Here is a 72,089-nt window from a genome sequence, read left to right as displayed (position 1 = left end):
TTGATCAACATATCTGCTCTCCTTCCCAGCTTTATGTCATCCAAAATCTGATGTGTTCCATCTATGCCTTTACTTACTTCAGGGATAAAAGTATTGAATAGAACAGGACTAAGGATAGACACATCATCCTATTAATCAACAATTTTTGAGTATGTTCATTTAACTACTTTGGAATCCATCTAACTATAATTTCATCTAATCATATCTGCCCATCTTGTATGAATACCCTGGTTCTTAAGCATCTCCAAACTCACAACTCTGATATGGAGATGCTCAAAACCCAGCTACTCTGAAAGAGGAGTGGAGAGATGGGTGGGGGTGGGAAAAAAGAATGGGATTCTGATCTGGGGGAATGTGTACAGAGATTGATTTTAATTTTTGATTATTCATTTCTGTCCTGATTGAATATATATTATTTCAATACTACTCTTTACCAGTTTTGTTAGCCTATTTCTGAGCTACTGACTATCTAGACATGAGTTACCTTAAAAGGTCATAGTTTTATAACTAGGTAGGGGCAAAATCAACCCAATTACTAGATAACTTTCAAAAATTCATAGTTGGCTCATTATTGGTTAGTTTTGTGATGAAAAGTCCTTTCACACTGCCCTTAGCTTAAGTCTTCACACAGAAATCAGAGGAAAATCTCTATTTTCAGTAACTTAGCAAATTGATACCTGGTCCCCATTTACAAGTCACTTGCCATAATATATATATCAGAAAAAAAGTTATACTAGGGGGAAGGGAAAAGTAAACAGAGTCTACTCAGTGTGATGCCAGAAACTGCTTTGGTTTTATATTCATAGAGCCAAAATATCCAAAGGCATTTAAATAAAGTTTGATGAATTGAAGTGAATTGATCAATGCCCCATTAATTGAGCCATCTACTCCTTAGCTACAAACCCATCTCTCTCCCTCTCTGGTAACTTCTCTTAAGTTTTCGGTAAGGACATAGAGGTCACATATTTCTAGGTTCTCTATTTCGTCTGCTCATTTGGTATTGTCCCACATTCCACATAAGTTTAGCTAGACTAAATTTCCAGAACACTAATCTGCAATGAAAATATCCAGGATAGAACTGACATTAATGATTTATTCCAGGTTCTCTCTGTGATCTGCCCCTGGCAAAAGAGTCAGAGCTGGAGGCTGTGCACAAACCATATCTGACTTGGCTTATCTTGTTCTAATGCAGAGCTATGCCACCCAAGGCAGGAACCAGACAATTTAACAATGCTATTGTATTTCAAAATTTTCAAATATTTCATAGAGTCCTCACACAATTCTGGGAGATAGGTGGTATTATTATCTCATTTTACAGATAAGGAAACTGAGGCAGGTAGCAGTTTATGACCAGGGTCACGAAGTATCTGAAACAATGTACAAGTTTAGCATTCTATCCATTGCACCATGTTGTCTCCCCAACCAAACTTTAAATTCCTTATAAAGAGGAGGGGTAATGCAAGACCCAGTTCCTCAAGAATGAAAAACTTGAAGAGAATGGAGGAGTCAACACAACTGAAAGATTAGAGCATTTACCAGAAGTGAATCCTGCCAGGAGCAACAGGAGGAGGCTCCATATCAAGATGACAAGCAAATGTAAACCAAAGGTAAAACCAGGCTGAGAAGTAAGGTTTTGAGGGAGTTCTAAAGTACAATGGGAAGAGACAGACTAAGGAAACTGAATCCCAGAGTACACATTTCAAACCAGGAACAGCTTACACAGGATCAGGGAGAAGGTTAACAGGATTATTAGAAAAATGACAATTTGATATGGTCAGTGTCCTCAATCTTTGGTGGCTATTGTGTGGATTTCCCTGCCCCACCTTAACAGTGCAATCTTGTCTCCTAATTCATCTTTGGGCTTGAAGACAAGTTTCCTTCTTTAAACTTTAGAGTATAGGCAGGGCTAAAAAGGAGCTTGAGTGAGCAGCAGAAGCCTCCAAACACAGGAAATTATTCAGTTAACTTAATAGAAATCATTTAGTCTTGCTCTAGTACCACTCAGAGTGGCTCTTTGTCTCAGAATTATTATTGAGTAAATGACATTTGTAGAAATAAATGGTGGAAATAGAGGGAAAAAAAGAATAAAAATTCATGGATCTTTAAGTTTTGCAAAAAAAGCTTTCTTCACAACCAACTGGGATATAACTAGTGTAATTTTTTTTTAATTATCAAATTTCTTAGGTAGTACCAGATTTGAAGCTGGAAAATGTGGTTCAAATCTCAACCCTGATACTTAATATTTTTGTAACCAAGTTTCTGAGTCTCAGTTTTCATTATCTACAAAACAGGGAAAACACTTGTTCTATTACTTTCCTGGGTTGCTATGATAAAAGCTCTCAGGAAAAGCAGCCCATGTAACACTTTTCTCTGGGTTTCATATGCACTTATCTTCAGGGAAGTGCTTTTCTAGATAATTATTATAATGCCATCTGGCTCAAGCTGCCATTCCAATTTGAGATGGGGAACTTGTTCAGTCATTTTCAGTCATATCCAACTCTTTATGATCTAATTTGGAAATTTCTTGGCAAAGATACTTGTCATTTCCTTCTGAAGCTCATTTTATAAATGAGGAAACTGAGGCAGCATTAAGTGACTTGCCCAGGAAAACCAGCCAGTAAGTATCTGAAACCAGATTTGAACTCAGGATTAAGAATCTTCATGACTCCAGACCAAGTCCTTTATTCACTTCATCACCCAACTGCAACTGAGAACATTTAAAGTCCAATACAGATTAAACCCAAAAATATGTATTATCATAAACAAAGTAGAAGGGAAAAAAAGATTATGCATGAAATCTCAAATCTCTATTATGAACAACTTGGTTTTCTCTTGAGAATATAATACTCCTTTCTACCACACACACACACACACACACACACACACACACACACACACAATCTTCTGTGCAATTTCTAATGATCTCAATGACCCTCTTTTTTTCCTTTTTTAAAACACTATCAATAATCCCCTTGTTTTTCCAGATCCCCCTACCTTGAAACAAAACATTTTAAAAAGCCTTATAACAAATATGCAAACAAAATAAATCATTACATGGTTCACATCCAAAAATATTTATTTCATTCATCACCTGGAATCCATTACCTCTTTTTCCAGGATCTGTGTAACATACTTCATCATCTATTCTCCAGAATTATGACTGATCGTTGAACTGATAAGAATTACTGTCCTTCAAAGTTGTTTTTACTTGTTGTGTTGACAAAATTGTATATATTGTTCTCTGTAATCTGCTCACTTCGCTCTTCAAATCATATGTGCTCCTAGATTTCTCTGAAATCATCCTTTTAATTTTATCTTATGGTGCAATATTCTATATGCTACATACATATTTGTGTCTAATGGCAGCCATATCTAGGGGAAAAGGGGGAGAAGAGAAAGTTACATGATAACTTTAATACATATTTAAAAGAAATAACAAGTTGTATGTAACACATTTGCAGTTTCATGTGTAATCACTTTTCCCCCCTGCTTTGTAATAGAAATGCCTGCTTTATTTCTTAAATTAAGAACAAAATAATTTTTAAAAGTTATGGGGCAGAGGGAGGCTAGGTGGCATAGTGGATAAAACCGGTCTTGGAGTCAGGAGTACCTGGGTTCAAATCCAGTCTCAGACACTTAATAATTACCTAGCTGTGTGGCCTTGGGCAAGCCACTTAACCCCATTCGCCTTGCAAAAAAAAAAACTAAAAAAAAGTTATGGGGCTCTAGGTAGCACTGTGGATAGAGCACTGACCCTGGAGTCAGGAGGACTCAAGTTCAAAGTGACCTCAGACACTTAATAATTACCTAGCTGTGTGACCTTGGGCAAGTAAACTTAACCCTGTTGCCTTGCAAAAATAAAAATAAAATTAGCACAGTTATTAAATGTCAATGCTAGAATTTCGATATCTGCATCTAAGTTATATTATATCCCCCCGCCAGAAGAATGTAAGCTCCTTGAGAGGAAGAATTGTGTTGGGTTTTGTTTTTATATCTTTGTGCATAGTACAGTTAGGTCTTGATTAGTGCAATGGCGAATCCCCTGATGCAGCCACGTTATTCAAGTTTTAACTACATATTTCTGTTGGGTTGGATCCAATTACCAAATCTAGAATTATAAGTTCAAATCATGTGAATCTGATTGCATTTAACTTCTTCATGAGATTCATTATTCACACCCATCAGGACCTGCATAACTTTAAACTGAGTTTTGAAAGAGGGATAGATTTAGACAAATGGAAATATCTAAGGAAGGAATAATATTAAACCATGGCAGGAAATTTCAAGGTCCCTCTAGTGATCAATCACTTGAACTCAAACTCAGCATCTTCTTTTAGCTTCTGCTTCCCCTGCTACTCCCCCGTCATATAAAATATCAGTAAATCTTATGAACTCTTCCTTCCTGACCTCTCTTGATTCTATCCCTCATTTTATATTTCCATCATTACCACAGTTGTTCAAACAACATTGTCCTCCTGGTTGGCATCACTTAATCCAAGCACAAAGTAGGAACTCAATAAATGTTCATTGATTATTGACTATCAAGTGCCTGCCTCCATTGAATATCAAAGGATCACTGACCTAGGGTTGTGAGGGACCTTAGAGATCAATCAAGCTCAACCATCCCAATTTACAGTCAAGAAAAATGAAACCCAAGGAAGTTAAATGATTTTGCTCAAGGTCAAACAGGTAGTAAGAGTCAGAAACGCTGTGTGAGCCCACCACCTCCCCTTGCAGAGTCTCTTTCACCTCACCATTGCCTCAAACAATCTAGTTTGCATGCAGTGTAAAGCAGTGATGGAAGATAGTGTTGGAGAGGGAGGATGCACATTGAAAGGACTGAGGAATCGGATCTGTATTTGGCAGGTATTGGGGAGCCATGGAAAGTTCCTGAGCTGAGGAGGGTCAGGACTAGTTTACCCCTATGCTTCACAATGACTAGAAGTTCTGAAGAGGAAGTTGAAGTCCAGAAAGATATTCAGCTTCATGGTTATGTATTTAGCACTCCCAAACACACTTCAGGGCTGTGTAAAAGTGTGTTGAACCATCAGTACAGGGGGTCAAAACTGTTTGACTCTGTGGTGGGGCTTTTGCTGATTTGGCTACTCCTGTCTTTGATGATCTTTCCTTTTCCACAGTCATCTGTGACAGGGCCAGGAAGATACAACTACTTCATCTCTTCCTTTTCCTTTGACAAAATACAAGGCATGGAAATCTAACCCTGCTTTAACCTGTGATCTAACTCAACAGAAATATGTAGAAGGCAACCAGTTTTTACTGCCCTAACCAACAAGTGGAGGTTCAAATCATTCTTCCACAGACTTTGCTTCCATGAATTTCCCATCTGGACTACAGAATGCAAGCCCTGCAGGCAGATGTTCTTTATGAGAATTCGAATTCTTCCTTCTTCTTTCCCAGATGACAACCAGAAAATTGAGGACAGGTTGCAAAGTAATTCCATTTCCTCAAGTAAATATTGAACAACAAAACTATATGACCTTCAAGATTCTTTCCAGTTCTAGCTCTGTGATTCTTTGTATCAGTAGTCTTAAAAAAATTTTTTTATCTCACTTCATCTGTAAAATATTTTTGGGAATGCACTTACAATATGTATGTATATTTATTTAATTGAGACTCGAAATTGAGCCTTGCAATTGAGACTTGAAAATATAAATTATAGAAAATAGAATAAAAATGAAACAAACATGATATTAATTTTTAAACAGTGGTAAAAGATAAAGCTTTTTTTCCAAAGAGAAATGTGATTGAATATGCTTTCATTATTTTAATAAATCCTAGAATATAGAGCAAGTTTGTAAATAACAATTGTCAGTAATTCATTATTCATTTACTTTGATGGATAAAATGCTAGTCACACAGATGGATTTTTTAGCACATTTGTTTTTATTAGATACACCAGTTAAACAAGAAGCACATAAAGTGAGCCTAGGAGCTTTTGACAGGGCTCATGTTTCTTGGTGCACACACAGATTTTCACATACAGGGTCAGGATGAAAATTATAGCTAGTGTTGATTTATTAAAACACTTTAAAATTTGTTCATTATAGTACTTCAATTTGTTAATCAAAGCACTTTACAAAAACCTGATTTGATTTCCACAACCATCCTGGCAGGCAGGTCATCTATTATTTCCCTTTTCCAGATAAGGAAACTGAGGGCCAGGCAAAGATTTAGAGGTCAGGCAAGTCCAAGATCATATTGTTAAGTGTCTTGATGTTGGATTTTTTTTTTGCAAGACAATAGGGTTAAGTGATTTGCCCAAGGTCATGCAGCTAGGTAGTTATTAAGTGTCTGAGGCCAGACTTGACTCAGGTCCTCCTGACTCCAGGGCTGGTGCTCTATCCTCTGGTTTTAACTCTGGTCTTCTTAACTTCAGGTTCAGTGTCTGTACACTAAGTCACCAGTTGCCTTAAAAAAAAAGAGAGAGACAAAGTGAATTATCCCTGTTTTTAACTCAACTGGAAGTTTTCAGCATAATAAGTTCATTCTTCTTTCTTTAGCTGGTTTTGTTTAATGGATGATATAATATCTTATTTTGTGGTTAATATTTTAGATGAGTTTATGTATGTGTGTGTGAGAATTAGAAATGAGACCAGTCTTTCTAGATTGAAGAGTGTGGGAAGAGGAGTAATGTCTACCAAGGCTGGTAAGGGCTGCAAAAGTCAAATGGAAGTTTTTACATTTGATCCCAGAGATAATGGGGAGCCATTGGAGTTTATTGAGTTTGGGATGAGAAATCAAAAAAGTTTTGAAACTTTTGCCATAAGGAATCACAGAGCTAGAGTTGGAAAGGACCTCAGAGGTCATATTGTTTTCCCTATAATTTTTTTAGTTGAGGACATGGAGACATATAGTTGTTAACTGACCCCATGTCCAACAGGTAGAAATTTTTGATACCAGATCCTCTAATTCCTAGACAAGTGGTCTTTCTATTGTACTGTCTTCACAAGTTTCTCTGATACAAATCTGCTTCTTAGAGTCACACAAATATCAAAAAAGAGAACTTGAATCATGTTGCAAATCTAAAAGTTCTGTATGAATATCATAAGGGATAATGGTCTGGTAATTTTGCAAATGGCATCTGTGCTGATGCTACTGCAGGTTCCCAAGAGGAATTAACATTCTAATTTCCCTGAGGTACCTACACCCAGTCAGGATATACTGGAACCAGCATTAAATTTTCAGGATTACTATTTATACCTCAGAAATTGGAAAATTTTATTGTTTTGCTGATTATCTAGATTTAAGAAAGTATTAATAATGAAGATTAAACTTAAAAGTATGCCAAAAGTACATTTCCTCAAAAAACACACACATGCACATACTCTCAAAGACACACACCAGAGAGTCAGTTATTAAATTTTTACCGGCACATCCCTGGATAAGACCTTAATCAGAACTGGAAAGAGTGAAGTTCAGGTGTTTTGGACTCAGAGAATGAAGTCATTAAGAGATTGGAAACCTGGTCATCTGTAAGAGAAAAGAAAGGAGGAGAAGAAGAAGAGGAGGAGGAGGAGGGTGAAGAAAGAGGAGGGAAGAGGAGGAGGAGAAAGAGAAAAAAGAGAGAGGAAGAGGAGAAAGGGAGAAAGAAGAAGAAAAAAGAAGATGAAGAAGATGAAAAGAGGAAGAGGAAAAGAAAAAGAAAGAAGACAAAATGGAGTCACTTTATAATGGTTGCAAAATGCTTTAACATCCATCAAAGCATTTGTTCCTCACATTTTCCCAACCTCTAGTTGGATGATCATATAGCCCAACAGCAGGCCATGACTCTCAATTACAGACCAGTGTGGCAAAATAGGAGCTCAGGAACAGGAAGCAAGGCAGGGACCTGGTTACCGGTATTGGAATAGAAAGAAGGGTCTTAGTCATAAGACACAAGCCTGAAGCAGGATTGAAATAGTCAGCTGTTAGGGAGGAGGCAAAAGAGGCAGGGAGCCAGAATGTGAAGGCAAGAAACTAGGCCAACCATCATACTGGGCTCTGTCAGAAAATCAGAAAGAATGAATAGAGACCTGAGATAAATAACTTCTAAAAATAGGATTGTAAGACTGCCAGGGACCTGAAAGGCTACCTAGTCCAATTGCCTCATTTTGCAGATGAGAAACCTGGAGCCCAGAGATGAGAAATGCCCAGGGTCTTTCAAATGATAAGGAACAGAGCCAGGATTCCAAGTCCAATATGCCTTTCCACCCCATGCTGCCAATCAATTAGTTCATCAATAAAGTTAATTAAGTCCCTCCTAACATATCTAATATATCTTCCCTTCTCTCTACTCATAGTAACATCAGCTAAATTTCTTATTAGTTCCTTCCTTAGATTTCTAAGAGCTTCTTGTCCTAATCTTAAAGACATTAGATTTTCTCTGATTGGATCCTGGATTAAACCCACATTGCAAGTCAAAACTTCTTGTTCAGTTCTTTTTTCAGTAAAGACCAATTCTTCGAGACCCCATTTGAAATTTTCTTGGCAAAGACACTGGGATAGTTTACATTCCTCTCTCCAGCTCATTTTACAGATGAGGAAACTGAGGCAAGCAGAGTTAAGTGACTTGCTCAGGGTCAAATAGCTAATAAGTGCATGAGCCAGATTTGAACTCAGAAGATGAGTCTTCTTGATTCCAGAACCAGAATTCTATCCACTGCACCACTTAAGTGCCCCAAGTCAAAACCTTTCACAATTCTCAACTCCCTCCCCCAAAATAGGTGAGTTTCATAACCAGAACTCCTGAATCCCTCTCATGTCTAGGATTCTCCTTAAGCTTTGGTCTAAAATCTAGTAATGGTGACTCCCACTCTAAAAAAAAAGATGCTATATGATCCATGATTTCCAATTTACTTACTTGAATTTTTTTTTGCATACCAGGACCTCACTCTCTTTTCCAATGACTTAACAGCAGGCAAAGGAAACTCAATGATTGAATAATTCTTTTCTGTGGCTCCCCCAACAATTCTGTAGGGGTGGGAGAACTGAAAAAAGGGGAGGAGGGTATATCTAATAACATAAATTATATTTTTAGTTCTTTATATTTGGGGTTTTTTTTTACTTCATTTGCAAATATATCCTTCTCCCTGCTCTTACCAGAGAGCCAGCCCTTATAACAAAGAAAAAAAAGAAAAAGAAAAAAAGTAGATCAGCAAAACAAACCAATACTTCACCCAACAATGAATACTTAAAAGAAGGCATTTCTGCATTATTTATGTTAGTATTTTTAATTGACGATGACATTGTTCATGTAACAACATTCAAATGATTTACCAGATTTTTTTAAAATTTAAAAGAAAAATTTTAAATCATCCTGATTTGGGTGGCCTTTAGATGGAACAGCCTAAATTTTCCTTTTTTTCCATTTAATTTTACTTCCTGCATAAATCAACTCTCAGGAATGCACAGAAGTGTTGGGAGGGGCCCCTGTCTAAACCACAGGGAAACATTGATTCAGAATCATAGATCTTCAATGGCAGAAGCTAGTGTCCTTCAATTCATTTTTCTACACACACACACACACACACACACACACACACACACACACACACACACACACGCCCAGTACAGCATGCATAGTTAATGCTAATAGAATAAATGACAAGGACTGAACAAAGTCTTGGACCAAAATTTAGCCCTGAAAAAATAGATGGCAGTTGCTATGTTTACTTCTTCTGGCCACACATCAGATGCCTTTTGCTTCCTCTGGCAACTGAGTCAATGACTAAGAGTTGGGTTGAGACACTGATATGCAAAAATTCCAGATAAATTAGCTGGCACATGGATACCAATCTAGTTCTATCTTGCTAGAATGGGAAACTTTCTTGTTTATGAGTTGTTTTCTGAACTGATACCTTTATACTAGTTCCCACAACTGGAATGGAAAGAACCATTCAGGGATGGATATTAATTGGTATCGACCTAGTATTAGCAGAAAATGCCAGCGCACCAAATATTTCTCAATCCTCCAGCCCCAAAGAGGTCTAGCAATACTGATAGCAAAGGACTAGAATCATCTGACCTCTCTGAATTTGTAGGAATTATTGAGGAATTGAGGTTTGTCTCTATTTTGGAGGAGTAGAGGTACAAGGAAAAATGAGTCAGTGAAAGAGATAGAGGAGTGGTCAGAGTAATGGGAGGAGAACCTTGACAGCAAAATGCCATGGAAGTCATGAAAAACAACAGTTTCTGAAAGGTAAGGAGCAACAATGTCAATTGTTACATGGAAGTCAAGGAAAATGAGGTTGAGAAAAGGCATTTGTAAGTAGAGGGTTTCTATTGATTAGAGATCTTCAAGAAAAGACCAGGTACTTCTTTATTAAATATATTGCAGAGAAGATCCTGGTCCAAGTAGTTAAGTTTTTTTTAACCTGTGTGTGTGTGTGTGTGTGTGCCATAGATATCCCCTTTAGCAGTCAGGTGGATTTTCAACATTCATTTTTTAAAATTTTGAGTTCCAAATTCCCCCCTCTCTCTTCCCTGAGACAATAAGCAATATGATATAGGTTATACATGTGCAATCATGTAAAACACATTTCCATATTAGTCATTTTGCGGAAGAAAATTCTAAACAAAGAATAAAATAAAATAAAAAACTGAAGAAAGTGAAAAAATCATAAGCTTTGTTTGCATTCAGACTAACAGTCCCTTCTCTGCAGGCAAGTAGCATTTTTCATCATGAGTTCTTTAGGATTTCTTGGATCATTGTATTTCTGAGAATAGAGAAGTCATTCAGAGTTGATCATTGCACAATACTGCTGTCACTATATACATGGTTCTCCTGGTTCTGCTCACTTCTCTTTGCCTCAGTTCATGTAAGTCTTTTCAGGTTTCAGAAAAAATATTTTTTAATGTACATAATAAAATAAATAGGGTATTAAAGAAATCAATTATAATGGAAATACAGTTCATGAACCCCAGGTTAAGAATCCCTCAGGTAGAAGTTAAACCAGTTCTGAGATTCTGTAAGTTTTGTAAGTTTGGCCCATAGGTGATAATTGATGTCTTTCAAAAAATGACTTCAGTGGAATAAAAGAGATAAAAGCCATACCACAGGAAATTAAGAATGAGTGTCAGAAAGTGGAGGTTCCATTTATGGTAACAACAACAGCAAAAACCAAAAACTTCCCCAAGAGCAGGGACTATGATATTTTTGCTTTGTTGGTTTGTTTTATCTCTAAAACTTAACATAATAGCTGGCACATTTCAGTTCTGTGTGATTCTTCATAATCCCTTTTGAGGTTTACTTCAGTGGTTTGTTAGAGTGCTTTGCCATTTTTCTTCTCCAACTCATTTAACGGATGTCATGGTCTTCTTCAAGAATGAGAACAAAAGATCAACATCCTCATTACAGATTAGGAAACTTGAGGTAAACAGGGTTAAATGACTTGCCCGGGATCACACTAGCAGTGTGTGTCTGAGGTTATATTTAAACAAACTTGTCTTCCTGACTCTAAACCATATTTTCCATGTGCATAATGATTAATGTTTATTATTTTGTATTGGATTTCTGTAGATTATTCTTTGAAAACATTTGATAATGAATAGAAATATACATCAACAGATAGAAAATCAAGGAAAGGAGTTTTTTAAAAGAAAATATTGTGCATAAAAAAATTAGTGAACCAAAAGTAAATGGAGCTGAAAACCACAAAGTCTTCTAGTCAGTTGTATCCTTGGCCCTCTGGACAGGACAGCTTCTGTCCTCACTCAGAGGTCTAGATTCTGCTCTGAGAGAGCTCCAGGGAACAAAGTTTCACTTCTATGGACCTAAAAATATTCTTTGTTTTATATTAAAAGAGAGAAATCTGTTAAAAGTAGTCTTACTGCTAGGGTTAGTAGCTATAGCAGGCAATACCAGTTGTATAATGATGAGAAAGGAATCCTTTATCCCCAAAAGTATTTGCCTTAAGGACCTATCATTTATGCCTCTAAGACTATCATTAGGAGACTCCATTACCTAAGACGACCATCCTTGGGGTTAAAAAATGTTCTAATGTACATCAAATTTTTATTTGTTAACACAGCTGTTAATGTAAGGTTTGATTTAGATGGAGTATGAGAAGTGGATGAGAGGTACATAGATGGAATGCTGCCTAGGGTGGTACTGGCTTAGATGAGCCATTCATCAGTCAGCCCATCAATAAACATTTATTAGGCCATGTGCCAAACACCATATTAAGCATTGGGAATAAAAGAATAGTTTCAAACTTCAAGGAACTCATAATCCAATAAAGGAGACAAGAAGCAAACAAATTTGTATAAACAAGCCATATACAGGATAAATAGGAAATAATTAAGAGAAAGCCTGGAATTGAGAAAGGTAGGGCAAAAGACAGGAGGAAGCCCTGGGGAAATCCAAAGGCAGCGTACCCAAAGGACAACTACTACTCTTTCCAGATTGAAGAGGACCATAGAGGAATGAGTTGCTCAATAAGTGGTTGGGGGAAAGCAGAGCCCGTAAGAAGGAGAAAGAAAAGGGTTCTAAAAGGAGAGCTAAAAGGAAGGGAAGAGACAACCATGATTTTAAGAATAACAATAATACCAAGATAGTTGGACTTTAGTGGATGGAGTCATGTTCTTCCCCATGGTTCCATGTGCGTGGATTTTTTTTGTATTGTTTCGTTTTGCAGTTAGCTGGAACAAACATAGCCATTTCATTTTAGTCTATGCTCACAATAATATCCTGCAGGAACCATAGCATAGATATCTAAGACTATCTCTGTCTGTGCATTGAACACAATCATTAGCATCTGCATTTAATTTCCAGTCCCTGGAAACCAAATCCCTTTCCTGGTAAGGCCATATGGAAACTGCTCAAAACAGCAGAATTCCTACCAACCTGAAGTGTCTCTTGGAAGCTGCTGGGAAGTGGGTGAGAAGGTTTTTCAGAAAGGGAGTGTCTGGACACTTCCAAGGACTGATGTTAGAATTAAAAGATGTTGCCTGAGGAGTGCTTTAAGATAAAATCTTGGGAGCAAGAGAATGTCAGCAAATAAATTAGACTAATTTGTCAATCCTCCAAGTCTAGGCCAAAGGGAGGCCAAATAAAGTGACACCCACCCTCCCTAGGAATTTCATCATGTTGCATCAAGGGCAGGTACCACAACTTGGCCCAGACTATGAGTCTAGAGGGTAAGGGTACAAACAACTATGTTGGTCACTGTCAGTGAGAGCAGAATGTTATCAATTTAGAGCCACAACAAAGAATTCTGAGGAAATTTATTTATATAAGGATAAATAAGAGCAACAGAATTCTGAAGGCATGACATGGGTCTGGGCAAGGGAAAGAGAGTTAACATAATCACACTGAGCAGGAGAATGACAACAGACTAGAGCATTGCTGAGGGAAGAAAGTGTGGCTCCCCCCAAAAGTTATTCCCCTGGGTAAAGTCTTATTTGTTCCACCTTATTTGTTCCTCTCCTCTCCTCCCCTCCCCTCTCCTCCCCTCCCCTCCCCTCCCCTCTCCTCTCCTCTCCTCTCCTCTCCTCCTCTCCTACATTGGAGAAAACGTAGAGTACAGTAATGTAAGCAACAAGAGAAGGTACCAGAGAGAAATAATCACAAGTCAAACTTGAGGGGAGCATTTTTGTGAGTGGGGAGGATTGTAGACTTGGGGTGTGAGCATCTCAGAAGAGAAATGAGAAAATACTGTGATCATTATTTTCTTAAAAACCCCACATCTTTGTATAGCATTTTCTAGTGGACTATATGTGCATGCCCAGTTTTTTCTTCTTCTAGGTATCCAAGTGGAAGCCTTGGGCTGCTTCTGTTTGCATGGTAATCCACTGCTATAAGGATTTGCCATTTTAATTCAATACAATATTAGGCAGCTAGGTGGTAGAGTGGATAGATAGCACACTGGCCCTGGAGACAAGAGGACCTGAGTTCAAATGTGACCTCAAACACTTAAGAATTACCTAGCTGTGCAAACTTGGGCAAGTCACTTAACCCTGTTGCCTTGCCAAAAAAAAATTTTTTTTTGATACAATAAACCTTGAATGATCTTTTGGTCATTCCCTGGCCCAGTTTCAGTTGCTGTTTCACCTTCATTTCAGTGACCTCTTAGTGGATGGAGCCATGTTCTTCCCCATGGTTCCATGTGTAGAGTTGCAAAGACATTAGTCTCCCTCTCTCTTCCAGAGTCATCTAAGTCCAATGGCAAGACAAAAGTCAGGATGACTTATGAGGGCCCAGGATGCAATGGATGACCTTGGAGTCCTTGATGTCTAATCAAGTTCTAAGCACTCCACAGCACTTGCTTCAACTGCCTTCATATCCATTAGAACAAATTGTTTTCATCCACCCGGGCCTTGGAGTGGACATTCCCCCACACATACACAAGTTTGAGAACTCTCAGTTACCATCAACATGGTTTAGCCCATCTGCCCAGTGGCAGTAGTGTGACTTCTGTTCATGCCACAGCTTCTTGGAACTACAGGTGAGGTTGGGGGGATAGGTGGATACTAAAAGGAGGAAGAGCAGCCTTGAAAAGGGCAAGCCTTTACATCAGAGGTACTAGTCCTCCCTGGACACCCCAAACACCCAGTTAAAATAACATTCTTTATCTAATGAAACAATAAGAGGCAGCTTCCAAGTCCTCTTGGTTGCTATTCTCAAGGTAGCAAGATATGATTCCAGAGAGGAGTACAGGAAGACATTTCTTACCTACTGCAATATCAGAATGACCCTCTACTGCTCTCCTCATAGACTGTGAACTCAACTGGCAAACTTTGTATGGGGTATCTCTGGGTTTTTTTGTGTGTGCTTGTTCTTTTGCTAATTTAAGCCAATCACCCTGAGAGTAATAATATATCCTGAGGATGTGGTTATTTCAATAGATTTGAAGGTTCAATCATAGATTGAACCTTCATTAGAATTGGATGGCACCAATCATCAATGGAATCTCTAGAGTTGGAATGGCTGCCAAAAGGGAAAGGTTTTTCATTCCAGAAAGTAACCAAGAGAAAGAAGACTGACCAACCCTTGCCATTTTACCTGCAGACAGGAGTCCCAATGGTTATATATGAGAGAGGAAATGTAAAGTGACCTTTCAAACTGATTAATGTCCTTGATGAGGTTTAACTACCAACTCTTTGTTTATAATCTTCACAATAACCTTTTGAGAGGTACACAGGGAAGATTATATCATCTGTCAGAAAAGAAAACCAAGGCACAAATGGTTTAGATGAAAGTAACTCAATCAGACAGAATAGGGAGTGTAGGAACATAAATTTAAAACTGTAATCCAGCCTCCTCATTTTCCAGTTTAGAAAACTAAGACATAATGAGATTAAATGACTTGCACAACAGTTAGTTTCTGAGATGGGTTTTTGAACCCAAGTCTTCTGACTCTATCCAATGTTCTTTCTACTATAGCGAGTAAAAGAAAAAAGAATAAGCATTTTTTAAGAGCCTCACCACAAATATCTCATGGGATCTTTCTAACTCTTGCTTTCATAAACAAACTTGTAATTCTTGTAGTATTGTCCCAGGTAAGTAGACTGAACCTTCACATAGTTCCTTCCCTCTCAAAGGTGTTTACAATCTGAAAGAAATGAGCCTGATGTAGACATATGAGTGGTTAAGACTGACAGCAAAGCATAAATAGGAAAGAATTGAATGGATGATCACTTGTTTTTACAATGTGCAGGCCAAGGGGGATAAGGGTAAATGAATCTCACCTGAGGCAACCAGGTGGCCTGGTAATGAGTAGAATGTTGACCTGGAGTCAGGTCTTCAAATAAAGAATGGAAACAAGCAATTAGTATAGGCCTATGGATGCCAAGCACTATATTTATTAAGTTCTTTACAAATAGTATCTTGCTTTATCCTTGGGATAAACCCTGGGAGGCAGGTGATATTATCCCCATTTTACAGATGAGGAAATGGAGGTTAAGTGACTTGCCCAGGATCACATTGCTAGGAAGTATCTATGGTTAGATTTGAACTCAGGCAAAGTTGTTGTAAAGTTAAAATGAGATATTTATAAAGTCCTTTATAAACTTTAAAATATCATATAAGTACTAGAAATTAATATAATTTATGTTATTAGTATTATTATGCTAGGAAAAGGAGCTCTGGGTGTCCTGGCCAGCATGGGTGGGAGAAGTGAAAACCAACATTTGAAATAATTTGGAAAGTAAATTGACATTTTAGAGAAGCAAGGAATGACTTAAATGAACTGATGCAAAGTGAACTGAATTAGGCAAGAAACAATAGCAACAACAAATGATATGAACAGAACTGAACATAATGTAATTATAATGATCAAGTTGGGCTTCAGAAAGGAAAGGAGAAAACATACTTCTTTCCCTTCCTTGAAGAGATGGGAGCTTATAAGTATGAAACATTGCCCCATCTTTCAGGCTCCATTTGTCCCTTGGTTGGTTTTACTGAACTGTTGTTTTTGTTGTTTTGTGTTTTTTTTTAAATCTTTGTTCCCAAATAAAGGAAGGAGGATAATGTGATTTAATGATAAAATGAATGTGATTTAAAAGTAACATGTATAGATAAAGAGAGGCCAAGACAGACAAAGGAGATAGAGTGATAAGAGAATCTGAAGTGGAGAGAGAGAAAAGGAGAGAAAGGAGAAAGAGGCAAAAACAGAGGCAGAGAGGACAAAGAGAGAGAAGAAAAAAGAGAAAGCAATAGAGAGAAGAAGAAGAAGAGAATGGAGAGAGAGAGAGAGAGAGAGAGAGAGAGAGAGAGAGAGAGAGAGAGAAAGAGAGAGTCAGAGAGAGTCAGAAAGAGAGAAGGACCAGGTGAGACACAAAGCTGATATAATTGGATGCCCAGGGCAAATTCCAATCACTCTGATGTTAGTCAGTACAGACCATACTATGCTAGGGTGGACTTAGCTTAAGAAAAACCAACTTTACTTAGAGGAAGAATCAACCACAGACCATAAAAACAATAAGGGAGGTGGGAGTGGGAGGGAGCAGCCTAATGGCAAGATATTTAATGTGGCCAGAAGCTTACAAACTACAGTAATTACATCCAACTGTTTGCCTACTTTAAGGCCTCTGTGGAGGGATCATCCAGTAATGTTACTGGAACAGAGAAACCACTTCCAGGCAGCAGATCAGGTCTCTTTGTTCTAAAAAGAAATCGTCCCTTAAAGGGGGCAGTTAAGTCACCAAAACTAATGAACCACAGACCTGGTATGGACCAAAGGGCAAAGTCATTGTATTCTTTTTAGGACAGTAGCTCATTTAGGATGAACTCAGCAGTTCAGTGACCAAAGATAATTCTGAAAGATTTTTGATAGAAAATGCCATCTACATCCAGAGGAAAAACTATGGATTCTGAATGTAGACCAAAGCAAACTGTTTTCACTTTTTTAAATCTTCTTTTATGGTGGGTTATTCGTTTTTTTTTTTATTTAGTTCTGATTCTTCTTTCACAACATGACCAATATGGAAATATGTTAAACATAGCTATACTTACATAACCTATATCAAATTACTGTCATGGGGAGGGGGAAGAAAGGGAGAGAAGTAAAAAAACTGTGGAACTCAAAAGGATGAATGCAAAGAAGAAGGAGGAGGAGGAGGAGGAGGAGGAAGAATGTTTGCCTAAGAATGCAAAAGGATGAATGTTGAAAATTATTTTTGCATGTAGCCAAAAAAAGTAAAATAACATTCAAAATCATCAATAACTACAAAAAGACAGCAGTTCTTACCTTTTTATATCACAGACCACTTTGGCAGTCTGATAAGGCCTATGAACCTAATGTTCTCAGAATACTCTAAATGCATAATATAAAATTGCACAGCGTTTCAAAGGAAACCAATTTAATTGACATATGATCATCAATTTTTTTTATTTTTTTAACATTCATGGACCCCCCAGGTCAAGCACTCCAGTTCTAAGAAGACATGGAGAACAACAGTAGGCCAAAAAGTTTGAGACTTCTTACCTCCATTTTCCCTGTGGTTCTTAGCACACAAAATAGAACAAAAAAATAAACTGAATCAAAGGCAGCAAATCTAACACCCAGGGCAAGCTTAGAGTTGAAGAAGGCATCAGAACTTGGAGAGAGAGTTCCATAGGACACAAGTCCCTGTGAGAGGAATCCAGCACCTTGTCCAGTGAAGGATGACAGAGCTACATGCCAGAGGACAGAAAAAGAAGTAGAGTAAGAACTATCTTGAAGAAGGAACTCACCTACAGGGCAGGAAAATCTTAGAATCCCAGCCATATCAACAAGCAGAAATAACCTTCACCTTTCTTGTGACTCAGGGAACAATGTATTTGTGGAAATATAGAATATTAAGAAGTTCTATAGTACTTTTGCAGTTATGTGACTCAGTGGATAGAGTGCCTAGACCTGGAGTCAGGAAGACCTGAATTAAATTCAACCTCAGACACTGTGTGACCCTGGCCAAGTCATTTTATACTATTTTCCTCAGTTTCCTCATCTGTAAAATGAACTAGAGAGGAAAATGTCAGACCAATCCAATATCTTTGTCAAGAAAACCACAAATAGGAACAGCTAGGTGGTAAAGTGGATAGAACATTGACCCTGGAGTCAGGAGAATGGAGTTCAATTCTAGTCTCAGACACTTAATACTTACCTAGTTATGTGACCTTGGGCAAGTCATTTAACCCCATTGCCTTTGAGGAAAAAATCCAAATGGTGTCATTTGGGACAGAGCTGAAAAGACTGGAGAACAGCTAACTATAGTACTTTATTGGTTTTCTCATGTTATCCTTACAACCACCCTGGAAGATTAAAGCTATTACTATCTTCATTTTACAGACAAAAAACCTGGAACTTGGAGAGGTCAGGGAACTTGTCCAGTGTCACATAGTTAACCAGCATCTGAGGCAATATTTGAAATCAGGTCTTCTTGACTCTAGGGCCAGACCTCTATCCACTATACCAACCTAATTCAGGGATGGGAACCTTTTTTTCTGCCACAAACCAAAATTTAAAAATTAGCCTGTTATATCTGGTCAAACTTTTAATTAATTCACCTCTAAAAAGCTCCTAGATTTATTGATTTTCGACTACCACCTGCCATTGCCCTGGAATCTCATGATTTCTTGGGCTTTATACTGCCTATAGAGAAGAGATTCTTCACTCCTGACCTAAATAGATCACCCAATGAGTATATGAATGGATAGAAAAAGATCTTTATCACATAATGCCATCTGGTTCTGGCCAATGTCCAGACAATGTTCAAGAATTATATGAAAAAGGTGTTAGTAGCCTCCTGAATCAGAAGGAGAAATCTTGAAGTATGTCATATATTGGGTATAATCTGCTAATATATTGCTATTATTATCATATAAAGCACAAGGTTATCTTGGTTGGAAAATTAAGTAAAGGAAATGAAGAGTTGTGATTCATTTCTGGTAGAAACCTCAGATATTCTTGGCAGGATGTGAGCAATCTCTCTTAACAAGATCAGTGTTTTGGAGTGGGGAAGCAAAGGTGATTAGACCATTAGATCAAAGTCTAGGTGAAAAGCCAATCTGAAAAGAATAGACCAGAGGCAAATGCAAAGCAGGATCTATGTCCAGAGACTGAGGCTGAGCAAAAAGACTTACAGAAGCAGAAGCAGATGCTATGAAAAGCCCAGTTAAGGAGTAAGAATCCAGGGCTCAAATCAGTAATGAGGGAAGAGGTGTGGACAGACCCAGCACATTGTCTCGAGTTTAGTATGGGTGTTTGAAGTCACTTGGCAACACCAACTGGATAGGTCGTCTCTCCTAACCTAGTTTTATTTTGTTTTAATTTTTCTGAAGAATGAAGTAGACAGGGCTCTGTAGATATTGTAAGCTGGTAACCAAAACACAGACCAAGATACTTTGGGAGGGATATCTGTCAGAGTTCTTGTGAATGTTGTTCATCCTTCATTCTCAAATAGGACCGATGACTCCAGGAGGGTGATGTTTGGACTTGCAAGTGAATTAGAAATAAGTGAGGCAGAAATGTGCAAAGTCATCATCCACATTCTCTTCTCCAGTCATCAGAGTCCAGTGGCAAGACACAGATCAAGATGACTGATGATAACCCAATCCTCAGAGTTCTATTACCATATAGAAGGGAATCTTTGTGAAGTTTCTAAAGAGGGTTTCTGGGTATTTTCTTTTTCTTTCTTTCTTTCTTTCTTTCTTTTTTTTTTTTTTTTTTTTGGTTTTTGCAAGGCAAACGGGGTTAAGTGGCTTGCCCAAGGCCACACAGCTAGGTAATTATTAAGTGTCTGAGATCAGATTTGAACCCAGGTACTCCTGACTCCAGGGCCAGTGCTTTATCAACTGCACCACCTAGCTGCCCAGTTTCTGGGTATTTTCAAGGATTTCTTAGTTTAATGACACTGGTCCTTTGGAAGGTATAATTTCACTTATATATTTTATACTAAAGGAAATCTAGGTCTCTCCTTATCTCTGATCATCAGTAACACTATGCTTACCCTCAACCTTGATGAAGTTTACATTTTTAATCTGAAGGAAAGTAAAAGACACTCAAACAGATAGACAAAGGACAGAGACAGAAAGATTGTGTTTGTTCAATTGTTTTTCTCTCAATGAAAATGCTCAGAGTCAGACAGAACCCAGTAATACAGATTTTGGTTCAACTTGAGAAGAAAAAAATCCTGATAACAATAATTGGCCTTTATTATACTTTAAGGTTCACAAAGCTAAGATATAGGGTAAGTAGGAGGAGGAGCACAGAACCTGGAATCAGGAAAGATCTGAGTTCAAATATAGCCTCTGATACTTAGCAAATTGTATAATCATGGATAAGTCACTTAACCTTTCCTCATTTGTAAAATGAATAAAAGAGCACCCATCACAGAGGATTACTGTGAGGATTAAATAAGATATGGATGAAAATCACTTTATAAACCTTAAAGAGCAATGTAAATATTAACTCATCTCAATTCTCTTCATGGCAATCCTATGAAGTCAGTATCCCAGATATTATTCCTATTTTGCAGATGGGGAAACTGAGGATCACAGTCACAGAACTCTTAATGTCAGAAGTGCACTTCTCGCTCAAATTCAGTATGACTCCAAGCCCAACAACCTTAACCCTAACCCCATTTTACAGATAAGGAAATTGAGATAGGCAGAGGTCAAGTGACTCATCTAGCATCATATGCCTAATAAGTGTCTCCAACTCTGTCTAAACTCAGTTGTTCCTGACTCTAGGTCATACACTCTTATCAACTGTATCCCAATCAAATAAAATCTATTCTAATAATATATGCATATATATATACTAATAATATAAATATAATATAATGTATGTTATTCAACACATAGTATATAAATATATAATATTATAAATATATAAATTCTCTAAAGCAGGGTCTGTCATTCTGCCTCTTAGTTAAATTATCTTTCTCTAATTACTAGTTTTGCAAGTGGATAGTTTGCTACTATTTTTAATTGAAAATAACATTTCATCTATATTATGCTTTAAACAAAGAAGTATTATTTGGTAAATAGAGAGTTGACTTCAATCAGAAAGACAAGGTTGGTAGATGGTCTGATACATATTGCTGTGTGACCTTAAGCAAGTCTCAGCTTCTCAATGTCCAAGCAATTCTGAATGACTTTGAGTGGTAAAGCTGCTATCAGCATTGTTAAAAGGAATTCTATCACTGGGAAGTACCTACACCAATGACATCACAGTTCAACCTCTCTATATATGTTTTAAGTGCATTTTTATGAACAAACCTGGGAATGAAACTTCTACTCATGACTTTGTTTAGGAAGGAAAACATTCAGCATTCCAAATAACTGACTTAAACTAAGTCATATTGAGAAAGTTCACATAAAAATTTAGGACTACATATAGACATTGGAATTGGTGGCAAGAAAGTGGAAGCTAGAGTTTGCTACCAAAGTGCTCAAAGCACATTATGAATAATACAAAGAGGTGCAGGTAAGGAAGGAGTCCCCTTTCATAATTCACCATGGAGAAATAGGAAAGGTCTAAGGCTTTCTGAGAGTCAGACAATGAACTGATAGTGAGTCAAGAATTTGTCGCAGCTTCCTGGGTCTCTTTCCCCTAGTATATGACAGAGATGAAACTACATCATCCATACTATGGGACACTTATGCAGTTATGCATGATTTAACATTTCCGGCATCTACCTTTGGTTTACTGCACACTTTATATTCAAAATATTCAAAAATATGTATTCAAAATAAATGACACTGGTCCTTTAGGAGGTATAAATTCACTATGTCCACTTAGGAAAAAAAGGAAAATGAGGAGAAGAAGGAGGAGAAGGAGAAGGAGGAGGAGAAGGAGGAGGAGAAGGAGGAAAAGGAGGAGAAGGAGAAGGAGGAAGAAGAGAAGGGAATTGAAGGACATAAGGTCAGGGCAGATGGTAAGACATGGAGGACCTTAAGAATCAGTGACAAGGCAGATGGTAAGGAGTGTTGGTTCTCTATCTCATAGATAGGCATAGCAAAAGTACTAGTGCCCTCCTTAACGTATATGACAATAGCTCCTGCCTTCCTACTCCAAAAATTCACCTGCACTTTCTCTCTGATTATGATGGCATCTAGAAGCACAAGAATTCAAAAGGACTCAAAGGGATCATGCAAAACTATGCATCATGTAAATAGTGCTCTGAGTTGAAACAGAGTTCTTGGAGACAACAAATCTCTCTGAATTCAACAGGAGTTTAGAAGAGCTATTCAGGTGAGGTAAACTATATTCTCCCCAAATCTTCACACTTCTAATTATTTACAAATCAAGTAAAAAAGAAGCAAACATTAGTCTTTATGGCCCAAATAATTAAACAAATATTACACTTACTATTATTACAGTTTTAAGATTACATTCAAATTATTTGGGGAGGCAAAATTTAGACAAAAATTGAAGCTTAAAAAGGAAGTCACAGGCACAAAAAGTTAAGCCTCATGGGAAAAATATTCTTTTCCCTCCATGGAAACTATTTCAGTATACAGATTTTAATAAATGATGAATGTACTGCATATGACACAGATGCATCTAAAGTTCATCTAAATGTCAAGAAATCAAAGATAGCATCTTAATTGATAGCTCACAGCACCAAATTTAATAAAACAAAAAAATAACTCATTTTCCCCCAAACCACATCCATCTTCTTAACTTCTCCATGTCCATACAGAACACCATTATGCTTCTAGTTACTCAGCTTCACAAATTTAGAAATATCCTCTACTCTACAGTCTCTATTCCCCCACCCTATACTCCTCCCACCACAGAAATCTGTTTCCAAGTCTTATTGATTGTATATCAGCAATATCTCTCTTATCTGTTCCTTAAGTCTTCATCACCTTTTGTTTAGAGTATTTAAATACCCCCTGACCTGTTTGGTCCACCACAAGTTTCAATGCTTCAAATATCAATTCATTTTTCATGTAGCCACCAAAGTAATATTCCCAAAAGACAAATATGACCATGGAACTTCACCAAGCCATTGCTCAAAAAAAAAGTTACTCCCTATTGCTTCTAGGTTAGAAAGTATATCCTTCTGTAATTAGTTATTAAAATGTTACTCTAACCTGTCTTTCCAAACTTATTACATATTACTCTCCTTCACAGACTCTACATCCAAGCAAATCTGGTCCATTTTCTTCTGTCCCCCTTATGTAAATTATATCTCCATGAAAATGTACTTTTCCTCATTCCTGGGGAATACACTGCAATATATTCTCTTCTCATCTTTGCTTCTTAGAATCTCTAATTAGAGTCATCCAAGTGATGAAGAAGAGAGAGCACTGGACCTAGAGTGAGGAAGACATGATTTTTGAATCCTCCTTCAGACACTTTTTAGCTATTCAATCATGGACAAGTCACTTAATCTTTATCAGACTCTGGGCAGCTAGGTGGTGCAGTGAATAGAGTACCAGCCCTAGAATCAGGAGGACCTGAGTTCAAATTCAACCTCAGACACTTAATAATTACCTAGCTGTAGGGCAGCTAGGTGGTATAGTACATAGGAGTCAGAAGGATCTGAGTTCAGGTCCAGCCTCAGACACTTTGTAATTGCCCAGCTGTGTGACCTTGGGCCAGTCACTTAACCTCATTGCCTTGCAAAAACCAAAAATTAAATTAAATTAAAAAAAATAATTACCTAGCTGTGTTACTTTGGGCAAGTCACTTAACCCCATTGCCTTGCAAAAACCAAAAATTAAATTAAATTTAAAAAATAATTACCTAGCTGTGTGACTTTGGGCAAGTCACTTAATCCCATTGCCTTGCAAAAACCAAAAAAAAAAAACTTTATCAGACTCAATTTCCTTATCTGTAAAATGGGGATAATAAAAGCACCTACTTCCCAAGGAAGTTGTATGGATCAAATAAGATTACATATATGAAATGCGTTAGAAATCTTAAAAAGGACTGTATAAATTATTATTTTGAAGCATGGGCAGAGTTAGTATGGCCAATTCAAAACCAGCCATGATGGAAGTTATTCAAAAGTTACTGGTTTACCAGGCAACTTTCCAATAGAAGTTTAGCAAACTGAGATGGTTTGACATATTGCAAATCGAATAAATCTTTATTTTGTTCTCCTCATGTTCTCTTTGTAAGACAAAATAATGTATGATCACACTCCCCAAAAAAGAATATTCAGATTCCAAAAACTTGCATCTGTGCCTGAATACCATAAGGATTCAGTGCATGAACTTTTTTGAAGCAAAAATGAAAACCAAAAAAATGTTAAAAAGGGATATTTTCTTGATGCTTCTGCTCAAATTAGAAAAATAAAATTATACAAAATCATACAAATTATACAAAAGTCTCAAATGTATTTCTGAGGTCATTCTTTTTTGTATAGAAAATAAAAAATCTAATACTTAAAAATCTCTGTATAAAACTGGAAAATTGTGTGTTAACTCTTTGTGGATATTATAAAACTAAGCATCAAAGGGAATAATTTCAAAGCACAACTATGGCTCTGAAAGCTACTTGACTAAAATGACACCAATGGACTCCAAAATGAGTCTATTGGTTTGCCAAGCAACAAAGTTCAAGCCATGATAATTTCTAAAATTAAAGCATTTCCATTGGAATTCAATTCTACCCCTGATGTTCCTGATCAAGAACAACTAAGTGAACTACCTCAGTAGGTTAAAATTATTAATAGGAGAGTTTCTCTTCAAATTCATGTGTTTGATTGTAGATTGCCATCATAAACTGCTAGTAAATCATAGATTTAGAGCTTAAAGGGACTATGGAAGTCATCTAGTCCATTCCCCTCATTTTACTATTTTAAATTTTATTATTCTTATTTTTAAATTCACAAGCATTTTTAAAAATTAATCTGTTCTTCCCATTATTCAATTAAGCAAATGAAAAAGCAACCTGAAAAACAGAGTCCCTGATACATAGCTGCAAAGTCCAATAAAACTAATCCTCATTAGGCATGACTGAAAATTTATGCTTTTTAATGTATTTTGAGTTCATCACTTGACTGTCAGGAGGCAAGTGGAATGTTTCATCTTCATTCTTTGGAGACATGATTTATCCCTATGTTGATCAGAGTTCTAAAATCTTTCAAAGGTAATTTTACCTATATTGGTATTATCATTATATAAATTATCCATTTATAACTAAGAAGGGTAAACCAGTTTTCCAAGATCACAGAGGTAAGTGTCAGAATTAGAATTTGAATCCACTTCCTCTGATTTCAAGTACAGTTCTTTACTGTGCATCACAAGAAATGAAAAAGGTCAAAGACTATGTCAATAGAATGTTTAGAATAAGGAAGTATAAGGAAGTACAGTCAGCCTGTTTTAAGAAAATGCATTGCCAGATTTATGTTTTATGTAGCACACAGTCTTCCTCTTTTAGGAGCAAATGAAATTTCTTTGAATAATATAGATGTGGGATTTTTTTTGGAAAAGGAAAAAATGGCAGGTTCTCTCTCAGGCCTTTAACTTTAGAACTTTGGAAAGTGTTAATGAACACATGGCAGACATCTGTGAAAGATAACTCTGAAACATTCTTGTCTTCTAAAGCAGGTTGAATTCCCAATAACAGTCATCTTTGAGATCTCAATGACAATGTTATAAGTACATTGGAAAATTCAGAAATTATTCCATGATCCAAAGTCTTTTCTGCCTAAAAGAAATTCTATTTTTTTCTTTGCCTAGGTAATGGAATTCTGAGATATTGATAAATTCCACAAAACAATGTTAGCTGGGAATGTGATAGTCTTGCAAATATTAAAAATTAGACAAACTGAAGGGAATATTGACAATATTTCATAAAGAAGAAGAATCTCTCATACACACTGAAAAAAATTTCCAGGAGACTTGGAAATTCTTACTTTTGCTCAGAGTGGCAAGAAAAGATAGCTGAAGAGCTGCCATTGTGGAAGCATCTTCAATTGAGGCAAATTGCAATTTTTCTATGAATGAAGAAATGAATGAAGGAAAATGCATTTATTATATGCTTAATATATGCAGAGTACTGTGCTGAAGAAAATACAAATAGCAAAATGAGCTCCTTGCCTTGTCAAGGAGATCACACATTCTTTTGGGGAGACAACTATATAGCTAAAGACAGATAGTAATATATCTCCTTTCATATAGATAAATGACTAAGTCCTAAGGAGTTGTATGAGACCCAGAAAAGGTGAAAAACTTTGCCCAGGGCACAGTTGATAAATACAACTCAAGATTTGAATCCAAGTTTTCCTGACTCCAAGTCCAACATTCTATTCTTGGTATTCTAGCCTCTGTGAAATAAAGAAATAAATCACCAAACAAAGAATGTTGTTTGACCTGCAAACACTTGTTTTCATACAGAAAAATATATAATGATTTTTTCAGGGCTGACAGAGCAAAGAAGGAAAGTTTTATCCAAAACTTCATTAGACCTTGGATCCACTAATATGAAATCAACTGAGTTAAATGGAGTCACAAATAGGCTAACTGCAAAATAAGGAGTTTTATATTTCAAAATTCTGTTTAGAGGCATGTGAAGTAGCCCAGTGGATGTCAGATCCATAGGCAAAGTCATCCTTCCTTGTATAGGAGCGTAAAGGTATTTTCTCATGTGATGAAGATAATAATGCTTGAAGGGCAAAGGGCCTCATTGTTATTAATGATTATTCGTTTGGGCAAAAAAGGATGCTTAGTCACCACCCAGGCTACTTGGGATCCAAGCTCATAAATTATCATTTAATAAATGCATATTGAATTGAATTGGAAAAAAAATATATCTGTTCCCATAAGATGTTGTGGTACTGAGTAGTTGCCAAGAGAGAGCTCATAGGGTCAGTGTTATTTGGGTCTTTATGGGTGAAAAGTAAGAAAAACGTGGAGAGAAATGGGGGATGGGGATGAAGAAATTAAGTCCAATTTATTTAGCCGTCTTTGGAGGACTGTTTGCTATTCTTTTTTAAAATTTTTTTATTTATTTAAGGCAAAGGGGTTAAGTGACTTGCCCAAAATCACATAGCTAGACAATTATTAAGTGTTTAAGGTCAAATTTGAACTCAGGTACTCCTGGCTCCAGGACCAGTGCCCTATCCACTGCACCACCTAGCTGCTTGCTGTTTACTATTATTGAGAAAACAAGTCAACAGATCTAAGTTCTCAGGAAAGAGACCTCAAGAAACTATTTATTCCAGATCCTGAAGAATGTAAAAGGCCCAGACTATTCAAGGAAGTTCTAGTCTTATGAACTGAAAAAGTCTTCCTTTGTAATCTTCATTTACTTTTCTGTAAAACTGAATTAGACTAAATAAACCCTAAAGCCCCTTCCAAATTCTTTGTTTTTGTTTAGTCATTTCAATTATGTCTCTCTCTTCATGACCCCATTTGGGGTTTTCTTGGCAGAGATATTGAAGTGGTTTGTCATTTCCATGTACAGTTCATTTTACAGATGAGAAAATTGAGGCAAAAGGGGTTAAGTGACTTGACCAGAGTCACACAGGTAGTAACCAAGGCAAGATTTAAACTCAAAGATGAGCTTTCCTGACTTCAGGTGCAGCATCCTATCTACTGCATCGCCTTCTTCTAGGTGTAACATGATACTTGGAAGGGATTTCTGTCCCATCCACACAACCATATTTCTAACTCTCCCTTCTCCAATGACTAGACTTCTTGGATGATAAGTATGAAGATGTAAACTTAAATTCTGGAACCTTAATCCAATAATCTTAGACTCCCTTCCTGGGATATTGGTCTCTGATTAGTAAGGTTTAAACTTTTCAATTTTTTTCTCACCAGGGCTGATTCTCCACTACTTTATCATGCCACCACCTTCCTCAACCTTTTTCCATCTTCTCTTTATGTGTTGCCTTTCTTTATTAAAATATAACCTTGTATATAATGACCATCTTGTTTGCTTGTATTTGTAATTACAAATTGGCTAATTTGGAAATTAGCATAATAATTGGAGCATTGGCACACTTAAATGCTTCATCTATCTATCCATCTTCTTCCCTACACAAATAGAAATAGAATTGGGATGGCTACTAAGGACAAAAATCACTAGCCCAAGGTAGTCTGCCTGTTACCAGTCCCAAAAGAATAAGCTCTTTCTGGCCATGAAAAAAAGAAGTATCAGACTCCATTTTTTACATATCCCCAAAGCACAAGGAAAAGCTGTACAAATATTCTAGGGGTAGACAGAAAGTCTGAAAACGCTGAACACAAACTTAACTCTGGCATCAAGACTATAATCTATAACCCTGACCCCTAAATCCCCAGTGGAGGGTATGGCCTTGAAACAACAAGAGTTGGCTGCATTATGGTTTGGGAGAAGAGAAGAATGTCTCTAAAGCTTAGGTAAGCAGGAAATTTAAATAACTAGAACATCCTATTCCTAAACAATCAGCTAAAAACAACCTATATGGTTATAGAGGCAAAAGGCATTATATATTGTGGACTTATCTGATCTTTAAAATAACCCTGTGAGATAAATAGAGCAAAGAACAGTATTCCCATCCTGTAGATGATCAATCTGGGTCTCAGAAATGTTGAATGTCTTACTGAAAGTCATACAACTAGATAGGGAGAAGAGTTGACATAGGACTGTATTCTGATTCCAAAATCTGCATTCTTTCTGCTACACCACCCTTATAGTGTTTGGCACCGATCAGGACATTGTTGTCACTATTTTCATGTCATTTCAGGTGTGTAATAATTTTGTTGACCAAGAACAAGTGATGGGTTGTACATGGTTCTACCATTGCCCTCCTCATTAGACTGAAAACTCAGAGGGGTAGGGGCCAAATCTTTACATTTCTTCTCCACTCTGTAATGTTGGACATAAGATAAATATTGACAAGTTTATTAATTCATAAACTTAATTTGCCTTTGTCTGTAAGACTGAATTTATTTCCATCCTTCATTGACAAGGTAGCAAAATATTATTTTATAACCACCCCAATTATAAGGCTCACTTCATTCTGGGTGGCAGTTTCTTGATCTGTAACATAAATGGGTTGGATTTAGGCAATCTCTCATCTCCCTTTCTTCTGTGAGGCTCCATTCCAAATGGGAACATTTCCCAATAGCCTATGTTTGATCACCTGATTTAAAGCTGTGAGTTTTTCAAACTGGGACAATTATTTGGCAGTGAAGTCATTTCTGAGAAACAGACCTAACCTGGTAGAAGGGTGTGGCCCTGGGAGAAGTCTAGAAAGAAGCTGCCTCTCCCAGACAGGAATCGAGCTGGCGAGCTGATTACGGTCCCGTGTGCCCAGAGTCCAAAGAAACGAACCCCTTTGAGACAGATTTATTTTTTCTTACTGGTATGTTGTTTGAAAGAAAGGGTAGGAGTGGGGCTAAGGGGACTGGGTGGGGGAGCCTTCTTCTAAGTATCTATCCTATGCAACCTAAAAGTATACAGTGGCAATTTAGATAATATTATTTTGTTATTTGTTTTTTTGTCCTTTAGGGAAGGGGGGCATTGGACTGGAGACAATGGCCTGGTGGAAAGCTTGGGTAAGTCAATAAAACGTTGGTTGTGGAAAGGGTTTCAGTAGAATCTAATAATTGTGTGTGGGAATAAAAATCCACTTAAAAAAAATAGACTCCTCTGAGAAAAAAAAAAAGTTTGTTTTGGCTTTTCTCGAGAAAAGGGCACACTCCAAGTATCACAAAGGTAGTGAAGATCAAGGAGCTGCCCCAAATTGATAGTCAAGCCAGATTATATGGCCTAATGCAATCCCCTCCTCCTCCCCACTGTCCCTTTTGTCGACTCATTGGTTAGTCTTCAGAGTTACATTCTACTTGTGAAAATTTACCCTAGCAACAAAGAAAAGAATAAAAGGTTTTCATAAAATATTACCTCACCATCCAGATGGTGAGAATAACCTTCAGGATTATAACTATCCTATTGAAGTAATGTAACTTGTCTCGGAACGCAAGGTCTAGGAACAGTCTCTTTATCATAAAACGAGGAGTCTTACAAGTTTCCGCAGAATGCAAAGTTGTTCTCATGGGAAAAAGTCTACTATCCTTCTAGTAGTCAGTAAAAATAATCTTATCAAAAGTTAAGAGAGTGAGCCACCTGTTTGGAATACAAGGGGCTTTCTCCTAGAAATAGTTTAAGAATAATGGTTCTTTCATATTTCTTAACCCAGAGAGGATTTCACTAGGAATATTAACCCTGAAATGGTTTTATTGGGAATATACCACTCACAATGATTTCCTAAATTCTCAAGAAAACAGAAAATAGGTTTGCCATATCATGTTTTGACTTATATTACGCTTATGATCCATAAAAGATATCTAGATTTTTTCCAAACAAGTTGTTGGTTAGCTATTTTTCCATCCTGTATGATGTGGAGGTAGAATTTTGCTTTATATCAGCTACCATATTAACTTACAGAGGAAAAGAATTGAGTTGTTTTCTTACTTGTGGGGATGAATTGTACTGAACCATTCTTGCCCTCTTGCTCAGTCACCTTGTGATCAATTTTTTTTTTCTGTAGTTAGGGGTGAAACAGGAAATAAGGTGAAGTTGAATATCCCATATTGCGCCCAAGTCCTTGACTTGACTCTGTTTATCAAAACCAGGAATTCTTAGCCTTCAGTCCAGGAACATTTTTTAATATCTTGGAAACTTTATTTCATTACAATTGCTTTTCTGTATAATTCTATGTATTTTTATTTTATGCATTAAAAGCATTATTCTGAGAATGAATCCACAGGCTCCCCCAGATTGCCAAAGGGACCCAAGATGCAAAAATGTTTAGAATCTCTGTATTAAAAGAATCAATTTGACTTGCTGGAAAAGGGAAATACAATGAAAATTGTTCTGGTCCTCCATTTCTTCCAGTAGACAGCACTGTCTTGTCTAATATCTGTTAGGTTATTGAGCCAGATATGGGCTCCAGAGGTTATCTAGGTGAAAGGCTAGGCCTCTTTTTAAAGAAAGACTCTTGCCAAAACAGACAGGATCTATAGGAACATAAATATAAAACATTTTTTAATATAAATAAATTCAGATATAAATAAAGTAATATTTATTGTTAATGGGTAGGTAAAATCAATATAATTTTTAAATGACAATTTTAGATAACTAATCCATTTATTCAATGTCATCATAATTAAATTATTAAAAAATTATCCTACTGAGTTAGAAAAAAATAAAATTTATTTGGAAGAACAAAAATTCAAGAACTTCAAAGAAATTAGGAGAAAAAATTTGTAAATGAAGTAGATTCAGCAGATCTTAAACTATATTATAAGGTGAGAGCAAATGAAGTATAAAAAGAACAACTTCAATTATTTTAAATTAAAATATTCTTGTTTAAATAAAACCTATGTGTACAGGAGCAGAGGGAAAGTAGAAAATTGGGGAAAAACTTTTATAGACAATCACTGAGATTAGATGTGATTGGTTTGGAATATCGCTGTGGTTTAGGGAATGATGTACTGGTTGATTTAGAAAAACATGGAAAGACTTGAACTTATGAAAAAAGATACTGTCCATCTTCAGAGAAATAGATGACAAGTCAAAATAAGCATAGTATGTATATGAGGGTATATGTGGATGTTTATAGATATCTATGTATAGATAGATAGATAGATAGATAGATAGATAGATAGATAGATAGATAGATAGATAGATGTGTGTGTGTGTGTGTGTATGTATATCTCCACACTCAATTGCAGTTATCTTGGGGAGGGGAGAAAATAAAGTAAAAAGTGCAGAGCAGAGAACAAAAGAAAACCAATATGGAAGTAAAGAAAAGCTGAGCAGCTTTGAAACCAAGTGTAGTATTTATTAGAAAGGTTTTCTTGAAATGGAAATTTATTATTTTATATTGAATTCTCTCTTATGGTCTGCTGTACACAGGGTAACATTTTTCTCTTTTCTTATTTTTGTATTTGTTTGATTTTTTTTAAATTTACAATAAAAAGAAAAGAAAAAAAAGAAAGACTGATGCAGTCCAAGAGACTGTAATTCAAATAATGGGTCTTTTTGTATTACATTTTATAACTACAAAGCTCTGTTCTTAATGCTATCTCATTGGAAACTCCAATGAGACAACTAGCAATATAAGTTTTGTTAGACCCTGGGGCAAGTCATTAAACCTTTCTGAGACTCAGTTTCCCCATCTGTAAAATGAGAGCATTGGACCTCAAAGGTCCCTTCCAGATTTCAACCTATGATTTGGTAGATAAAGAAAATAAACTCAAAAAGGTAGTGGTAAAAAAAACCCAGGAACAGAGATGGAACCTGGACTTTTGCTGCTAGAGAGGCTAGAAATAATGGGATAAGAAGTCACCCTAGCAGGTAGACTTATACTGGCTGGATGACCCTGGGCAAGACTTAAAACCCTTAATCTCTCAATGTCAACCAGCTAACTTTCTAAGTAAAAAGAAAGGTATTGATCTGACTTAGCAGAGGAAGTTTCCTTACCAGTGAAATCACCTGTCCCAAGACAAATTTTCCTTGGATACAGAGGTCTGCTAACTATCCTGGGGCACAGAAAGAGCTGAACAAGTCAGAAGGAAGACTGGGATAGAGTTCGAAGGGATCTTAGAAAGTGGCTGACCAACCCCTCATCAATTCTGTCTATGAGAAAATTGTTGTTAAGCAAGTTGAAGTGATTTGTCTAAGGTCACCTAGGTATCACAATCAGAATTTGAAAACCAGATTCTCTGATTCCAAATTACTGAACCATACTGTCTCTGGGTGCAGCCCATGTTGGACGTTCAAGGTAGGACTGAGCTTCCTTCTTATTTAATAAGAATCTCTCTCTCTCTCTCTCTCTCTCTCTCTCTCTCTCTCTCTCTCTCTCTCTCTCTCTCTCTCCTTCCCTTACCTCTCCTCTCTTTCTTATTCTGCTTTGTTTGGTGGTTTCATTATGTTTTACTAGCTTATATTCACTTAATGAGGGAAGATAAAGAGGCAGATGATCTCCTTTACACTCTTTATTAAAGACATTGTTAATGTGTATAGACATGCTTGACTGAGTCATATTTATTCTATAAATATTTCTGCTTGAATCAGTCTCTAAACCTTGGGAAAGTGCTAGTGCCTATGTCTATTACTATCTTTAGGTAGCCATTTCCCATAAAAAAACTAAGGTTTTATGGCAAAATGATTTAGTACAATGGAAATGAAAATTTGGGAGCTCTCAGTTTGGGTCTGTTAAATCATACTTCTCTATGTAAATTCCAGATTCCTGCCTCACCTCAACCCAACCTCAAAATTTTTTTAATATTAACTTCAAAGATCTGTAAGAGAGCTCAACAAGTCATCAGTCCCAGCCCCTAGCCTCCAGTCTCCAGATCCAGAATGCCAGCCTGGATAACTCTCCATTGGGCAGAAAGCCAAGGAAGGCTTTGCCATGGCTCTTGCAGCCTTAAATATTCTTCCCCAAGAATAGAACTCTATTCTAAACGAGAGAGAGGAAAAACCCCACCCTATGAGCCCTTTCCCAGGCCAGGCAAAGAAAAGGATTGTCAGTGAGTCTACATTCCTTAGGGGAAGAAAACAAGGAGTGGCAGGAACACCTTTCTGACAGTTCTTGAGCAATCTTTGTGGCCAGGGGGAATAAAGAGGGAGGATAAGGACACCACATTGACTCTGTTTCCATCCCTTTCTCTCTATCGCAGACACCAAGCACACTGACATACTCCAAACACACCCCAGACTTACACCTACCAAGCATGCTACCCGGAATAGCACCCCACCACCTCATCCATCCATTGTACACACAAATACAAACAGCACCCAGTGTGCCATAAACTAATAAACTTTCACTCCTGCACACACTCTACCCCTACTCCACTGACCCATCACCCCCAAACAGACACCTATCCCTAAACTTACAGCAGAGAGCAATAAGAAAGATAAGTATAGGAGCTTTCCAGATGGATTATCTCTAGATCTCTAAGAGTTTGGGTCAGATAGAGGATAAGTTTCGGTTCTAACCTGTGCTAGTCATTTGACCTTGAGCAAATCAAGTCTAGGCACTTATAGTCTTTAGCACAGGGTTGGGCAATCTCTGACTATATAAGGCTGGTGAAATCTTTTGTTCTGGCATTGTCAAGGCAACCATAGCCAGGAGTCGAATTTCAATAAATCTTGGAGTTTTTTAGGGTTAGGATTTTTAACTTGATCATTTTGTATGGCCTGTGAATAATGTTATAAATATTCAAATGATCCTTGACAGCAAAAGGTTCCCTACCACCGGTCTAGCTGGTTACAAACAACTATAATTGAAATATCTCATTTCTAGACCTTTTTGTTTACTTTATATGGTCTATGAGAACTTCTAAGAAGTTAATAACATTTCTGACGGGACAGCACCAGAGAGGTTTCCATGATGGTGTATAGTAGTTAGGGAGCCAGTTTAGGAATCAGGGCAGACTTGGGTTCAAATTCTGCCTCTGATACTTACTAGCTGTGTGACCTGGACAAATCACTTAACTTCTCAGGGTTCCCAGGCACCACTAAGACTTTTGGACACAAAGCAGGCGTTAATCTGTACTGAAAGAGAGGTTTCCTTCTGCCAGTGAAATTACTGATCTTGTCCAAAAAAAATGCTTCATGGACAGGATGACAATTAAGACAGACCTTTAAAGAAGAATAAAGCTTCAACAGAAGGAGATATGTATTGCGAAGAGATGGGGAATCCAAATATAGAGAAGAGAATGACAAGAGACACAGAAGTGGGAACGTGAGAGACAGATTCATAGAATAGTGAGTTTGATCTGACTGAAAAGTACAGTGTGTAATTGAGGAGAAGTGGGAGATAAGGTAAGAAAGATGGGTTGCAGCCAAATTATGGATAATGTTGAATACCAGCCTAAAGAACTTGGCATTGGTTTTGTAGGCACTGGGTAAATACTGCAAGGTTTTTGAGCAGTGGAACATGATCAAGGTTATGTCTAAGGATAGTCCCTACCCTGGTCTTAGAAGAGGGTCCTTTGTTAGCCCCCCCCATTATTGCCAAGGGTGTTGGTACATTTGGAGAGCATCAGTGTTAAGGAAGATAAGATGAGCTGTACCATCCTGCTATATGACTGTGACAGAGCACAGAAAAAACCCTAAAAGCATGTAATAAGCACTGATGAATGAAATGATGTCAAGAAGGTAAAATACAAACATTGGAGGAAATAGCCCCAAATTAAAGTGTTACAATTTAAGCTATTCCTTGAAAGATTAGGTGAGCTGAATCAGGATTCAGGAAAACTTGAATCCAATCCAGACTCAGACACTTACTGTGTGACCCTAGGCAAGTCACTTAACCTATGCCTCAGTTTCTCATCTGTAAAATGGGGGAAGTGGTAATAATAAAAGCACTTACTTCCCCAGTGGCTGTGCGAAATGCTAACTATTATTACTTTAAGGGTCTGAAAAAGAATTTGGTGTTATCTGCAAATGAATTTCTTTGAGACCCTGAAATACCCCCCCAAACTTGAACCTTTGATGCTACTGGAGATTATCTGCAAAACTTTTTCCCCCACTTCAGAACAAGGAGGAATGTCACTACATTACCCTTTTTCCACAGGTGAGGCTACACCATTAGGTAGGCAGCTCTTTCCACTATCTTCTTGTTATTGTGCCATTTGACTCTTTGTGACGCCCCTTTGAGGTTTTCTTCGAAAATATACTAGAGTGCCTTTGCCATTCCCTTCTTTAGCTCAATCTATAGATGATGAAATTCCTGATGGTGGAGCTGGTCTGGCTGTAACTAGAGATGATGGAGTGATTATTTTTTCCCCCCCAGGTTGAGCAAGAAAATCTCACTGTGAAGACCAGCCCTCACTTTAACCCTGATCCTGATGCTGAGACACTGTACAAGGCTATGAAAGGACTCGGTAAGTTGTCAACCTAGTCAGACCTCCCTTTGCCTTGCAAAAAAACTCTGGCTCTCCCCAAATTATTAGTTATTAATAATAATTTATCTCAACACACACATAGACTGTATATATGCAACATACATATACACACTGGACATGTACTACAACATTTACATTTATACATTTATGTATGTGTCCAAGTGTGTGTGTGCATGTATGCACCTATATCTATGCATGTCAAACACATGTGTTATAGAGACACATCTGATATACAAACATCTGGGGAAATAGCCCCAAATTAAAGTGCTAGAATTTAAACTATTCCTTGAAAGATTAGGTGAGCTGAATAAGGATTCAGGAAAACTTGAAAAACACACACACATATTCATCATGAGTGTTACATCCATCAGTTTGAAGATAGAAACAGAAACAGTTATCTATGGTTGCTATGCAAAGAAATAGGCATGCCTGGTATACCCACTATGAGGTCCTTGGGTCAAGTTAGGATTAATGGTTAAATTCCAGGCAGCTCATCTTACTTTCTACCTTTTAATAACATATTAGACTCTGTTTTTGTACCAGATCATAAATTATATGAAAAGGTTTTTTTCCTCATATCCTTAGACATTTGTCTGACGTGTCATAGAATTGTAGATCCAGAGCTCCTAGGGACAGAGGAGAAAATCAAGGCTCACACTGGTCTTAAAGGGAGAGGCTCCAGTCAAATTCTATTATACTCTCTTTCTAGACAGTATAGAAGATGGTGATTTCGGGAGCAAGGACTGATGACGGTAGCTGACATTTTACATAGTCCTTTGAGGCCAACAAAATTTATTTCTCATAATCCTCAGTGGCAGAAAAGTCACAGCCTGGTGCAAGGGGAAAACTAATGACCTAAGAGCTATGGGTTCTAGTCCCATCTCTACCATAAACTAGCTATGTGACTCAAGTAATGCACTTCCTCTTGGTTTCCTCATCTATCAGACAAAGGGGCTGAATTCTTTCCTGGTTTTGAAGCCATTAGATGATATAATTATTATTATTCCCACTTTACAGGTAAAGAAACTATGTTTCAAAGATGTTTTGCCTTTGAACTCAGAGCCAATAAGTGAGGAGAGCTAAGTGAGTCTTTTCACTGTGAAATTTTCTTTCTATAGAGTACCATTTACTGATGGATTCAGGGACCTTTTCTTCTTATCTGATAGAATTAGAGTAATGTAGGTCTGAAGAAGGTCTTTAAAAGTCAATACTAAGGGAGGTTAGATGGCACAATGGATAGAGCACTGGCCCTGGAGTCAGGAGTGCCTGAGTTCAAATCCAGTCTCAGACTCGTAATAATTACCTAGCTGTGTGGCCTTGGACAAGTCACTTAACCCCATTGCCTTGCAAAAAACCTAAAAAAAATCAATACTAGAACTCCAATCAATAGCTTTGACTAAAGATGTGGGGATGAGTCAGTCAATGAGCATTTATTGTGTCTACTTTGCTGTGTTCAGTTCTGAGAATAATACAAAGGCAAAAATGGTAGCCTCAGACCTCAAGGAGCATATATTAAATCAGAGGAGAAAACATGTGTTTCTAGAAGTAAAGGAAAAATATATACTAGTAGAGGGAGTTGTCCAGAAAGGCTTCATGCAGGAGGTAGTATCTGAGCTAAATTCTCAAGGATTGTTCATTGGATCATCCAGTCCTCAGCGCTCTGCCTCTGAGAGTCAAAGGTTGTGCCTATAAATCTCCCAAACAACTGGTCATTTTGAGTAATTTGTTGAGAAGACTGCAAAGATGTGGGGATTTGTACCTGGGCTATGTCTTCCTGGTTATTCAGCTGCTTGGCACAGCATCAACAGAGAAGGTTCTGCTTCCAAATATCAGTTACTTCATGTTAATCGACTTTATCTGTCCTTAACAGGTACCAATGAGCAGGCCATCATTGACATCCTCACCAAGAGGACTAATGAAAAGCGGCAACAGATTGCCAAAGCATACAAGTCTCTCTATGGACAGGTAAAGAAAGGACACCATGTGGCTTGACTAGTCACTGAACTGTAAATCTCACTTCCCATGACAGCCCAGGAAAGCAGTGCCAAACTGTCTAGACAGACCTGAGGTCAAATATGGCCACAGACCTTTACTAGCTGTCAGACTCAGGGAAAGTCATTTAACTGCTGTCTGACTCAGTTTCCTAATCTGAAAATGTGAATAATAAGAACATCTCTTCCCACAGTTGTTGTGAGGCACAAATAAGTTAACATTTGCAAACCTTAAAGAACTGTAGAAATGCTATTTTTATTATTATATTTACTAAATTTTTATATTTTAATAGTTTAAGTTTACATTTTAGACATTTAGTTCTATAATAATATTTTATTTAAATAAATTATTTTACATAATTTAAATATATAAATTATTAATGTATTAATTATATAAATGTATTTATAAAATTATACATTTTAATATTATATTTACTAAATTTATATTATTATATTATATAATTTACTAAATTATATTTAGTGTACATACCATGTATATATATATTTTTTTTTACATATATATTTATATATGGAGAGAGAGAGAGAGAGAGAGAGTATATTATATTAGATTGCCTGCTTACCCACTTGGGTAGCACAGTTCTGTGTTAGAATAAGAGGAACAGGGCAACTAAGTGGCACAGTGGAGGGAGTACCAGCCCTAGAGTCAGGAGGACCTGAGTTCAAATGTGACCTCAGACACTTAATAATTACCTGTGTGGCCTTGGGCAAGCCACTTAACCCCATTGCCTTGCAAAAACAAAACCAAAAAAAAAAAAAAAAAAGAACAAGAGGAGTCATTAGATATAATTATATCTAAAGCCGCCTGCTCTAAATATATAAAATGAAATAATAACTATTTAATTAGATCTGACACTCTTTAATTAGTTCTACATTCAGGAAGATCTAAGTTCATATCTGATCTCAAGACACTTGCTAGCTGTATAGTACTGTCTGACTCAGTTTCCTCTTCTGAAAAAAATGGGGATAATAATAATAATAATATTAAGCTCCCAGGGTTGTTTTAAGGATAAAATGAGATTATCATTGTAAAACTCTTTTACAAATCTTAAAGCATGATTTAAATGCTAGCTACTAAAACTATTATCATCATATACAAAAATCTTTGAAAATCTTAAATTGCTATGTAAATGTAAGCCATTATTATGATTACTGGAAGAAATCTCAGGAAAGATGCTAGTACATTCAGACAAAGCACAGTATTCTTTCGCTCCAGAAAGGTACTAGGAGATTTGATAATCTTGGACTCTGCTAATATAGCTAATGACCCAACAGTAGCATGGTACCTTTAGTATATTTTGTTGTTGAATCTGTTCAGTCATGCCTGACTCTCTATGACCCCATTTGGGGTTTTCTTGGCAAAGATGATGGAATGGTTTGCCATTTCCTTCTCCAGCTCATTTTACAGATGAAGAAACTGAGGCTAACAATGTGAAGTGACTTATTCAGGGTCACTTAGCTAGTAAGTATCTAAAGGGTAGGTTTAAACTCAGGCCTTTCTGACTCTAGAGCAGTGATTTATTCACTGCACAACCTTAGCTGCCCTTTTGGTCCAGTCTTGGAATTAGGACAACCTGAATTTAAACCCTACATCTAAATGTGACTGGCTTTGTAAACCCAGGATAGTCATTTCTCATTCAATCTATAATTACAGACATTTTCTGGACCAAAAAATTTAGTATTTATGATGTCAGGCTATCTCAGACTTGAAGAAAATCTAATACTACATCTATAATTACAGACATGTTTTCTGAACCCCCCAAAATAGATAATATTTATGACATCAGTCTATTTCAGACTTGAAGAAAATAGATATTTTTATTCCCATTGTCTTAGCTGAAGCAGAAAAAAGAGGGCCAACTAGTATATCTCAGAGCTGAAAGTGTATATAACATTAGTGATCCCAATGGCTCAATGATCCCCCAAACTAGCAATAAGACTCTCCTTTCTCACTAAGTAAAATTCAAAGGATCCTGTGACAATTAATAATAATGACTAACATAGAGCATTAAAGTTTGCATCTAATCCTCACAACAATCCTGAGGGGTAGATGCTCTTATGATTCCCATTTTACTGATGAAGAAACTGAGCCTAAGAAACATTAAGTTACTTGCCCAGGGGCATTCAGAGAATGTGTTTGAGGCAGTCTTCCTAACTCTAGGTCTAGCAATCTATACATTACTCTACCTAGACACCTCAATCTAAATATCTGTTCTGTGAGAAACTATTATCTGTACAAAAAGACTTAGTGGTTGGATTCTGCTTCCCTCTGCATTTATTCCCTCCTTTCTTGCCTTCCTTTCTGATTTGCTACAGTCTCAAATTTCCTTTAGTGGTATGAAACAGGACAATGCACTGGAAGTGGAAGTCCCTAAGAGAAAAAGACTGACTCACATTTGTTGGATAGAGAAATAAGACAGAGCATAGGAGGTCAAAGAAACAGAAGAATTGGCAAAGAACCATAGGAAACTTGAGTATCAGCCCTCTAGCTAACAAGTTGGATGTTAAATGGTGCTCTATCCACTTTTTTTTTTAGGATTTTGCTAAGCAATGGGGTTAAGTGGCTTGCCCAAGGCCACACAGCTAGGTAATTATTAAGTGTCTGAGGCTGGATTTGGACTCAGGTACTCCTGACTCCAGGGCCGGGGCTGTATCCACTGCACCACCTAGCTGTCCCCCTCCATCCACTTCTGATGAATTCATTAGTGATCCATGGTCCCTTCTGAACTAGAGAGGCATATGTGCAATATCGTCCTGAGAAGAGAAAAGAAAAGGGATGAACTAGAAAACCTTGTAGTTTTTTTTTCCTTAAAACTGGTCATGACAAGGAAATTTATGACTCTGATGAAGCATTTTTTTCCTTTATTTTTACACTAGGATCTGACTGAGATGTTGAAATCTGAACTGAGTGGCAATTTTGAAAGACTCATCATAGCTCTCATGTACCCACCGAACAAATACGAAGCTAAGGAGTTACACGATGCCATGAAGGTAACTGAAGTGATGGTAAAGTCTTGTCAATGAGATCTGAAATGCTAGTCATTCGATAGGACATTGCCTCAGATTTCAGCTTTCAACAAAGAAGATGAATATTTGACCTTCTGCTTCCTCCAGGGCAGGTATTTAATAAATGTTAGCCATGAGATGAAAGGATCATTGTTGTCTCTTGTTTTCAAAAAAAGATACATGGTATGTGGTAGACACACATGCCAAAAACATACACTTTAATTTGCCAGACTCCAAATAGTAAATTTGATCACACACACACACACACACACACACACACACACACACACACAAACAAACACAGACGCTTTTGCCTCATTGATATCTACTCATGCACATCTACCATTTTGCCCCTAAGAACTTGTCTCTTACATTATCCTCATAGTCAAACTAAAGGTTGCCATATGTTTCATTTGCTAGAACTTACTCTTATGTGGAATTTATTTCTCTTCATAGGGTGTAGGAACCAAAGAGGGTGTCATCATTGAGATCTTGGCATCTCGGACCAAAGTCCAACTTAGAGAAATCATGAAAGCTTATGAGGAAGGTAAGAGTCATCATGGCTATGCCTTTCACATCTTGTATAACGGATTCATTCAGCAATTACTGAAGAAAATTTGTCAATTAACAGGCTTACAGGCAATGAAGACCAAGATATGGGGAGATGGAAAGACCATCCCTTGTCAAAGTGTAAAACTCTGGGGACATAAGGACCTATATGACCTCAAGCAGACACTGCCTAGTGTTCTTGAAGTTAATTCAAAACATCTATAAAGGAGGTAGCTGCAGTGCCCTCCCAATCCTGGAAAGTTTGAAAGAAAATCTTGGCATCAGAAGAACTTCCTAACCTGCTTTTTTACATAAGTAGAAAAAGCATAGAATATTGGCTCTTGGAAGAGACTTTAGGAGTCATCTAGCCAACTAGCCTTTTGATTTGCAACAAATCTGCTTGCTATATTTGCATTGACTATTTTTTCTTTGATTTTTTTCACAAGAAATAATATTTTTCCAAATAAATTACAAATTACTTTCAAGTGTTCTTTATATTCATTTCTGTATTTCATATCTAGCAGAGGCTATACATATATATATATATATATATATATATATATATATATATATCTTAAATGGTCTTCCTACAGTGCTTGCTTAATTATTCTCATTAAATTTGTCTAGAACCAAAAAAAATTGAGTTAAGATGCTATTTTTTATCAGGGCAGGGGGAATATAAGGACTGCCTTGTATTACTAAGAAGTTGATTTTTGTTGCTGCTGCTGCTGCTGCTGCTGCTGCTGCTGCTGCTGTTGGTGGTGGTGGTGCTGTTGGTGGTGGTGGTGGTGGTGGTGGTGGTGTTGTAGAGTCATTCAGTGGTATCCAACTCTTGGAGAACCATCCATGGGGTTTTCTTGGCAAAGATACTAATGCGGTTTGCCATTTTTTTTCTCCAGTGAATTCAGGCAAACAGAGGTTAAGTGATTTTTTTTCAGAGTCACACAACTAGTAACTAGCTAAAGTTGGATTTGAAGTCAGGTTTTCCTGGGTCCAGCAGTCTAACCATTGAGTAACCTGTCTCCTGTTTTTGTTTTTGTTTTTGTTTTTTAACTAAGATATAGATTGCTTGTGACATGTGCAAATGCTAAAGCCTCTACTCTGTGCCTCACTATCTTATAAAGAAAAGGAAACTAAGATGGAAACCATAGACAAATCTTAGAGAAAATCTGCCTGATAAGATTCAGAAAAATAACACAAGTAGCCTCTGTAGGTTAGTTGTGAATGAGCCTCAGAATGCTTTTCAGACCATGGCAAGAGTAAAAAGAGCTTTCCAAGGGCTACTCTCAAACTCTGCATTGGTAATGGAGAGCTCTGACTCTAAAAGTCTGGTAGTGAAATCAAGGGACCTAAAAATCATCTAGTCAGCATGTCATTTTACAGTTTAAGAAACTGAAAATTAAGTAGAATATGTGACTTACCCAAAAATCACATTCACAGAGAAGTCAATGAATTTGCATCTGGATATGAGAAATTATGTATGAATCTGTAGCAAGGGCTCTCTCTATTGCAGTAAGATGGGACCAGAAAGATTTTGCTTCCCACCAGTACTGTAGTGAGCATTCAACACATTTGACCCTGTAGCTGACTTGAATTTGGAGTCAGAAGGCCTGAGTTCAAATCCTGTCTTTTTTTTTTTTACTTTTTAGTTTTTCAACATTAAGCAAGTCACTTAATTTCTTCAGGCTTCAATTTCTTTGTCTTTAAAATGACTAAATGTTCAAATATTTTTTCAGACATTTGCTATTTGTGTGATTTTGGACAAGTCACTTAACAACTCAGTCTCAGTTTGTTCATCCATAAAATGAAAGGGTTAGTCTCAATGACATCTACAATCCCTTCTTACTCTAATCTATGGTATTTCATGTCCCAGTTTTTCTAAATCTGCTATTTCCTCAAGCGTACTTACCTCATAGGGCCATTTCATCACAAGAAAATGCTTTAAAGCTCCATAAAAGTTTGAGTCAGTATTATTAACACTCCTGAGTTTCTGCCTTTCAGAATATGGTTCCAGTCTAGAAGATGATATTAAATCAGATACCAGTGGATACCTGGAGAGAATCCTGGTCTGTCTTCTGCAAGTAAGAATGGGTTTGCTTTTCTGGTGGTCCCTAATGCAACCATCCAATGCTCTACAATCCTGATTCCCTGAGATAGCCCCATATTGGAGAATAGGGTCACATAGGTCTGCAGAGGGAAAACCTTTGATGATTCCCACGTCAAGGGGAATGGAACGACAAGGCAGACCTAATAGGTCAGCCAAGGGAGGAATGCTAGGTTTAGCTTCAAGTCTGACCTAGATGGGGAAGATTCCATTGTCTTATATAGCTACCTTTGTTTCCTCTCTCAGGGCAATAGAGATGATATAAGTGGTTTTGTGGATCCAGGACTGGCACTCCAGGATGCACAGGTAAACTTTTTAACTTATTAAATACATTTTTATTATTCTGAACTTGTCAAACACCAGAAAATAGGAGCATTTCCACATACAAAGAACAGGAAAAAGATTATATACAAAAATTCAAGCCTCTATTACACACAACTTGAATTTTTAAAAGTACATTTAGTATGTTAGTTCCAATGCTATACCACTTATCTGTACTCCCCCTTTCTGTTTTCTTCTGGGTATTTTATTTTATTGCTTCCATGATGCTTTTAAATTTGGAGGTATGTTAGAACCAGACTCCAGTGCAAAAGGAAACCAACTCCTTTTTCGTCTGACCAGTGTCTTTGTGGGAAGTAGTTAGAATGATGTTGACTACATAGAATTCCTGGGGGGGGGGGGGGATAAGAAATAAAGTCATTTGTTCCTCTATATACCACTGTCCCCTGGAGGATTTAAACCATCACTCTATTATCACAAAATAAACACTTATGGGTCACAGAAAGGAATTTTTCTGGCATCCAAAAGACATAACATTTATAAAAAGAGCTATTCCAAAGTGTCTCATTTTATCCCATGCCTATTGTGTCCTAAGTTATTACTTGCCTTGCCTACCTTCTAGGTTCAATCCAACACTTTAAAAGAAACATCTCAGTGTCCACAATTGAGGACTTTTCTTTAGCTGAATTAGGAACAAATTTTCTGTCATTCCAGTCTAATATCTAAACCAAGGATGCTGGATCTACTCTGGGATAGAAAGTGGAAGAAAATTCTCTCTTTCTTATCAGTTAAATAGGTGAATGTGTGAGTTATCTGATGATACACAGCAGATTTGTTCTAGTTTGGTTTGTTTGTTTGGACCAATCTGTGATTTCACTACTACTGGGAAACTCTCATTCAGGAAACTCCTGATCCAAACCTGATCACCATCTTAAATTTTAGTCTCTAGAGTTGAGAGATTAAAGGACTTGTCCAGGTTCACATAATTCATATGTGTCAGAGGTGGGACTTGAACCTAGGACTTGTGACTCGGACATGGCCCTCTACTACATCAGACAATTCTTTTAGTATAATTTTAAATTTCCATACGACTCAGTCTGAAAGAATATACATAGAGAACCTTAGAACCAGAAAACATTAAAGGAGGAAGGAATTTTCAAAGTCATCACATCCAACCTTCCCACTTAATAGATAAGGCCTATGACTTGCCCAATCAAAGCACTGGGACTAGAAGCCAAGTCTCAATTCAAAAAGTGCCTCCTTTTTATGCTGATGGCAGAACCTTTAAGAACACAGGGTCACAAGAAGGCAGCTAGGTGGAACAGTGCATAGAGAATTAGCCCTGGAGTCAGGAGGACTCAGTCTCAGACAATGACCTAGTTGTGTGATCTTGGGCAAGTCACCTAACCCTACTGCCTTGCAAAGACAAAAAGAAAAGAAAGAACAAGGGTCACCTTCACTACAATGAGGTCTTGAAATGAGGCTTTTGTGGGGGAGGGGGGACAAGCAGAAGAAAAGACTAAAAAATGAATCATTCTGTCTTCCCTTATCATTATCCTATCCAATAGTCTTCCCAATATAATTTAAAGGAGCATCTAGGAGGTGATAGAGAATTGGAATAAGGAAAACACATCTTCCTGAGTTCAAATCTAGCCTCAGACATCTACTATCTGTGTGACCCTGGCCAAGTCATTTAACCTTGTTTTCCCCATCTAACGAATGAGCTGGAGAAGAAAATAGGAAACTATTCCATTATTTTTGACAAGAAAACCCCAAATGGAGTCATGAAGAGTCGGACATGACTGAAATGAAAGAACAGCAAGAATGTAGCTTAAAACAGCCTCTTTTATTGTCTCTAGCATCATCATCATCATCAGTCTCAGTTTCCTCAGTTTTAGCTCACCTGGTGCCATTTTAACAAAATCATTCTTTATTACACATTATTTATCCCCTTCCTTGCTTCTCTCTTCTGGATTTGACTTTTAGTGTCATAATTTTGAGGTTTTTTTTAAATATTTTGAAGAGAGCGCCTAAGAAAGACTTTTCTCCTGCTGCCATCTTGGCTCCACCCCTGGATTTGACTTTTAAAAACATTTACCCTCTGATTCCTTATAAAAAGTTCTCCCATTAGAGCCACATGAAGAACATATTCCTTTTTTAACCATTTATTTTATTTTCAGTCCATGGAACAAAACAAGCATTTCTCAAATACTTACTTCTATGGCAAAACCATTTCTGTTTCGTTCTTCACTGATCCTGACCAAATACTCTCTGCCATAATACTTTCCTCTTTCAGTTTCTGGATTTTCTCATAAGTATATTTTGTTAGGACTGATTTAAATACATTGTAAATAATTGTTATTTGTGTTATTAGGACCTCTATGCAGCTGGAGAAAAGATAAGGGGTACTGATGAGATGAAGTTTATCACCATCCTTTGTACTCGGAGTGCCACTCACTTGTTGAAAGGTACAGAGTATTTTTTGTGGGGTTTTCTTGCTCCCATAGTCAATCAAGAAGCGTTTTTTTTCAGTGCCTTCTATGTGTCCAACACTGCTAACTAAGCCTTCACCATTATCTTTGAGCCCTGCTTTGGTTCTGGCATTCAAACTTTAAAGCTCTGTTACATCCAGCTTCCCACATGGATCACATCAGGACAGGATGAACTTAAATCCAATAAAAACTGATGATTCTAGTCCCTTATACCTGGCCAGTGTCTATGTGAGAATGTCTATGGGTTAGAACTATTTTACCTACTTGGAATTTCCAAGAACAACAGTGTTAGAATTACCAGCTTCTTCTCCCCATTCATCATCCAAAGTCAAGTCTGTTTGACTGATGTTAATCAGGATTGGTGCTGCTCAGGTATAAGGACTCTCTTATAGATCCACTGAAGCTACCAAGAGATCTTAGAGATCTGGAATACATCCATCTGGAAGGAGATGTAGGTCACAGACTAGAGAACACAGAGAGATTATTTGTCATCTTCGTGGGGGCTCAAAGAAGATCAGCCCAGGCTTGTAATAACTGGGCTGTAACAACTTACATTTACATACACCTTAAAATCTGCAGAGTGCTTTACAAAATATTATTTTATCCAACAACTTTGGAAGGAAGGTCCTAATAGGTACTTTATTATTCCCAGTAAGAGGAAAAACAAGAATAAGAGAATGATTCTTTAGTGACTTGCCCAGAATCACATAGCTAGTAAGTATTTGGGGCTAGATTTCAACTCAGGTCTTTCTAACTGAAACACTAGTGCTCTGTCCTCTGAGCAACCCTACCCTGTTTAATGTGTAACCAATGAACTAGTTGAATCCATCATTAGAATAGAAATAATGCCATACAGGAAGGTAACCGTGGTCCCTCAAATAGGGTCTCTGGCAGTGATACCAAAAGTAATTGCTGCTCCCTCCACTGAATCTCTTCTAATCCTTCATTGTGATATGAAGATCCTAGGTTCCCAAAGGTTTTTGACAAAGGGGCACATCCCAACCATCTGGAAGGACTCAATAGAGACACCTACAAATATCTAGCTAAGTTAGATATCTATCTGCCTCAAAGGAAGGAGGATGTTCATGGATGCTTGAACATTTGAACTAGTAATAGCTTTCACTTACATATTGCTTTAACATTTACAACGCACTTTCTTTACAACTATTCTGTTAGTAAATAAGGCAAGTGTGTTAATGATTTTTTTTACAGCTGAGTGAACTAAATCTCAGACTTAATTAAAGTTACATGGTCCAAGTTAGGACTCAAAGCTATATTCTTTCCCAGAATCATGCTATATAAGGCATCAAGAAGGTGGGGAAGGTTAGAGTACTGGGCCAGGAAAACCTGAGATCTAATCCAGTCTCAGACTTTGTGACCCTTGATAAGTCACATTATTTTTCTTTCTCAGTTCATTTCCTCATTTGGAAAATTAGGAGAGTGAACTCCTAACTTCTAATATCCTTCCCAGCTCCAAATCCATAATGTTAAAATTGTCCTTCATGATATCAACCTGATTAAGGACATCTAAAAATCAGTTTCCCTTCAATGACCATTAAAAAATTAATCACCTGTAAATGTAGCTAATTTTTTGTTTTGATTTGTTTATATTTTCAATCTGTACCATCTTTGGGAAGTCAAATTGCCAGTGAAATAGAAGGGTTTAAGAAATAGAAACAGAGATTTATAACTGGAAGGGACCTCAGAACGTTATTTTACGAATGAGACAACAAAGTGCAGAAGAATCAGGGGACTGGGCTAAGGTCATACACTACTGGAGGTGGGACTCAGTTTCAGATTCCTTGACTCTAGAGCCAATGCATTTTTCACTATACCGGGTGACCAAATAAAGATTTCACATTTGGAATGAGGAGATCTGATTTTGACTCCTGGCTCTTATTTTTATCTGATAATAGATAAATAGATCTGATCTCATTAGCAATTAGAATACTTGGGAATACATTCTTTGTAAAGTGATTGTGAAGAAAATGTCTGGTAAAACTTAAAGCAACTGGGGCAGCTAAGTGGTGCAGTGAATAGAGCACCGGCCCTGGAGCCACGACTACCTGAGTTCAAATCTGGCCTCAGACACTTAATAATTACCTAGCTGTGTGGCCTTGGGCAAGCCATTTAACCCTACTGCCTTGCAAAAACTAAAAACAAAAGCAAAAAAAAAAAAAAAAAAAACTATGATCCAGGTGCCTACAGTCTATTGGGGGGGAAACAACTTGTATACATAGAAATAAATGAAAACTATGTACCAAAATACAAGTAAATTCATGGTAAATTTGGCAAGAGTCGAGGGACACTAATAACTCTAAAGGAAGATGGTAAGGCATCAGAAAAGGCCTCACGCAGGAGATGGCACTAAAACTGAAGGAAGCTAGACAGAAGTGAAAATGGAATATATTTCAAGGATGGATATATAGACCACAAAGACCACAAGACGAGATAGCTCATCAATTATATGTAATAAGTAATTCAATTGGATTAGAATGTAGCATACCTGAATGTGCAGTATGTAGCTTGGAAGCATTATACTAATTGAAAGAAATTTTAGATGAATTTTGCATTTCTAAACACAATAAGTTTATAACTGAATGTTTTAATTTTACAAATTAAAAGAGGAATACTTTGTTAGACCATGGATTATGATTTTTGGTTCAGAAAATTTATCTATGGTAATATTCTTTCCCCCCAGAGATTCTTGTAATCCATTAATACCTACTCTTTCCACAGTGTTTGATGAATACCAGAAAATTGCAAATAAGAGCATCGAAGACAGCATTAAGAGTGAGACCCATGGTTCTCTGGAGGAGGCGATGCTCACTATAGGTAAGGCATTGGGAGAATCTCAATAATTGTCTACACACCCCCACAGTTTTCAGATTGCAGCTGCTTTAAAGCTGTGTCTACTTGCATCCGACAGAGGAGACAGGAGCAAAGATCACCAAATTTGAGTCAATTCAGTAAATATTTATTAGGCCTGGTATAATTAGCCCCCCAGTTTCAGATGGGTTCAAATCTCAGCTCCAATAAAAATTGGCTGAGTAATTCTAGACCAATTATTTAACTTCTCAAGTCTCTAGGCAATTTCCTATGGCTATAAGTGGCAGATAAAGTGCCATATTACAATGGTAGAGAAAACATTCATTCATTTGCAAGTTTATGAGTTCCACATTTTTCTACCATCCTCTCTTCCCTCCTCTGGCAGCAAACGATCTGATAAAAGTTGTACATGTTCAATTGGGTTTAACATATTTTCATATTAGTCATGCTGTGAAAGAGGAATTAAAAAGGGCTGGGGAAGGAGGCATGAGAAAGAAAGAAAGAAAAAATATTAAAGAAATTAGGGTTAATTTGCTCTAAAGTTGGAGGCAAATGATGAGGTTAAAGTGCTGAATCTGCCACAAACTATATGGACTAGATGAACTCCAGGCTCTCTTCCCATTCTAAATATCTGTGACTGTCTGATTTATATGATGTATCCTAAAAGGCATTAAAGTTAAAAATATAGCTTTGTAATGTATACACTATCCAATTTCAATCTATCATAAGAATTTATTAACATATATTATATCTGACACTGTCCTAAATGCTAGGGATACAAAGACAAATAAGATCTGTCCTTGCACTCAAGAAGTTTACATTCTAATGGAAGAGATAACATATATATATATATATATATGTATGTATATATATTAATATACAAGTTACATGCAGAGTAAATGCAAATAACCAAGTTTTTTCCTACCTTTTTATTTTTAGATACAAAGTATGGCTTATGGGGGAAGGAGGGATATATTTGGAAATGGAGGCAATATAAAAATAAAAGATGCCAATACAAATTAAGAATATTTCAAGTATATTAATGTTAAAAAATAAATGAAGCAGAGAGTTGAAAAAAAACACAGAAAACACAGATCTGTGTTTCCCATAAATTGCATAGTTTGAATTGAAGGCCTTGAAATTCCCTGTGCCACCCCAAACCTTGAATTAAAATCCAGTAAGTCTTGATGCCTATGGATCACATTGGATACTCCAAGCAGTATACTTAGTCTCCACATTATTACAGTTGGGACTATCTTAAAGAGTAAACTTTTTGAAATCTTATTTTAAAGATAGCTCAGCTTAGGCCAACCTTACCACAACCTACACACTGGTGGTTGGAAGTTATATCCATGAAATCAATCACTGATGTCTTTCCTGATGATAAAATAATGTGAGGACTCCATCAATCCTAGACAAGGGCATATATTCCTAGAAGTCAAACTGAGAGGGCCCCAGTTGCCATATATTCATAGGAGATTTAAATTTTGCACTTAGGCAATACAATCCATCACTTCTGAAGGATTAACAGAACTTTTCCCTTTGTCTAGTGAAGTGCACACGAAACATTCACAGTTACTTTGCAGAGAGACTGTACTATTCCATAAAGGTAAGAAACTTTGCTAATAATTTAGCTTATCAACCTCTTCAATGGCCCTTGTTTTATGTTTTATGGGGAAACCTAAAAAACATAGGGTTTGGGGTTTGGGTTTTTTTGGTATGTGTTTTTTTTTAGCTTTGAGTCTCTTCAGTGAACAAAATAATCTTCCTTTTATCTCAAATCTATCTATAGAAAGTTCTTGTATTTTCCAGTGATTCATTTTGAGTAAATATTGTTAAATTCTTGATGGTAACTAATGTTTATTGATCAAAAAACATTTATCAGCCCCTTTCAATGTGCTTGGCCTTGTGGTTAAAGTTATAAAGTTATAAAGCAGAACAATCTTAAAGGAGCTGACATGACAAGAAAAGGTAAATGGAGAGGGAGAGTATAGCATATTTTATATAGTGTAGACAAAATAAATACAAGATAATTTTATTAAAGTCTATTTATACTTCACTGTTTCTCCTTCAGTGAGCTTCAACTTAAATTCCAACCCAAGGCTATATATCCATTTGCTATATCCTAATATTGTCATCTTTTAAACTTGATTCTCAATGAGCTTCCCAATATCTTTGTCTTTTCAACCAACATACCTTCCACCTCTTCTGTTTAACAGAAACTCTGCTATTTACCACACCCCTATAAACTTCTCTACTAGATTCCCAATTTCTCCAATGCCATTAACTCATAGGGCCAAGAAAAATTGTTCCTCAATGCTTTTTCTAGATTATTAATTCATAGAGCATCACTATTCATCTGATCTCCCATGTTTTCAACCCTGAGATTATCTTTGATTCTCCTTTCTCTCTCTTACCTCTCCTAACCAATTAATTACTAAGTCTTGATGATTTTGCCCCTGTGATATCTCTCACATTTATCCCCTCTTCCTCATTCCTTTTGCGTCCATTCTCATGCAATCCTCTATTATCTCAATCTAGACTATTGTTGTAAGAACCAAATAGATTTCTTTTTCCCTTCCCTCTTCTGTATTTCTCCTAACCATTCTTCACATGGAATATTTCTTGCCCATTGATCTTGGAACCTTAACTGCTCAAAAAGTCTCATGGTTTGCAAAGTAAAGCTCAAATTCTTCTACATAGCATTCAGGATTCTCAATAATTTTCCTCTGTTTTTCCAGGCTTGTTCATTTTACTCTTCTTACAAACTGGTCTATTTCTGCCCTCTGGAGATGATACTGCTTTTGTGCTTTACTATTTCCTCTTCCAAATATTTTTAAAATTTCTACCCAACTTTTCTAGTTGATTTTAAATACTGCCTTCTACAGGAAATCTTTTCTGAATCCCCAAAATTATGACTTTCATTAGTGGTTTATATAGCACTTTGTTTTCTAACTCTCTAATATACTTATCATAACATTAGAGTGTCATACTCACGAATGATTTTCACTGATTTTGGCTGATTCCCCTGCTGTACTGTCAGCTCTATGAGGGCAAGAATCACAGATTATTTAAACTTTATACATCTCCCACTAATAAACAGAATATTCAAAACTTGGAGGGATTAATAACTATTTATTGAATGAATAAATTAACAGTATTTATTTTTTAAAAGTGGATCTGGAAACATGGGAATTAAATAAAAGGCAAAGGTATTAACTCTGGTTATCACTATTCCTTTAGGAAGTTAACCAAAAGGAGGTATCACAATAAGATCTCTCCCAAATGGTCTCAGCAAGGAAACCTGTGATCTCTTTGCCTAGAAAAAGGACATACCTACCAAGGACAATACTAGAGTGCATCCAATGCATTACTGACAAGTAAGATAGAGTTGGATCACTTCATAAAACAACAAGAAATTATTGAGGATAAAAGGGTATGCATAAGATTTGGCTAAACCAGATCCCTCCTCAAGAACAGTTGTGGATAAGACTGAAAGAAGGATTGAAAATAGTTGTACAATGGAACAGGGTTCCTATAGACATCTATTCCCTCATTAATGATAGGAATGCTACCATTTTTATCATCGCTATGTGAAGTACCAAAGTAGAAATGACAATTAAGAAGATGAAATCAGAAAAAAAGGAGCTTGTGTAAGAAAAATAAAAACAAACCTCAACAAACAGTATTTCATTAGGCTCAAATTAAGCTAATGTGAATGGACATTCTTGAGGTAGGTTTTCTTTATAAAATAACAAGTTAAGGTATCCTCAAATGTCATTTAGAGTTTTCAGAATTTGATTAATCTATGTTTCTTACATAACCAGCTAAAAACCACTAGAATCTTCAAAATATTATTTCTAAAAAAAGAAAAGTATTCAAATTTAATGGCTAGTTAATTGTTAGTAGGGATAAGAAATCAAGGAAAGTGATACTTTATGTTACATCAATTAATTGCAGCCCTATATTTCACAACATTTGGAAATGTTTCATTAAATGGAAACCTAATAAATTCATCTCTTTTTTGAAAAGACCAAAAATGTTATCTATTTTACAACTATTTAATCCAGGGATTAGGAACTCGGGATGGTACCCTGATCCGAAATATTGTTTCAAGGAGCGAAATCGACTTAAACTACATCAAATGTGAGTTCAAGAAGCTGTATGGGAAGTCTCTTTCTAGTATGATCATGGTGAGTAAATCTTTATCCTTTACCCATATCAGATCATGTCATATTTCTGATCAAAAACATTCTGGGATTCATATTGCCTCCCAAGTAAAAATAAAATTCTTCAGAAACTGAATGCAGATTAATATCTTCTAAGATATTTTGTCCTAGAATTGAACTTACATTACCCCTCAAAATATGGGAACAAGAACAGTCTTTTTCAGATGAAATAAAAAGTCTTCCTTGGGACAGTGATAAGTAATCAGAGTCCTAAGAGACTTAATTCTAAGAATTAGTCCCAAGAAACCCCCATTATAATGAAAACAATGTTCCTGAGAATCTGGCAAAGAAGCCCCTGAGCTATGTGCTTCTCCTTACCAGACCAACATTATTACCGTTTTTGATCATAGAACTTGCCACTCAAGTTATCAGTTCTCTCCTGGGAAAACCAAAAGACTCTAGAAGAATGTTGGCCAAAGAGGAATAGTTCATTAAATGGAAAGGATTTACCAGACTATTGGTAGCTATTCCCTTACAATCCCTGTCTAGTTATCACAAAATTTCAGTCCAAAAGAATCTCAGAGGTCATCAGTCCTAAAGTCAGACTAGAATTAACCTCTATCCACTTACAGAGGGTCATCCAGTTTTTACATGAAAGTTTCTAATGAGGGGAAAACTACTCACTACCTTCCAGGGTAGCTTATTCACTCATGTGCTCCAATTTCAAGAGGAGCTTCAAAAAAGGACCATCCTTCATTGGGTTCCTCATTGCTAACACTTCTCTTTACAACCCATACTTAAACTCACTCAAGGAGCAGGTCATACACAGAATCTTTGATTCTCAGAGTCAGAAAGGACCTCCACAGGTCATCTGGTTTAACCCTTATTTGACTAATACAATGCAAAGTTCTACAGCCTTCTGGGTAAATAGGTATTTGACATTCACTTGAAGGCTTAAAGTGAAGGGGTATCCTCTTGCTCCCAACATAGTTCATTTCATTTTTAGATAGTTCAACTTATTAGAAAGCTTTTTCCTGTGTTGTACAGATACAATTTGTATAGACTTCCTAGTCTTCATGAGAGTATGTCATGTTAATCTTATTTACAGATAAGGTGACTGTAAACTCATCCCCATCTCTATCTTCTTCCTCCTCCCCAGGAGATTTGAGCATCCCTTGCCCAAGGCTTTATGTCCTACTGGTCCAGGTCCTGACAAAGCCTCAAATTTATCATTCTTGTTTAGCTACATGGATTGCACTCATAAAATTATTCCCTTCTAAAGTCCATAAGAGTTTCATACATTAATATGAATTGCCTTTAGGCCCACAGCCCTCCCCATATCATTTGGAGAGAGAGAAGTCCCAGTTTAGAATATTCTGACTAAGCAGAAAAATAAAATAAAAACAAACTAGTACATTAAGGTTTCTTATTATTTTATTTTATTTTTCCAATTATATGCAAAGGTGGTTTTCAGCATTCATTCATTTGCAGGTTTATGAGTTCCACATTTTTCTACTCTCCTCCCTTCCCTCCTCACCTCTCCATGGCAGCACTCTGGTAAAAGTTGTACACATACAATTGTGTTTAACATATTTCCTTATTAGTTATATTGTGAAAGAGGAATTAGAACTAAAGGAGGAAAACCATGAGAAAGAAAGAAAAAACATAAAAGAAGTTTTAAAAAGTGAACATAGTATACACTTTGCTCTGCATACAGATTCCATAATTTTTTCTCTGGATAAGGATGGTATTTTCCATAACAGTTCTCACTGGATTGTCTTTGATCATTGAATTGCTAAGAGGAGTACAGTAAACAGAGTGCAGGACTTATATTTAGAAAGACCTAGCTTCAGATACTTTCTGACTGTGTGACTCTGGCAAAGCCACTTAACCTTGTTTGCCTTAGTTTCCTCATTTGTAAAATGAGAATGATAATAGTACTTGCCTGCCAAGATTATAGTTTAGGATCAATTGAGATGATAAATAGTGTAATGTCTACTATGTAAATATTAGCTATTATTATTGAACCACTTTTAGCCATTGATTTGAAACACAGAACACACACACATATACACACACACCTTTGTAACCTCCCCAGGCATACTTGTACCTATTAAATCTATAGTTACAATAAACTTTAGTTTTTAACAGTAACCTTAGTAACTATTTTTTGTATTAATGAATTTTTTTTAAATAGTATCCTTTCCCCCAGGATACAGTTGAATCCTCTCACTTGGAAATGAACCTAAAGGTTGATCACATGAACACTCCCCAAAGAAAGTCTCTAAAGACAGAGACTCTTTCTAATATACAATGTCAGCTTCTGCTATTTTGATTAGTGAGCCTCCTTTAGGAATCCAAGATGAATTTTAATTCTCTAATGAAACTTGTGATGACTATCTCCTTCTTTCATTTTTTCTTCTTTCCTGATTGGAAGAAAATGTACAAGATGCAGGGGGGAGAGAAGGAAAAGGATCACTTCATAGCTGAAATATTGCTTCTATTTATGACCTAAATGTTAGGCCTCCCCCCCCCCCAATTGATATGCCTGGGCAACCAAGTTAACTGGTAGGTGAAAACAATACCTAAGTGAAGTCCTTGACTCCTACTACTCCAAAGTACAACCTGAATTGCCTTGGGCAAATGCTGGAGATGACCTTTAACTAAAGATAGATGGCAGGGGCAGCTAGGTGGTGCAGTGGATGAAGCACCGGCCCTGGAGGCAGGAGTACCTGGGTTCAAATCTGGTCTCAGACACTTAATAATTTCCTAGCTGTGTGGCCTTGGGCAAGCCACTTAACCCCATTTGCCTTGCAAAAACCTAAAAAAAAAAATTAAAAGAAAAAGATAGATGGTAGCTCACATTGAGTTTCTGTGATAGGCAGTGAAAATACTAATATCCCCATTTTATAGATAAAGACACTGAGGCCCAGAGTGGAAAAATAATTTGACTAAGGTCATGCAATTACCAAGTGACAGCCTTGGTATTTGAAGAAAGATCTGACTGACTCAGTACTACTTCCACTAATATTATGCTGCTTTTAAATGAATTTACCAGCTATCAACTGGCCATCTATAAGGACAGAATAGCTCTGTCTGTTCAGGTTGCCCCTGATAATTGATCGTGGCAATGACTGAGCAGCTTTTGAAAGACCTTTCTAACCTGGGATTTACTGGTAATCAATGCTCTGAGTTTTGGTGGTGGTGGTCTTGCTCTCTGTCTCTCTCTCTCTCTCTCTCTCTCTCTCTCTCTGTCTCTGTCCCTGTCTCTCTCTTTCTGTGTGTGTGTGTGTGTCTCTCTCTCTCTGTCTCTTTCTGTCTCTATCTCTGTATGTGTAGATGTATATCTATCTCTCTCTGTGTGTCTCTGTCTCTCTGACTCTCTTGACTCTCTGTCTCTCTGCCTCTGTCTCTCTGTCTCAATCTTTTTTTCTCTCTCTGTCTCTGTCTCTGTCTTGCTCTCTGTCTCACTCTCATCGTGTATGTCTTTTTCTATGTGTTCTTCTCTGTTTTTCTCTTTCTCTACATCTTTGTCTTTCCCTGAATCTTTGTCTCTCACTGTCACTCTCTGTTCTTGTGTTTATACCTCTCTCTCATTTTTTTGAGTATTTCAGTCTCTCTATTTCCGTGTCCCTGTCTCTATTTTTCTGGATTTCTCTCTGCTTCTGTGTGTGTTTCTGTCTCTCTGTCTCCATGTCTCAGTCTCTATCTCTTTCTCTTGTCTGGGTATCTGTCTTTGACTCTGCATGGGCCCACTGTGTATCTGTCCATTTGTGAACTCTGCCTATCTCTGTCTCCCTCCCTCTCTCCACTCCATCTCCCTCCACTTCCTGTGGATTCTCATGATAATAAGTCCACCAGACCTTTATTTACCAATAGACAAGTGAGGGCTGATTCTATTAGCTTTTATTGTCTAGGTCAATTTGATGCTAGAATTGAATATTCCATCTAATCCCTATTAATTTATTGGCGTCAGACAGAAATTTTAGAATGGAAAGGAGGAAATTTTCTTTTGAGCTAAACATTCACTTAGTGAAATGCAGATTCTGAAGTTAATCTGATGCTTCTCATTATAAAATTCTTGTGCAAGATGGTACCAAGGAGCACCATGTAGCAAGTTTCTATCAACAAAAATAGCATTGTACTATAGGAAGTAGGAGATAAAACTCTTTTTAACATTTTTTTAATTAAGGTCATAGGGTTAAGTGACTTGCTCAAGGTCACACAGTTTGGCAATTATAAAGTATCTGAGGTCAAATTTGAACTCAGGTCCTCCTGACTCCAGGGGTGGTGCTGCCTCCAGAGATCAAACTCTTAGATCTCTTTATCCAAGGAGGATAAGACTCATAGAGATGCATAATGTTTTTCCCTCTATCTTGTTAAATAGGCCCTCTCTCTTCTGTTTGAACCCAGTATAAATTTTCTCTTCCTACTAATTACTTTCTCCTCTCTCCCCCCAATCCTCCAGCTATATCATAAGGTTTACTTATCCTTCTTCTCATATCAGGGGTGAGAGAAGTGATTTTTTTCCTCTCTTGTATTTAATAACCAATATTAAATTAGGATCAAGGCTTTTCCCCCTTTTCTACTTCCTCATTCAGAAATCAGTCCCTATAGGTTATTCAGGCAGACTGAAGTGTAGGGCTAGTAATAAGAAAAAGAACTCAGACTTGTTCAAAAGATAAAGTAAGGTTCCAGTTTATTCTGTTTTACTCAGACAGGTGCAGGAAAATGTAGATCCTCACTTTCATCAGTTAAGTGGTTTGGACACAGATAATTCCCTTTGACCAAAATTGTGTGATCCCGGTCACATCACCCAACCCTTCATTTGAATAAGTCCACCTCTCATTATAACATTCATTCTTCTCATTAATTATCAACCAAGCAGGGTTGATTTCTACCCTCTGGATCAACCACTCTTCCAAAGGCATATAAGTGTTGAGTGGGTTCCATGAAGGATCTTTAGAGAAATAACCAAATGATCATCCTTTGATTAATAATATAACAGCATTATTAGTAAAATGATTTATTTCCCAGAAACTATGTTTCTTGAACTTTTTATATGTCACAGTGAATTTCTTTGCTTTGACATAGTTTAGTTTAAGAATTTCATTGAGAAAATGAATGCTAACATACTAAGTTCGAAGACTTCTTATCCAACTTTTGTATCCCCTCTAGCACCTAATATTTTTGCTATTCAGTCATGTCACGTCTATGTGACCCAATTTGGAATTTCCTTGCCAAAGATAAGCAGTCTGCCATTTCTTTCTCTAGCTCATTTTATAGATGAAGAATTGAGCCAAACAGGATTAAGTGACTTGCCCAGGGTCACAAAAACCTTGCATCTGCCACTGGATTTGAACTCATGGATATGAGATTTTTTGATTCCAAGGCCAGTGCTCTATCCACTGAACCACTTTTCAGCCCCTAGTTGCTATCAACATGGTTTGCATGTGTAGATTGATTGATTGATTGATTGATCACTCTGTTAACTCTCTTTTCCTTGACACTCTTCTAGGGAGATACCAGTGGAGACTACAAGAGAGCTCTGCTGAATCTTGTTGGGAGCGACTCCTGAAGATTCCAGAAAAGATAGAGAAATATCAGAAATGGGAATCAACACATTACAGGATGCCATTGTTATCAATATTTGGGAATTGTATCCAATAAGCTTTTATTTACAAAGTTTCTATTTTCTTTGTCTCCAACCTTTTCAAAATAGCATTTCAGGCAGGAGGAACCAAACATTCCCACCATATATAGACTATCAATCTATCTGCCTTCATTTCAGCACAACTTCCACAAGAGAATATAATCAAGGTTATTTGTCAAAAGGAATAAGGAAACCTTGGGGATTCAATCAATGAATTTGGTATTAAATACCAGGGTATCTATGATAGCCCTCAGGTGAGCTGGAAGTCTTGAATATGGACAAGAGAATTATATCCATTTAGTTCAAAGCAAGTTATCACAAGAATTTACTTAGGAATGACTGGAAACAGAACATAATTATAAATACTTGAAATATGAATTAGTTATCACCAGTATCTTTATTTTTTAACCATCCTCATTTAGAAATTCTGAGAGATCAATGGAAGCTAAATTTCATGATTTGAAAAGCTTAAGCTGATCTATTTTATTTGCCAGATCAGTTGCTCCTGTTTGGGCTAAACCAGGAGTAGGGGTATAGCAGAGAAAAGGATTGCTAGAATTCATTACCACCTGTTGACAGCAATTGGGAGACTGGGAGATTGCCTTAATTTGTGACTTTACAATAGATGGCACTGTCTGCCCAAGAATTTCTGAACTCTTTGTTGTACTTTACATATTAATAAAGATTTGTCTATTAAAACCTAAGGTTCTTATGGTTTGGGGAAATCCTGACTGAAAGGCTCTTTAGACTGGTCAGTCAAAATAAAAGGGGATTGGGGCAGCTAGGTGGCGTAGTGGATAAAGCACCGGCCTTGGAGTCAGGAGTACCTGGGTTCAAATCCGGGCTCAGACACTTAATAATTACCTAGCTGTGTGACCTTGGGCAAGCCACTTAACCCCATTTGCCTTGCAAAAACCTAAAAAAAAATAAAAAAATAAAAAAAAAGTAAAAGGGGACTAATGAAATGCTCACTAACATTCTGAAACTTCTGAACACCTGATTCTGTTTGGTCTGTCTGGTTCTGGAAGCTTTCAAAGGTTATTAGGACTTACTTCCATTTGCCTCATCATTTATAACAGTTTATATCCAATCATCTTTTATTTCATTTATCCTCACAACCATCATGTAAGAGAAAAGGGATAATCATCACCTCCCCATTTTATTGATGGGAAAACAGACTCAAATATTGTCTCTCTTGCCAAAAGACAAGCCACAAGTTGGAATTCAAGGTCCTCTATTTAGGGAGCCCTTCCACCACATTATGTTGTTTCACAGTACAGAACTTCACAAATTTATGATACTATGAAATGTCATTACAATGCAACAATCAGCATTGAAGCAACTGCGTCATAAAAGTCAGTTCATACCTAGGTAGTACAGTAAATAAAGAACTAGACCTGGAGACAGGGAGACCTGAGTTCAAATCTAGCCTCAAATACTTATATGTATGACCCTAGGCAAGTCATTTATCCACTGTCTGCCTCAGTTTCCTCATTTGTAAAATAAGGATAATAACATCTACCTCCCAGGGTTGTTGTAAGAATAAATTGAGGTAATATTTGTCAAGAACTTTCCAACCCTTAAGTTTCTATATAAATGGTAGCTACTATTATCATTTCTTCTGTATATACATATTTATTTACATGTGCCCATTCCAATTTATCTTATATTTCTTTTAGTCATATTTTGTGTGCATACTCAAAGAGAGAGAGAGAGACGAGAGAAGAGAGATTTACATGTATGCTAATGTTTAGAACTGTATATCAACTTTAGATCAACAAAGAGGAATTTGTTAGTGCTTGATATGGGGTTTAAGAGAAAATAAGAGAAAAACAAGTCACTTAATCTCTTAATGATCTAGGCAACTCTCTAAGACAATAAATTGGAGGAAAAGGTACCAACCCCCATTACTGGGGGGAGTTTCCTCACCTGGAATTTCCCTACACCACTGAAATCCCAAGTCCAGTCCCTATGCTTGTGCCTTAACCATCTTGAGGAGAGAGAGAGAGAGAGAGAGAGAGAGAGAGAGAGATTTATATTTGACCCAACACAATAGCCTTCCTTGGAGTCCCTTCTAGGACTAAAATTTGACTCCTAAAATATTTAAACTTATTCTAGAGCTGGAATCCTAGCAAAACACAAGAGCTTCTCACTGAAACCCCAAATCTGCAGCTTGTATGGGTTTAAAGAAAGGGGGAGATTCAGAGCTCAAAGTCACCCCAAGGATCTGACTGTCTGCCTGCCTGGTCCTGATATCTGGTGGCTCAGAGGAAGACCAGATGATTCCAAATGAACAGTGATCTATGACAACCGATGCCCTCTCAGCCCCTAATTGGATTCCATGTTTCTGTTGAGATGGCTATACAAGCTAACAAATGTTGATGAGGAGCAGAATTGAATTACAGACTAAAGAGGTTCCTGAGTCATGGATTATCCTGTTCTGCACAAAGAATAAAGACTGATTTCTTGCTTACCCAGTCTTTGGGGGCTTCAAATACTAGAGAAATAGTTGGTCTTCCTGAACAAGAACAAAAATTACTTGACAGTAAATAGTTTAGCTCTTATAGTGGTTCCTATCTAAGTACACAGGAATAGAAAGTCAGGGGAGAAACCAGGAATAATATTTATCCCCTTAGGACCATCCTGTCAGATGTGGGATTTGAACCCAGGTTCAAAGTTAGAGCTTTGTTGATATAAAAACAAAAATATTAACAATTTATTAACTCATAGGGTTTTGCTGACAGAGTGGACAAAAGAAACTATGAGGGATAATGGAAGACTGGAAAAGGTATTGTTGAGTCATTTCAGGGTTGTCTGACTCTTTGTGACCCTATGTTGGTTTTTCTTGGCAATGATATTGGAATAGTTTGATATTCCTTCTCCAGCTCATTTTTCAGATGAGGAAACTGAGGTGAAGAGAGTTAAGTGACTTGCCCAGAGTCACACAGCTAGTAAATATCTAAAACTATATTTGAATTCAGAAAGATGAGTCTTTCTGACTCTATATTCAGCACTCTATCTTCTATGCCACTTAGCTGCCCCTGGGGAGAGATACCAATGAACTAAATAAGATCAGATTTTAGAGAAAGGTAACTGATATCTTCTAGGCAGATATCAGTTATGATTTATAGAGATTAGTGGAATAGGTAATAGAGAATTGCTAGTTCCCAATGGGAAGATAAGAGTTGGGCTCAAGGTTCTAATTTAGAATGCTGATGTGAAGGTATCTCTGATGACTCATCTTCAGAATGGGCCTTTGGTGCCGACTTCAAGGAGTGGGGAGGGAAGGGCAGTCTCTAGAAAGCAAACTTTCCCCAAACAAAAATTCCCAAAACAACAGCCATGTATAGTACATTCTCCAGAACATACTCCTCAATCATTGGATCCAACTCTGACTCAGTCAGGTGATATTAGTCTCCCTAAAATATTCTACCTAAAGTATATTCCCTGGGAAGCTGATGCTCTTGACCTGATTTCTCCCAGAGACCACCTCACCTTGCCATTAAAGGAAACTGCCTGAAGGGTAAAAACAGAGTTGGGTATAAGTAAGGGAAATGTTGACTGACCCTGTGATGTGATAGGGTCACACAAAGATAGTTCTATGACTGTGGATTGTATAAGCCTAGGGAAAGGACCCATTTTAGACAAAATTGTGAAATAAACTATCTTCAGGGACTTCTCTCCCATTCATTCTCCTACTGACTCACATACTATCCAGCAACCTAGGAATGTCATAAACTTCTCTAGTTGCCCAGGATTCCCTGCTGCAGTTCCCTACAGCTGTTCTATTCCAAGGCGTCTATTCTCCTCCCCAGATCCCAAGCAAACCTCACTTGGCTAAGGCAGAGCCTGTCTCATATCTATCTATCTTATATCCTTCACACAGTAGCTGGTACATAGTAGGTAGTAGTAGTAGTAGTAGTAGTAGTAGTAGTAGTAGTAGTAGTACATAGTAGGTATTTAATAAAATTGATTGATTGATTACCAAAAATAGAGTTCATAAAGTCTTAGTTTGCCTTGATGCAATTTTTCCTTCAAAAGATAACAAAGGGAAGTAAAAAGGGACATGTTATGCAGAACAGAATCATGATCAACAAAGAGGAATTTGTTGGTGCTTGGTCTGGCATTTAAGAGGAAAATAAGAGAAAAGTAAGCACTATATCTCAAAATATGTGGTTGAGAAGAGAAAAGTTAGGCTAAGTCTAAAATGCCCACTAAATCTGGGGAGCATATTTTTCAAAGAGTTCAGAGAAAACTATAAGATTCTATAGCCTTGAAGCTAAGTCTATAATGGAGTTCCCCAGGGATATATTTTTGAACTGTATGTTATTTTACATTCTCATCAATGACTTGAATGAAGTCACAGATGACCCGCTTATCAAATTTTCAAATGACATGAAACTAAGAGAGATAGTTAACATATATGACAATCAGTGTCCAAAATTATCTTAACAGACTTGAACACTGGGTAAATCTAATGAGATGAAATGTAATAAGGGAAAAATAAAATTAGTCCATGAACAATGGATACAATACACCTTCCTCTCTGGTGACTCCCACTTTCTTTCAGGGTCCTAAAGGCTTTCATCTTCCTATTACCACCCCTACAGTATTTCTAGGGAGACAGTTCTAGAGAGGCATTTAATGAATAGTCCCTCTTTCACTGGAGTCTTATTTAGGGATCCAGGCTTATTACATGTAGTCTGGACTATTCCTGAAAAGGAAGCATTTTAGGGTTTATAGACTGCAACCTCCACCTACCTTCCATGTAGTTACAGGTTTTACCCCCCAAAGATCCATTGGGGCATTCATTCAGTTTTATGATACTTGCTACTAGAAGGGGAAGGAACTTGGTATTGCTAGCTGGGCAACCCCCTCCTACATTTACATCACCCAAAACCAAGTCTACAGTCTTATCTCTTAACATCTACAGCAATATCTTATGGTATCACTCTGAGGGCTTACACTTCCCCACAGTGTAAATAAACATTTTGGGGTTACTAGACAATCAAGTTCCTTTTGCTTTGGAACTACAATCTCAAAATAATTCATTATTCTAAGGAAGAGCAAAATCTAGGTTTTCCCCCTCTGCCCATAGCATGACTTGGTTTTCTTCTCCAGTTTCATGACCATCTCTTAAATTGAGACTGATTCTCTAGTGCCCAAGGGAAGACACAGTCGATGGGAATATGCCAGTACTTAGTTTCCCTCCAGGGGTCAAATTCCATTCTCAAATATCTGGTCTCTGACCTTTTCTCAGAGAGAGAGAGAAAAAAACAAAAAGGTCAAATTCTTTTTAGGTCTAATATTAACTATCCATCCAACAAGAATCTGGACCAGACAAATCATTCACAGACAGTGAGACCCAGAGGCAGTATAATACAGAATAAATGAACCCTGGTTTTGGAGTCAGGGAATTTGAGTTTAAAGCCTACCACTACCATTTTTGTGACTTTGGACTAGGTTTTTAACCTCTCAGGGTCTCAGTTTACCCATCTGTAAAATGAAGGAATTAGGCTGGATGGTTTCTAAGGTCTCTTCTGCTCTAAATTCATGATCCTCTGAATTACAGATTTCTCTAAGAAGTTAGACCCAAGTCCTAAACAAAGCCCCATTCTCCTTCAAACTCCTCAAAGTCATCAGGAAACTGACAGGTCCACACCATGGAGTAGAGGTCCACCCTAGGAGGTAGCAGGCTCCCCCTCACTAAGATGTCTTCAAGCACAGGTTGGATAATCAAATGTTGAGGATAATGAAGAGGAGATACTTGATGTGGCATAGTTTGGACTGAGCTCCTTCCCCCCTTGAGTTATGTGATTCTGTGACTCACTCCTTCCATGGTATGTAGGGGAAAGGCACCTTCAGCCCTAATCAAAGCTCTACCCTAACTGATGATCACTTCATCTTTCTTTTCCCATATCTATAGCAACACAGGATGTAGAGCTGAGAGGGATCTTTTAACCAGTTATATAGATGAGAAATTTCCCACAGGGATTAAGTGAATTTCCCATGGTTATATAACCAATATATGAGTAAGAATTTGAACTAGGACTTTCCAACTCAAAACCCAATGCATTCTCAATATTCTTCCAGCCCTAACACTCCATGGATATAACTGCTATCTATTCAACCAAACCAGGTTTTAGCATTATTGTGATTTCTCTCTCATATAACATATGTGTACCTTAATAGGAACCCCTGGAGACAATTTCTTTGACATGAATTGAATCTCCAAAGGAGCAATTTCAGTTACAGTAAGAAAGTGTAGAGCGTTAGTAAGGAAATAAGGTGACCAGTTTCCCAGATTGAATTGCATCTGTAGCAACCTACTCCACCTCCTATCCATGCCCAGAAAACTTGGAGGACAACTACAAGCAGGATATTCCCTTGAGAAGAAAGAGAAAAATCTAGAAATTGTTTTCGTGTAAAACTGACATTATGGAGAATATTGCCTCCACAAGACAGATGAAAAGATAAAATGCTTTCACAGAAATTCATGATAAAATCTTCCTTTGAGACCTGAGACTTGTAATATCCTGAATACTGGTGTTTTGCTTTAAGGTTCTACCTTTGGAGATGAATGACTAATTCATTTTTGAAATGGATGGCTCACATCACTGCCCTTCAGGGCCAGTATGAACAGTTTATAGAATCAGAGAATGTTAGAGCTGGAAAGCACTTTAGAGGCCATATCCTCCTACCCTCTCGTTTATGAAAAAGAAACTGAGGGTCCAGAAAACTTAAGTGACTTGTTCAAGGTCACACAACTATTTGGTGGTAGTGAATGGACTAAAATCCAACTTTCCTGATTTCTAGGTGCCTTTTTTATTCATCATACCTTTTTATTATATAATTTATATATTATATATATTATTCTATTATGTTTCTATGAGACTTCCAAGTCCTATTTCCCTGGACTAAGTCCCATCTAATGCCTATATTCTAATCCCCTTAGGCTTATAGTAACACGGGATCATAGAACTATAAAGAAGGGACCTTAGTGTCTATATAGTAACCCTATAACTGAAAGGAAAAAAATCCACTATACCATCTTTGACAATTCATCATCCAGATATTGCTTAAAGATTCCAATGAAGAGGAACCTAGACTAGCCAGTGTTGGAGTCAGAAACACCTAAATTGGAATTCTATCTCAAATACTAGCTGTGGGGTCCAGAGCAAGTCACTGAAGCTCTCAGTCTTAGTTTATTCATCTGTAAAGTGAGGATTCTAACAGCACCTCCCTCCCAGGATTGTTGGAAGGATCCACTGAAACAGCATATGCAAAGGGCTTTACAAATCTCAAAGCATTATATAAATGCAAGTTATTATCAGTATTATAATCAGTTATCTCCTGAAGTAGTTTGTTCCATTTATGAATAGCTCAAATTATTAGGAAGTTTTTCTTGATACCAAGCTTAAGTCAGTCTCTGCAATTTCTACCCTCTGCTCTTGGTTTTCCTGATTGGATTTTTTTCCCAAGTATGGTCCTTTGCCCTCACCCAGAAAATTTAGAAACTTCACCAATGTCTCTTGAAAGCACACATTTCACAAAGTTAGAAAGAAAAATTTACAGAACTCTTAGAAAATATACTTTCTTTCTGTCTCTGTTGCTGGCTCTCTGTGTCTCTGTTTCTTCATCTCTATCTCTCTGTGTATCATCTCTCTGTCTCGTCTCTCCCTCTCTCTTTCACTTTCACTTCCCCCCCTCTCCCTCTCCCTCTCTCACTCTCACTCCCTCTTCCTCTCCTCTCCTCTCCTCTCCTCTCCTCTCCTCTCCTCTCCTCTCCTCTCCTCTCCTCTCCTCTCCTCTCCTCTCCTCTCCTCTCTCTCCTCTCCTCTCCTCTCCTCTCCTCTCCTCTCCTCTCCTCTCCTCTCCTCTCCTCTCCTCTCCTCTCCTCTCCTCTCCTCTCCTCTCCTCTCCTTTCCCAGAGATCTGGACAATTCCCCTATAATCATACACAATCATACCTTATGCTGGCATTCCAGATTGCATTCTCCCTCTCATTCCTCAGCACATGGTGCCTATTGCAGCTCTACAAAGGGACCTACAAAACTTCTACAAAACTCCCACAAGGGACCCCTGCTTCTAGAGGAAAATCCCTCTTCTGTCATAGATTCATCTCAGAACCTCAGGAGTCCCTCAGAATTGACTCTCATCAAGATGCTCCTGGCCCAGACCAGGTAGGCTTTTCCTTTGTACTATTACTATTCCTACAAACCTCTACCCTCATAAAGGAGTTTGCCTGGGAGTCAGAATCACATCACACCCCCTTTCATCCTTCATTCACTCTTCAATGATGGCCCCAAGTAAAAACTTAGTTTAATGTCTCTCTCTCTCTCCCCCAGCTTCCAATACAAAGAGCCTACCCGTATCAGTTTTTCCCAGGCATCTAGAAGCTTAATAAAAATTTTGAGGAAGAAACAAGAAATCTACTCTGAATCCACAACAAATAACTAGATAGGAAGGTTCCAATTATTTCCAATTATTCAGGACTACTTCCCATGACATCCAGAGTGGGGGTGGAAGGGGAGGTAGGGAAGTCAAACACTCCCTAGCACTGTCACACATCGAAAAGAAACAAAAATTATCCAATATTCCTACCATCAAAAAAGAATACTAAGCTTTGCACCAACACCACAAAATTGAGGAAAGGACACTGGAAATCCTTAAACTCTTACAGAGATGTATTACAAGGACAAACACTAAACATTTTATCCTTCTCTCCAAATGGTCCCCTCCCTTCTCTCCCTTACCCCAGGCTTGTTCCCTTCCATTCTCCCCCATCATTGCACCTCTGTTACTATTCTCTCAACTATGAAAGTGATCTCCTGCCCCCCCAAAGGCTGTGTCCAAGTTACCCTGAGTTACATTCCCAGAGAACAGATTACTTCCTTACATTTAAATAGCAGCAATATATTTGAAGAGACTTTTAGAATTAGAGAGCCATTTCATACGTATTACCACAACTGATTTCACATGAAAACACTAACTTGAGGCAGGAGAGGGATTATTATCTTCATTGAAAGGAGACAGAGGGTACCCAGATCAGTAATGCATCATGAAAATTCCTTCACTTGAGGTAGATCAGCACCTATCTGTAACTTTTGGACTTAGAAAGAGGTACCACTGAGCTACTGAGAGGGTGAGTCATTTGCCCATAGTCATTCAATCAGTATGTGCCAGAAGGAGGTCTTGTCTTTCCTCATATCATAATACTAGTCAGTATTTACTTATGCTTTACATATACTATCTCTCTCGTTTGATTTTCACAATAACCCTGGGAACTAGATGCTACCATTATTCTAATTTTGAAGATGGAGAAACTGAGGCTGAGAGAGGTTCAATGACTTGCCCAATGTCACATAGTTAGCAAGCGACTGTGGCAGGGATTAAACTCAAGTCTTGCTGATTTAAAATCCAATGCTCCGTCCACTGTCTCATCTAGTGGTCAAAGCCAGTACTCTAGCAGCTAAACCAAAGCTGCCTCCCTCACATTTTAGGAACTTGATTTTATTTTATTTTATTTTATTATTTTATTTGTTTTTTTTGTTTTTAGGTTTTTGCAAGGCAAATGGGGTTAAGTGGCTTGCCCGAGGTCACACAGCTAGGTCATTATTAAGTGTCTGAGGCTGGATTTGAACTCAGGTACTCCTGACTCCAGGGCCAGTGCTCTATCCACTGTGCCACCTAGCTGCCCCTACATTTCAAGAATTTTAGATTAAAAAAGGGATTATACTCTAAGAGTCTTTTGTAACCTTGACAGCATTTAGCACAGTATTAGGTGCAGAGAAAGCATTCAAAAACTCACCAGGATGGGGGTCTGCTGCCTTTTATTCATAGTAGAAGACGATATAATGGGACATGAATTGTACCTCTAGTCAAAGCTCTAGGTTTGAGTCTCAGATCTGCCCCTTACTGTTTGGACAAGTCACAGTAGTACAATAAAGATAACAATAACATCTAGCATCTATATAAAACTTTAAGAGTTACAAGACACCCTGCACGGTATCTGATTTGGTCCTTATAGCACCCTATAAGGTAGGTGCCCGTATTAGCATGCCCATTTTACAGCTGAGGAAACAGACTGAGAGAAGACAACTTATTTGCTATGTGTGCATCACACAGCTAGTAGGTATTCCAGGCAGGATTCCCATTCAGGTCTTCAGACTCCAAATCCAGAATTCTCTATATACTCACCTAGCTGACCCAGCTCAGGAGAAAATATGCCAAATATTATTACCAAGAGGCAGCTATATTAGATAAAGCACTTTAAGAGTGCTAATGAGGAAACAAAACTATCACTCTTTGCAGATGATATATGATGGTATACTTAGAGAATCTTAGAGAGAATCAGCTAAAAAACTACTTGAAACCATTAGCAATCTTAGCAAAGTTACAGGATTTGAAATAAACTCACATAAATTATCAGCATCTCTATATTTTACCTGCAAAGCCCAGCAACAAGAGATAGAAAGAAAAATTCCATTTAAAATAACTGTAGACAAGATAAAATATTTGGAAGCCTATCTGACAAGACAAACCCAGGAACCATATGAATACAATTACAAAATACTTTTCACACAAATAAAGTCAGATTTAAACAACTGGAAAATATCATTTGCTCATGGGTAAGCCAATAAAAATGACAATTCTACCTAAATTAATCTATTTACTCAGTGCCATCGTAATCAAACTGTCAAAAATATTTTAGAGAACTGGAAAAAGTAATAACAAATTTATCTGAAAGAACAAAAGGTCAAGAATATCAAGGGAATTAATGGGAGAAAAATGCAAAGGAAGGTGGTCTAGTCATACCAGAGCTAAAGCTTTTATCATGTTTTTATGATATATATGATACATATCATAGTTTTATCATATTATAAAGCAGTCATCATCAAAAACTATGTGGCACTGGCTCAGAAATAAAGTGGTGGATCAGTGGAATGGGTTAGGTACGTAAGATACAGTAGTAAATAACTATGGTAATCTACTGTTTGATATTTCAGGGATGAGGACTAATTGACAAAAACTGCTGAGAAAACTGGAAAAATAGTATGGTGGAAACGAAGCATAGACCAACATCTCACACCCTTTATCCAGATAAAGCTGAGATATATATGATTTAGACATAAAGGATGATATCATAAGCTAATTAGGAGAACAAGGAATAGTTCATCTGTTACATGTAGGAAAAGAGGAAGAATTTATGACCAAACAAGAGATAGAGAACATTATGAAATGCAAACTGTATAATTTTGATTATATTAAATTAAAAAGTTTTTCACAAACAAAACCAATACAACCAAGATGAGAAGGAAAGCATAAAACTGGAAAACAATTTTTGTTGCCAATTTTTCTGATAAAGACCTCGTTTCTGAGAGAGAGAGAGAGAGAGAGAGAGAGAGAGAGAGAGAGAACTTTATAAGAATACAAACTATTCCCTAATTGATAAATGGTCAAACAGGCAATTTTCAGATAAAGAAATTAAAACTATCCATAGTCATATGAAAAAAATCCCTGATTCACCATTGATTAGAGAAATGCAAATTAAAGCAACTCTCAAAAAACCTAGAAACACTTCCCTGAACTGATGTTGAGTGGAAAGTGTAGAACAAAGAGAACATTGTACACATTAACAACAACATAATCATGTGATAATCAACTATAAAAGACATTGTTCTTCTCAGTTATACAGTGACAAAGTCAATGCCAAAAGACTTAAGATTGAAAATGTAATCCATAGCCAGAGAAAGAACTACAGAATTTGGATGTAGATCAAAGCATACTGATATCACTTTTTAAAGTTTGTTTTTTGTTTTTTCCTCTCTTGTGGTTTTCCCTTTTGTTTTGATGCCTCTTTCTCAAGATGACTAATATGGAAATATGTTTCACGTGATTGTTACATGTATAAACTATATCAGATTACTTGCTGTTTTGGGGAGAAGAGAGATACAGAGGGATGGAGAAATTTTTTTCAAAAATGAATGTTGAGGAGTGGCTAGGTGGCGCAGTGGATAAAGCACGGCCCTGGAGTCAGGAGTACCTGGGTTCAAATCCGGTCTCAGACACTTAATAATTACCTAGCTGTGTAGCCTTGGGCAAGCCACTTAACCCCATTTGCCTTGCAAAAAAAAAAATGAATGTTTAAAGCTATCTCTACATGTATTTAGAAAAAATAAACAAATGGCTTAAAATTAAAAGAAGAAAAAATAGAGTACTAGCCTGGAGAAATTCCAAGTACAGCTGATGATTTTAACACTTATTGGCTATGTGACTTGGTAAGTCACTTACTTTTCTCGTCTATAAAATGGGCATCATAACTCCTGGAATCCCTACCTTCCAATAGTTGTGAAAAGGATTAAATTAGATCATGAATGTGAAGCATTTTAAAGCACTATATAGCTATTTATCATCATCATCATCACCATCATTATTATTATTATTATCATTATCATTATTTTCACTGAAAACTTTCCTAATCTTCAAAATTGAAATTATAATGCTTTCCCTATGTTCCTCCCAGAGATAGTATCAAAATTAAATGAAAAGGGTATGTGAATGTGCTGCATAGATATATAGGTTTACTACATGGCACCCCATTTTCTTTTAGCATTAAAGCCCAAAGGAACCAATTGCTCTTGAAACAAACAAGACCAAAGCTGTTTATCTTCATTTGAGAGAAGGGGACAGAAGTGTTGACTTGA

The 72,089-nt window shown here is 37.1% G+C and overlaps 1 protein-coding gene across 1 annotated transcript; it reads left to right on the top strand.

Annotated features, from left to right (window-relative positions):
- The first annotated feature begins 29,579 nt into the window (after positions 1-29,579).
- LOC141521011 (annexin A8) lies at positions 29,580-60,099 on the top strand. The gene is made up of 13 exons (XM_074233085.1): positions 29,580-29,736; positions 29,883-29,929; positions 36,181-36,271; positions 38,163-38,257; positions 41,179-41,292; positions 41,764-41,854; positions 43,858-43,937; positions 44,207-44,266; positions 46,614-46,707; positions 49,471-49,566; positions 51,111-51,169; positions 53,631-53,753; positions 59,248-60,099. The coding sequence occupies exons 2-13, from the start codon at positions 29,909-29,911 to the stop codon at positions 59,305-59,307; spliced, it is 984 nt and encodes a 327-aa protein (XP_074089186.1). The 5' UTR covers positions 29,580-29,736; positions 29,883-29,908; the 3' UTR covers positions 59,308-60,099.
- Positions 60,100-72,089: the final 11,990 nt, after the last annotated feature.

This window comes from Macrotis lagotis, chromosome 4 (genome assembly GCF_037893015.1).
Source record: "Macrotis lagotis isolate mMagLag1 chromosome 4, bilby.v1.9.chrom.fasta, whole genome shotgun sequence".
In the NCBI taxonomy this organism is placed as follows: Eukaryota; Metazoa; Chordata; class Mammalia; order Peramelemorphia; family Peramelidae; genus Macrotis; species Macrotis lagotis.
This window is presented reverse-complemented; position numbering and strand designations above follow the sequence as displayed.

Excerpts from the sequence above, each read along its gene's own strand:
- LOC141521011 (XM_074233085.1), top strand. The coding sequence starts at position 29,909 with ATGGCCTGGTGGAAAGCTTGG. Across the intron at positions 38,258-41,178 it reads ACAAGTCTCTCTATGGACAG|GATCTGACTGAGATGTTGAA; the intron begins GTAAAGAAAGGA and ends TTTTTACACTAG. Across the intron at positions 43,938-44,206 it reads TCCTGGTCTGTCTTCTGCAA|GGCAATAGAGATGATATAAG; the intron begins GTAAGAATGGGT and ends TTCCTCTCTCAG.